The sequence below is a fragment of the Schistocerca piceifrons genome, chromosome 2 (assembly GCF_021461385.2).
Source record: "Schistocerca piceifrons isolate TAMUIC-IGC-003096 chromosome 2, iqSchPice1.1, whole genome shotgun sequence".
Taxonomy (NCBI): domain Eukaryota; kingdom Metazoa; phylum Arthropoda; class Insecta; order Orthoptera; family Acrididae; genus Schistocerca; species Schistocerca piceifrons.
This window is the reverse complement of record NC_060139.1, coordinates 128,155,314-128,227,402: the sequence shown is the minus strand read 5'-3', so window position 1 is coordinate 128,227,402 and position 72,089 is coordinate 128,155,314.

The following is a 72,089-nucleotide window of genomic DNA, read 5'->3' as shown; positions in this document are numbered from 1 at the left end:
GGCAGGATTCGAACCTGCGACCGTAGCAGCAGCGCGGTTCCGGACTGAAGCGCCTAGAACCGCTCGGCCACTACGGCCGGCAGCGCAGGGGAATAGAATGACTTTCCTTTTTGCAGAGCCTTAGCAGCGCGCTCTCTCTGCTGGTTGGCGCGCTATTTCAGAAGTTCGGTTTCTTTTTTAACACTCGCCGCTTTGTAGCATTCTTATATTGTGTAGCTGAATGTCAGAGCAATTCCTTAGACCTTTTTTTTATCACATCTTACTAATCTTACAAATTACTCCACAACTTTACTGTAACTCGAAGTAGTATACTACAGTACATCATACCATTTTAAAATAGCCATACGCAACGGCCTTGCCGCAGTGGATACACCGGTCCCCGTGAGATCACAGAAGTTAAGCGCTGCTGGGCGTGGCCGGCACTTGGATGGGTGACTATCCAGCCGCCATGCGCTGTTGCCATTTTTCGGTGTGCACTCAGCCTCGTAATGCTAATTGAGGATCTACTCGACCGAATAGTAGCGGCTTCGGTCAAGAATACCATCATGACGTCCGGGGGAGCGGTGTGCTGACCCCACGTCCCTCCTATCCGCATCCTCCTCTGAGGATGACACGGCGGTCGGACGGTCCCGGTAGGCGACTCGTGGACTGACGACGGAGTGCTCTTTAAAATACGCATACAACAGCTTACAAAAATTTATTTTATCATAATAACACGGAGTCTCCTCTTTTCGCATTATAAAGTAGTAAAAATGAAACTCGTCTCAACAAGAGACTCATCTCTAACTTTTTTTTTGTCCGCATCTCGTGGTCTAGGGGCTAGCGTTGCTGCCTCTGGATCATAGGGTCCCAGGTTCGATTCCCGGCCGAGTTGGGGATTTTCTATGCCTGGGGACAGGGTGTTTGTATTGTCCTCATAATTTCGTCATCATTTGTGAGAGTGACTAGATAGGATTGTGAAAAGAAAATGGACTGTAAAAATTGGGACTTTATACAGGCGCTGGCGAACAGTTGAGCGCACCACAAACCAAACATCATCATCTAACATTTTTTGATATTTCTCTATTACCAGTAACCCCTATTTTCCGACAATGTGGGTTACGGACGTCGCCAACGAGTGGGAAGTGTAGCAAATATTCTTAATAACGATGCACCACTATATCATTTCATCCTTTTCAGCCAAGCAATCCTTTTTTGCCAATTTACTCTTTTCCATGATCTCACGTGAGCGACACATAGAAACTACTGTGATCATCATTTGCATTATATGCATACATTTACTTCTGCAGCCATGTATATGTTCTGCAAGCTGCTGTGCTGTGCATGATTATGGGTACATCGCACTAGCATTATGGATTTTCTTACATAGCCCATTCGGGTATTGACTGAGGCAAAAATGGCTGAGCTGTTATAGCGACAACACAATAGTCGCCAAACCTTCTTCGAATTTTCCCTAAATGTACTCCAGACGGATCGCCAGAGTACGTCTTTTTTCTTTCAAGAATTGCAACTTAACTTCTCGAAGCATTTCTGTGACACTTTCACAAGGGCTGTACCAGCCTGTTACGATCCCACTACATTTCCCAGTACCCTTCCTATAAATCTTAGTCTTTCATTCACCTTCCTGATAGACTCAGTTCATACCGCTTACTGTTTTTAGTTCTAAATACTTATAAGATGTGGTTTGCAAAAGGCGTTAACCACTAATCTTGTAATTAGATACTATCTGGTTCTTTCTCTGTGTTATGGGTATTATACTTAATGAAAATCGTCATTCGTCACACAAAGTGAAAATTATGTGCAAGTGTCTCTGCAGTTCCTTACGGTCGTCCAAAGACTTTGCTGTACACAACAGCATCGTCAGAGAACAATCGTATACCGCTGCTGGTCCTCGTAATTCGTTTATGGACACTGAAGATATTAGAGGCCTTATTACGCTTCCTTGGTGCACATTCAATATTACTTTCGTTCCTATGGAGCGTTTGACGACCAGTAGAAAATACTGGGTTCCATTAGTCAAATATTCCTAGAGCCAATCTCCAAATAATCGTGTATCTATAGTGGTCGATGGTGTAGCACACTGCCGCTATGGTCGCAGGTTCGAATCCTGCCGCGGGCATGGATGTGTGTGGTGTCCTTAGGTTAGTTAGGTTTAGGTAGTTCTAAGTTCTAGGGGACTGAAGACCTCAGAAGTTAAGTCCCACAGTGCTCAGAGCCATTCGAACCATTTTTGTAGCACACTGTTAAGTGACTTTCGTAAATATGACAGGCGAAATCCACTTGTTCATCTGCGTCTGTTGTTTACACGATGTCACGTACCAATAAAGCAAGCTGTGTTTCACACGAGTGAACTGTCCTGTATCCACTTATTTTCCTCCAGGAACTAATCATAGTTTCGAACATACAATGAAGGCTTCCACGACAGGATGCCATAGCTGCTGATCAAGATTCCAGGCTGTATGGATGCGACTGAAGAAACTTTTCGGCTTCGGAGGTGCTCCTGGCGACGCTAAGTCTTGATCGGTTTTTAGACCAATTAAGAAAATACCTCAAGTAATTTTTGAAATTTTGACGCTACCTTGCATTCGAATACATGCGTGTTTTTTAGTTGTGTATATAGTTTCTGCCATTAAAATAACGAAACTTATATATTACATATATTAAAATAGATATATAAAACACATATTTAATCCAATGCAACGTTGTGTCAAAATTTTAAAGCAATCATTAAAAAACCTTCGGAGATTTGCAATTGCCAATATTGATAGTTTCCATAAAGGTACAAACGTAGCTGTTCAGTTCTTCAAAATCCCAAATCTACGAAAGTTCTTCACGGATTCTTTTGAAACTTGGACACAAAATTGCGTTCGGATACTCAAGTCTTTTTCTATCGCCATCTTATATATATGTAATATGCATATAGCAAACGGGGAAACACTATAAAAGTGTAAATGCTTGTTTGTTCAAAATCGCTAAACTCCGAACTTGACCGACTGCTTTGAAATTTTGACAGATGTTTAATTCTAAAAAGGGTGTGGTTTTAAGTACCTTAATTCATTAAGATATGTATATTTTTAATACATATAATATAGAAATATGTGTATGTAATATATAGAGGGAAAATATTCTTAGCAAAAATCTCAAAATGTACGTTTGAAATTTACTTCAAATTTTTACATGTTACTGTAATAAACATTTAGACACATACAGTCTGTGTACTTTTTGGTGTATATAATATATAACCATAAAATACACTATAGTGAAACGTTAGCAAACAGGAAACTTGTATTTGGTTGTTTGGTTGGTTTGAAGATTAAAGTGTCTAAACTGCCTGGTCATCAGTCCCTTAATGTTGTAATTATGGCTTATTGGTTTTTTGATTGAAATACAGCTACAGAATATAAATTTACAGTAACACTAAAAAAACGCTCAAGGTCAGAGAGAGGGGGAAAGGAGAGGTGGAGAGAAGAGTGGAAGGAAATGGACATAGAAACTGGGAAGGATGAATGGGCTGGGAGAGGTGTCAGGAGAAGAGAGAGCAGGTGGGGGGGGGGGGAGGAGGAGGAAAAGATGGACACAGAGAGGGGGGAGCAAGAGGAGGTGGACAAAGAAACGGGAAGGCGGAGATGGGTTGGGAGAGGTGTCAGGAGAAGAGAGAGTGGGTGGGGAGGGGAGGAGGAAAAGATGGACACAGAGAGGGGGGAGCAAGAGGAGGTGGACAAATAAACGGGGGGGCGGAGGTGGACAGAGACGGGCGAGAGGAGACAAGGACGCATGTCCAATTCCCACACATATTAGAAACGTGTGCTTTCTCTTTTCTTTCTTTTCTATTTAAGCAGACTGAGCCACAGCGAAGCCTTTCCTGGTACAACTAATCCAATGTCGATGTACTTCACCAAATCAATAATTATTCTTGTACCCTCGAGTTTTAGCCAGGTCTAATTTCCAATAGGTCTACTCTTCTCTTCTACAAATCTCTTTGTCGGATCGCAATGTATCCTGGCATTTGTATACTACCTTTTATCGTCTGTCTTCGCGAGGATTATCTGAGACGACATACAGGCAAATTATTATATAGTACGGTTGATGTAGAACGAACCAAAACCGAGAAATATCTGCACTTTATATAACTCTAATGTCTGCGCTTTTGACAGGCACATGAAGAGACGGCTGTTGTGTGTGACATGTTTTCTCTTTTTTTCAGACGGAGGAGAGCGTACTGCGTGGCCAAGCGGGCGGCAGCCACGGCTGCAGCCTGCCGGTCTCGGCTCGCCCTTCCTGTTTCCTCCCTGCGCGACCTCCAGCGTGTGTGTGTGTGTGTGTGTGTGTGTGGAGCACGCTGTATCGACCGTACTACGGACGCCGACCACACACGGCCCGCAGAATCCACAAGTCCTGCGAACGCGTCCGGTCGAGGATACCTTTGTCGGCATTCCCTGCACCAAGCATGTTCGTTGAACTCTGAGGGCTGGACCACGAAGTGGTCTGTGTCATCCGTTCTGACCACAGTGCCAATATATCAACTATTCGTCGGAAACAGAATTATTTAATCATTCTTACTGAACCGTTCTTTTATATGCTGCTGGACAAAAAAGTGGAACGCCCTGAAGGAGTGGAAGAAACGAAATGAAGCTTCACAATGTGAAAGGATATGTAATAACAAAATAAAGTCAGATTTACAAAGGACTTGATTGTATGAAATTGCTTATCATCAACCCTGGTCTGGATGCATGTACTGATCCGGTAGTAATGCCTTTCTTCTTATTTTTCTTCAGAATTTGGTTTGGAGATCCCGTCTGAGATATCATAGATGTCTGCTGGTTTAGAGACGATTTTGATCTTACTACCAGTGTAGTTCCAGGAACATCAAAACGATTAGCAGCAACTCTTTCGGTCATTTCGTCTTCCAGAACACTTGAAACATCTTATTTCATTGTTGTCGCGGACCACTGCCTTCGCTCCTCACCTGCAGGCTTCTTTTTCAACCTTTGCGTTGTGGCCTAAAAACAGAAAAACAATAGTTACGTGGCCAACACCACCCGTCTTTGGTATGGCCCATACCATATTTGAACATTAATTATGTTGCATATTAAAACATAGCGGAAACAGAAGCCTGCATGAGTGAACAGAATCACATTTCTATGACACAATCTACGACAATCACTGATATTATGATAATATTATTTCTTAGTTTTAACACTTAAAAACGATGGCGATAATTACACCGTTCACCAACTTCGGCACTCAAAAAGAAATAAAATTTAATTGTGACATAAGCTCGCAGCTACTGCAACAAATTCAAAACTTCGTTCGTCATAAGAATGAACCTGATGTAAACAAACAAAAACGGTCAGCTGTCTTAGCACACGTACACTGGTGTCGTTACGTTCTAGGAAGCAGGTCCTTCTTATGCATTAGGTATCTTATTATAGCGTTACTGTAAATGAAACTTTAAGATATTCTAATGTATTAATAGCCTTGAGTGTTTTCTTCTCAATCCTACTTTAGCTATGTAGTTTTCATTTAAAAAATCGTCTACAGTCGCTGAGCCGTTGTCCCCTCTCGTGAAGCAACATGGCGGACAACTGCTGTTATTGACCTCTTACATGCCAGATATTGGCAATGGGCGTAGCTGACGTCCGCTCTGATGCCACGGGGTCAGCAAGACAGCTCTTAAAGACAAGTACTATGTGCGAAACAGTATTGTCCTGCTGAAATATGGCACCACGATACTATCGCTTGAGAGGTAAGAAATGAGAAAGCAAGATGTCTGTGATGTAACGCTCAATCACTACTAGCCCTGACCTGAAGTCATAACCGATGGGTCCCCGTAACATGAAACCGGAAGTAACATCGTTGTGCTTCTCTGTAGCGGTGGAGCAACGAGACCTTTCCCCAGGTCACCGCCATTGTAACCTACGATGTCCGTCCGGGACTGCGCAGAGCCCCGATTGATATCTGGACACTCTGCGACGCCATTCATCAGCAGTCCATGTTTCCCACAGTCATGGCTCTGCTCCAAAAGTAGCCTTTTCCGTCGTAGTTTTAACGGCAGCCCTCGCATGGGATGGTCATTCCCTAGTCTGGCTGTTGCTAGTCTACCGTCAATGGTGTCGGATGACGCAGTGATCACATTACTAGTTCTCGCATGGCATACGCAGATATGAAGGAGTTATGATGTGTTTGATACACAGTACGGTGTTCCTTCCCAGTGTTGGTCCAACGAGGCCGACCAGAGCCTTCACGAGTGTCGCTGCTCTCACGTTCCCATGCAGACCGACACTGGGCCACTGTCGCATCGGAATGCCTCACAAATGTACATACTATACAAATCGACCGGGCGGCCAAATGGAGACTCGCAATGGGGACTTTTTAAACTCTGTCAGGCACTGATTACGCTGTTTCAGTTGAGCGCGCGGCATCTCTGGGTCCTTCCAAGTGATCTCTGAAGACCCAAAGCTGTTCATGCGCCTTATACACTCTGAGAGGCTGGTAACAACACTAAAAACGTACAATATTAATGCATTCTGGTGGCCGTTGTATGTCTACAGAGAACTGCAACTCCACTCACGGTGTGAACGCGGACGAGGTTACCCTGACAACCTTGTCTTCTGGGTGTTTCCTTTTGTCAGGCATTGTAGTTTTCGAGAAGAGAGGTACAGCACCTTTCATTCATGGGTGTAGTTCTACCAGCTTAATTCAGTTTTGTCACTGTTCAGTACTTTGTAGTAAATAAACTGACCGAAAAAAAAATCGCAACACAAAAAATAATTAACACAGAGTACTTAATTTTCGCGAATCTATTTATCTAAGTAACATGTTTAAGTAACTAATATTGGAAGACCACAGGTTAATCAAAGCGCGAGATAAGCCGTTGTAAATGTGAACTGCTGTTGCTTTAATAACAGATGTAACCACCACAATGTTGAATGCAAGCGTACAAACGTGTGCGCATTGTGTTTTATAGATGCCGGATGACAATTTATGGGATGGAGATTCACTCCTGTTGCACTTGGTCTGTCAATACAAAGACAGTTAATGCTGGTTGTGAATGACGGTGGAGTTGTCCAGTTATGTCCAATATGTGCTCGACTGGAGACAAATCTGGTGATCGACCAGGCCAGGGCAACACACCAACGCTCTGCAGAGCATGTCGGGCTACAACAGCGCTATGTGGGCGGCAGCTATCCTGCTGGAAAACAACGCATGGAATGCTGTTCATCAATGGCAGCACAACAGATTGAATCACCAGAGTACCGTACAGATTTGCAGACAGGATCCGAGGGACAACCACGGAAGTGCTCCTACTGTCATATGGAATCGCGTCCCAGATCATAGCTCTAAGTCCGGTGTATCTAACATGCAGACAGGTTGGTTGCAGGCCAACTGGCCTACTTCTAATCGATGCACAGCCATCGCCGGCATGGACGCAGGAATAGCTTCCATCAGAAAACGCAACAGAGCTCCACCCTGCCCTCCACTGAGTTCTCGAATGACACCATTGACGTAGAGATGGGCAAAACTGTTCTTTTCAGAGATCGGATCAGAACTGTTCACTCCCTGAAATGAACTAGCTCTTTTTCATGACTCACCACTCATTCACAATAGAAAATAAATGGAAGGCACATTGCCCTTTAAACTTGGTTTATTCCAGTACTATAGCTGTATTTTGATCTTATTCGATCCTATTTTGAAGTAACACAGATAATGAGTAAGAATTTTGTATTGTTTATTGAAATTTCCACGATATGACAAAGGTTTTGATTATTGATTTATTTTGCACTGTTGTGGTTTTTTGGGTGATCGGAAAATGTTGTAACTTGAGATTTACGTTAACAATATATTTGGCTATAATGTATTAAAATATCATTAACCTCGTACAAATACATCGCAAGCCATATATTTTTAAAGTGAACATTTCCTTCCGAAGACGCCTAAAATCGCAAAATCCGTACCAGAATAAGAAAAAAAAAAGAATTTGACTGTAAGACTAAAGTGCTGCATGTAGCCTTATGCAGAATAAAACAAGGTAAATATTGGTGTATCACATTTTGCGATACATTTATCAGTTCGCTCGTAATTAATGCGTAAATTCGAGTGTCCATAATAAAAATCCCATAGTAAGAGGAGTCGTCAGGAACCTAATCTGATCAGTTTAAACAAATAAAAATAAAATAAAAACAAATGATGTATACATAACATAATAATGTAATATACATAGCGGTATTACTACGAAGAACAATATCCAGTAGAGATGAACTCCGATGCAGAGGCGCTGAGTCAAGCAGGTCGAGCCGCGAGCTGTAATACTGCGTGAGCTAAGACCGCAGAGACCAGAGTGACACCAGTGACACCTGAGTTGCTTTGCTCAACGCTCTGGCTAGAGTCGAGAACGGTGGAGTGAGCGTTGAGCGGGCGAGTTCCCAGGGTGGGGGGAGCGGTGAACGGCCGCCAGTCACCCGCTCCGAGACAAATCGTCCGTTCTCTTGCGAGCAGGTTGTTGCAAGTAGTTCTTATGTTCTCCACCAGGAGGCTCTCGGTCCTGTTGCTCACATCAACTGCCCAGAGGGCAGGACGTGCGACTGAAACGATCGCCGGCGGAGTGCGATGCTAAGTTAAGGTGCGCCAGACACTGCACGCGGCAGAGGAAGCACAGAGACGGCACGGCATATGTGAAACACAAAATCCAATGGGGCACTGCACAATGCAGGCAGCCAAGGCAGAAGCAGGGCAGAGGCCGGCGCTGGCTGTGTTGTGTGGCGTGCAGTGTGCTCTGACCAGCAAAGGCCCCGCTGATATGCTCGGTCTCTCTCTCTCTCTCTCTCTGCTATGGGAAACGTTTGGAGCTACCGTTCTTTTTTTCTGAATCACTGATTGTTCACTCCTTTGAAAGATTCAACTCTATGAATCACTTCAGGAGCGGATCCCCCATCTCTACATTGACGTCGCAAAAGGCGGTGGTTTGCAGTCAGTGGAGTACACCCTACCGGGCGTCTGGCTCGGAGCCGTCCTTGAAGTAATCGATATGTAACAGTTCGATGTGTCACTGTAGTGCCAACTGCTGCTCAAATTGCTGCTGCAGATGCAGCATGATGCTCTACAGCCATACGCCTAACACGATGGTCTTCCGTCTCGGCAGTGCGGCGTGGCCAGCGGAGCCCGGTCTTCTTGCGACCGAACGTTCTCATGACCACCCCTGCCAACAATCGTGTACAGTGGTTGCATACCTGCGAAGTCTTTCTGCGCTGTCACAGAAAGAACATCCAACTTCTGGTAGCCCTATTACACGATCTCGTTCAAACTCAGGGAGACGTTGATAATGGCGTCTATGTTGTCTTCAAGGAATTCTTGACTAACATCAGTCTCAAACGGAACTAACTATTACGATACTTAATGCATATATTCAGAGCAAACCTGATTCGCATTCTCATATGCCACTTGCGAGAAATTTCAACAGCTATCATCTTTCAGATGTAGAAACACGCCTAAAAACTTTCGTTAATGTCGCACAACTCCTTCTTGGTGTTGTGACTTTTCTCCGTCAGTCAGTATGTATAATATGGGCAGATTTCTGTGAAAAACTTTTCTTAAATTTTTATGTTCCTTAAATGTGTGCGTCATTTTAGGATATTAATTGTCATATGGAACTACACTAGTGGAAATTGAAATAAGAACACCGTGAATTCATTGTCCCAGGAAGGGGAAACTTTATTGACACATTCCTGGGGTCAGATACATCACATGATCACAAGGACAGAACCACAGGCACATAGACACAGGCAACAGAGCATGCACAATGTCGGCACTAGTACAGTGTATATCCACCTTTCGCAGCAATGCAGGCTGCTATTCTCCCATGGAGACGATCGTAGAGATGCTGGATGTAGTCCTGTGGAACGGCTTGCCATGCCATTTCCACCTGGCGCCTCAGTTGGACCAGCGTTCGTGCTGGACGTGCAGACCGCGTGAGACGACGCTTCATCCAGTCCCAAACATGCTCAATGGGGGACAGATCCGGAGATCTTGCTGGCCAGAGTAGTTGACTTACACCTTCTAGAGCACGTTGGGTAGCACGGGATACATGCGGACGTGCATTGTCCTGTTGGAACAGCAAGTTCCCTTGCCGGTCTAGGAATGGTAGAACAATGGGTTCGATGACGGTTTGGATGTACCGTGCACTATTCAGTGTCCCCTCGACGATCACCAGTGGTGTACGGCCAGTGTAGGAGATCGCTCCCCACACCATGATGCCGGGTGTTGGCCCTGTGTGCCTCGGTCGTATGCAGTCCTGATTGTGGCGCTCACCTGCACGGCGCCAAACACGCATACGACCATCATTGGCACCAAGGCAGAAGCGACTCTCATCGCTGAAGACGACACGTCTCCATTCGTCCTTCCATTCACGCCTGTCGCGACACCACTGGAGGCGGGCTGCACGATGTTGGGACGTGAGCGGAAGACGGCCTAACGGTGTGCGGGACCGTAGCCCAGCTTCATGGAGACTGTTGCGAATGGTCCTCGCCGATACCCCAGGAGCAACAGTGTCCCTAATTTGCTGGGAAGTGGCGGTGCGGTCCCCTACGGCACTGCGTAGGATACTACGGTCTTGGCGTGCATCCGTGCGTCGCTGCGGTCCGGTCCCAGGTCGACGGGCACGTGCACCTTCCGCCGACCACTGTCGACAACATCGATGTACTGTGGAGACCTCACGCCCCACGTGTTGAGCAATTCGGCGGTACGTCCACCCGGCCTCCCGCATGCCCACTATACGCCCTCGCTCAAAGTCCGTCAACTGCACATACGGTTCACGTCCACGGTGTCGCGGCATGCTACCAGTGTTAAAGACTGCGATGGAGCTCCGTATGCCACGGCAAACTGGCTGACACTGACGGCGGCGGTGCACAAATGCTGCGCAGCTAGCGCCATTCGACGGCCAACACCGCGGTTCCTGGTGTGTCCGCTGTGCCGTGCGTGTGATCATTGCTTGTACAGCCCTCTCTCAGTGTCCGGAGCAAGTATGGTGGGTCTGACACACCGGTGTCAATGTGTTCTTTTTTCCATTTCCAGGAGTGTACTTCTCGCTGTCGTCTGCTGTCACGGCTTACAGCAAACCGACAGGAAAAGCGACAGTTAAATCTCTTTCGATTTGAAAGGGGTCTGATCGCTGTGGCAGACTATTTCTTTGCCTTGTAGTTCAGGCTTAACGGAATTTGCAATATGAGAGTCGCTGCAAGCTCATTGTCTTCGCTGTCACGGTTTGCTGCAATAGCGTGCAGTGGGTTGGCTGTCAAGAACCACTTCCTTTCTAGTGTACCACGTGTGCTACAAACATATATATGTTCTCAATCAGTCACTGTTCGATATGGAGGGTTACCAGCAACTGAAGTGTTGCTTAAGTGAGTCCTTCTTCGTCGTGATATGTATTTGAAGATCCATGTTCTTCTTTAAGGTAGCATCTTAATTGTACACTGAATTCTATAAATTGATGAAAATCACAAACAACATTAGCTGAAAAATGCTATGTGTCTGATATGATGAGATGTGCATAACACAGCACCTATAAAGGGTGTTACAGGTAGATAAATAGTAAATATCAAGTGCGTCTACACCAAGCTGCGAAACAATACATGCAGCGATGAGTTACAGTGTAAATCGCGATCCCTAGAGCTGGACAACAAGTGAATATTACTTTTGCAAAAAAGAATGTGCTTTCGCGGCCACAGTTCATTTCAGAATTCTTCTGGGTGTCTTATTGGCGTCATAAAATTACGGACGCTGCGGCTACGGCTGCAGGCAACTTTCATCAGGGAAATCGTGGTTGAGAGTGTAAACAGCACAAGCTTTAACATCAGTAGTTCACTCACATCATTTGCGGTGTCTGCTGCTCATGGTCTAGAGGTGAAATAATAAATAAATAAATAAAAAGTGGTTAGCGTTACGGTCTTTAGAAATAAGGGTTCCAGGTTTGATTCCTGGTTAGGCAGGTGATCTTATTTACACATCGATTGGGTGTTTGTGTTGTCGTAACCATTTTATTTCATCTTAACCGAACTGTAAGTCGACAAGGACGTGTCAAATAGAATAATCCGAGACGTGGACTCGTAGCCAATAATGCCATACAATTGTCTCATCTGAGGTCACACAGACAGAAGGCTTCTATTGAAATTCTACGGAATCGAAATCCCATGCGTAAAACAACTTTAAGCGTTTATTTACTTTTGTAGCACCACCATTATTTTTCGGTGTCGCCGAATAAATACTGCCACTGCCACATTGTTGTGAATGGCCATGGCAGTATATGAGCACGGATTATACCAGAAAGCCGTGAGATGTAGGAATGCCACCGGCCGGCCGGTGTGGCCGTGCGGTCTTAGGCGCTTCAGTCTGGAACCGCGTGACCGCTACGGTCGCAGGTTCGAATCCTGCCTCGGGGATGGATGTGTGTGATGTCCTTAGGGTACTGATGACCACAGATGTTAAGTCCCATAGTGCTCAGAGCCATTTGAACCCATTTAGGAATGCCACCAGCGGGTTTCATCATGACGGGATGAGCAGGGAGCCAGCAACATAATAACGTTGCAGGGAACTGTGGCATCAGCAGGCTGATCACTATACTGCCAGGCTATTGTTGGAAACTTTCCTCATTTCAGCACGTTGTAGGTGTCGCCACCGGCGCCAACCTTGTGTGAATGTTCTGAAAAGCTAATCATTTGCATATCACAGCATCTTCTTCCTATTGGTTAAATTTCGCGTCTGCAGCACGTCATCTTCGTGGTGTAGCAATTTTAATGGCCAGTGGTGTAGTAGTGATTCTGTTCTCTTGAATGTTATGTTCTAGAATTTTGACTGGGGTTATACAGTTCCCAATGGTACTCACTCCACACAATCATGAATAAATATTGGGTACAGTGATTCAGAGAGTCAAAGCCATATATTTTGAAAAAATAAATAGCTTTGAAAACAAGGAATATACTCATCGGGTCATAATGACCCCAGTGGTAGTAGGAAGCGTACAACAACAGCTGGTGCAATAAACAATAACAACAGGCACAAAAATAACTGGGAAATAATGTTTTCATTCTTGCAGGTGATATAACAGCTATTCAACATAACATTCATCGTCTTATTTTCATGTAGGCTACATTTAAGAAAGAAACAATTTAACGTCAGGCCGTATAGCCCCCAGTGATAGTCAGTGGCCGGCCGCTGGTGGCCGAACGGTTCAAGGCGCTTCAGTCTGGAACCGCGCCACCGCTACGGTCGCAGGTTCGAATCCTGCCTCGGGCATAGATGTGTGTGATGTCCTTAGGTTACTTAGGTTTAAGTAGTTCTAAGTTCCAGGGGACTGATGACCTCAGATGTTAAGTCCCATAGTGCTCAGAGCCATTTGAACCGATTTTTGATACTCAGTGCAAAAACTATGCATAAATTTTAATACGCTGTCAATACAAGAATGAACGATACATAACTGGCCACAATTAACTCAGAGGGAGAAAATCAGATCTTTTGAAAATAATAGTTTTAAAAGCAAGGGTAATATCATCTTTCAAAGCGCTAATTGGCTATACTGAGCCCAATGGTACAAGGAGCGTTAAAGGCTATTTTGAGCTACGTGTGGACCTCCTATGGTTATATCATTCATAAATTATTCGAGGCTGTGAATCCACACGTGAAGAAACTAAATGATAAATGTGCTCACACTGCCAATTTCGTTGTAAATTTGGCTAGATTTTTTAAACACTGCGTTAGTATCACTTACCCTCTCCAACTATGGAGTTTCTTTTCGTTTCTTCCTCCCCTTCTGCAACCTTTACTCATATTGTCGGGCAGTGTTTGTAAATATATAAACGATTATAGCTTAATGTTTCTGTTTGTGGCCGGGGAAAGGGGTTCGGAGCAAGCAATGAACCCCGTACCTCCTGTGTCCGCTCCTGGCTCACACTTTGCAATGATAGCGCGGCGGTAGTGATCAGTCGCCCGCAGCCTCCTGCAGCAGGGTGCTGGTGTGTGTGTGTGTGTGTGTGTGTGTGTGTGTGTGTGTGCGCCAGACAGCCGGCTGTGCCCCGAATTTACGGCCGGTCCCATATTGCGCGCTCTCTCCGCTCGTCTGCCTGGGCCTGCCTGGCCACGCACATTCCAGGCGTCGCGCAGCGCCGCAGCTGTACAGCTGTACAGCTGTTGCTAACAGCTCTGTCTGTCAACCGGGACTGCGGCGCGCTGCAGGCATGCGAGGCCCGTGTGCGAAGCCAGTCTCCTAAGGCCGGTATTATACTATCAAATTTCTTTGTCAAAGATTTGATCAAAGATGTGATCCAATATTCCGTCCAATATATTTGACAAAGATCTTTGACGTAGCGCTAGAAGGGGTATTACACTGTCATCAAATTTTTCGTCAAAGTTCAAGATGGCTCACAACAACTTGTTATTTAACCGCAGCGGTTCTACGTACTCCAATTGCATTGTGTGCACATGCGGAAAAGAAGTGGGGGGAAAAAAATGGAACCATACATACGAGGTTGACAGTCTTAAAAGTCCTGGCATTACAACTTGATAATAAATTCAGTTGGGAGGAGCACACCACAGAACTGCAGAAAGGCCTTAACAAATCTGTATTTGCAATTCGAGTGTTAGCAGACATAGGCAACATAAAAATGAAAAAGCTTGCATACTTTCATTCCATAATGTCATATGGGATAATATTTTGGGGGTAAATCTTGAAGCCAAACAAAAGTTTTCAAGGTCCAAAAGCGTGTAATACGTATTATTTGTGGCGTAAATTCACGGACCTCCTGCAGAAACCTCTTCAAAGAACTGGGTATACTAACTACTGCCTCTCAGTATATTTACTTCTTAATGAAATTTGTCGTAAATAATATATCTCTTTTTCCAACAAACAACTCAGTTCATACTTACAATACCAGGAACAAAAATGATCTGCACAAGGACTTAAAAGCACTTACTTTAGTTCAAAAAGGGGTCCACTACTCAGGAACACTCATCTTCAATAATTTGCCAGCAAACATAAAAAATTTAGTTAGAAGTAAAGATCAGTTTAAAAGGAGCCTGAAAGACTTACTACTGGCCAACTCCTTCTACTCCATTGGCGAAATTTTTATAGAAACAAATGATGTATTGTATTTATTCATACTATTAGTATTGTTATTTCAGCTTAAAAAAATCGACATGTTCCACATCCATAAGGATCTCCTCAGCACGGATCTATGGAACGAAAAACTAATCTAATCTGGGTGAAGCCGTGGGTTTTACGACGACACGATAAATGCATTCAACAAAACTTGTTACGTGAGCTTACAGTGGAAGACGTCAAGTCGTACATCAATTACTTAAGAATGGATGAGCATACATCTCTGTATGTGCTCAATGAAGTGTATCCTCATATCACAAAGCACAATATTCACTTAAAAACTGCTACATCTTCAGAAGACAGGCTCACTATAACACTCCGATTCCTTGCTACAGGAGAGGGTTATGTTAGGTTGGGTTAGGTTAGGTCAGGTTAGGTCTCCAATCTTCTTAATCTATTTTTGTATTCAGGGTGCCTCACGTTGTAAAGCGCCTCATCAGCTTCAGACATCTCTATTAATTTTGTAGTTGTCGGCACACACCAATTGTATTTACCAGCAATGGTTATAAAAAGACTACAGACGACAGAACGCTGCAGCGATGCTAGCGCTCCATGTGGTAACATCTCACATTGCAGTGAACAGAAGACAAGCGGTTTCTTTGATCAAATATACAGAGGCCCTAGATTTGATCAAATATTGGACGACATTTGACAAAGTCCCTATTACACTATCAAATATCTTTGACAAAGATATTGGACAAAGATACTGGACAAAGAAATTTGATAGTGTAATACCGGCCTAATGGATAGCAGCCTCACGTTGCTGTGCAGTTGGTCATCGTACCAATGATGAAAAAATTAATTCAAAATACACTACTGCCATAAGATGTTCTGCGGATCAATAATACGTAAATAAAGTAAGAACAGTAGGCTGACGTTTAGGAGACTATTCGGGAAGGATCAGTGGGCAAAGAAGTGGGATACAGAAATACTAAGAAATGAAGAAATACGCTTGAAGTTATGTAAGGCTATAGAAATGGCGATAAAGAGTAGCTCAGCAGTCAGTTCAGTTGAAGAAGAATGGACTCTCTAAAAAGGGGAGTCACAGAGACCATGGGTAACAGAAGAAATACTTCAGTTGATTCACAAAAAATGCAAGCACAAAATGGTTCAGGAAATTCAGGAATAAAGATGTGGTGTCACCGCCAGACACCACACTTGCTAGGTGGTAGCCTTTAAATCGGCCGCGGTCCGTTAGTATACGTCGGACCCGCGTGTCGCCACTATCAGTGATTGCAGACCGAGCGCCGTCACGCGGCAGGTCTAGAGAGACTTCCTAGCACTCGCCCCAGTTGTACAGCCGACTTTGCTAGCGATGGTTCACTGACAAATTACGCTCTCATTTGCCGAGACGATAGTTAGCATTGCCTTCAGCTACGTCATTTGCTACGACCTAGCAAGGCGCCATTATCAGTTGCTATTTATCTTGTGATGCATGTACCGTCAGACCGATGTTCACCAATTATGGATTAAAGTTAAGTATTCCAGAAGCTACGTACCGTTTTTGCTACTATAAAGACCTTGTCCTGTTCCAGACCTCACGCCATCCTGCGTGAGCTTAAACGCGTGCCTTTCGGCTACCTGTCATAGTGGATTGGCTGTCTTGCCAGTCAACAACAAAGAAATACAAGATACTTAGAAATGAAATGAACAGGAAGTCCGGGGAAGCTAAGGCGAAATGGCTGCATGAAAAATATGAAGAAATGGAAAAATGAAATAACGGTAGGAAGGACTGACTCAGCATACAGAGAAGTGAAAACATCCTTCAGTGAAATTAAAAGCAAAGGCGATAACATTAAGAGTACAATGGTAACTCCACTGTTTAATGCAGCGGAGAGAACGGATGTGTCGTAAGAGTACCCTGAAGACCTCTATGAGAGGGACGACTTGTCTCATGACGTGATAGAAGAAGAAACAGGAGTCCATAGGAAGAGATATGGGAGCCAGTATTAGAATCAGATTTTAAAAGAGCTGTGGATGACTTAACATCAAGTAAGGAAGGGACACATTAAATTTCATCAGAATTTCTAAAATCATCTCTTTGATGTCAAGAATGTATGAGGCTGGCGATATACCACGAGATTTTCAGAAAACATCCTCCAGACACTTCCTCAGAAAGTAAGTGCTGATAAGTGCAAGAATGGTGGCACAATTAACTTAACAACCCATGTATCCAAGGTGCTGACAAGAATAATATACAGCAGAGCTGAAAAGAAAATTGAGGATGTGTTAGACGACGATCAGTTTGGCTTCAGTGAAGGTAAAGGCACCAGAGAGGCAGTTATAAAGCTGCGGTTGATAATGGAAGCAAGACTGAAGAAAAATCAGCACAAGTTCATAGGATTTGTCGAACTGGAAAAACCGTTCGATAATTTAAAATGGTGCAATATGTTCGAAATTCTGTGAGAAAGAGGGGTAAGTTATAGAGGAAGGCGGGTAATACGCAATACATATAAGAACCAAGTGGGAATAATAAGAATGGAAGACCAAGAACGAAGCAATCGGATTGAAAAGGGTGTAAGACGGACGTAGTCTTTCGCCCTACTGTTGAGTCTGGAAATCGAAAAAGCAAGAGGTGAAAGAAAGGTTCAAGGGCGAGAAAAGTGAAAGGATATTAAAGATAACATTCGCTGATGACATTGCAGTCCTAACTGAAAATGAAGAAGAATTATAGGATCTGTTGGATTGAATGGACGGTCTGATGAGTACAGAATACGGACTGAGAGTAAACCGAGATCACAATGTAGACCAAGTTAAGAAATTTTACTGCCGCGGGATTAAAATAAATCATGACGGACGGAGTGTGGAAGACATACAAAGCAGACTAGCACTGGCAAAAAGGGCATTGCTGGCCAAGAGAAGTGTGCTAACATCAAACATAGGCATTAATTTGAGGAAGAAATTTCTGAGTGGTAGTAGGACATGCATTGCGGAAAAACTGGAACAGAAGAGAATCGACGGTGGACTGGTGAGGTATGCAATGAGTAGGTTCTCTCCAGAATCGGTGAGGAAAGGAATGCATGGAAAACAGTGACCAGAAGAAGGGGCTGGGTGACAGAACATCAGGGAATAACTTCCACGGTAGGAGAGGGAACTGTCCAGGGGAAAGACTGTAGAGGAAGACAGACACTGGAATATGTGGCAGGAAGAGAACTCCTTAGTACCGAAAGTAGTTGCTATTACGATCAGGCCAGCTTGCAGACAGCAACTATAAATCCTCATCCCAAGGCAAAAAGTGTTTAGGCAACACTACGGTCCAGTGTTTGCAATTCTTATTACCAAGACTTTAGAACAATTTAGTTATAGAAACTTCATAAACACCTAACTGTAATATGAAGACGGTATGTGGCAATGGTTGACTGTTCGTCTCTCTCTCTGACACTGCTCTAGTGCTGCATCCAGTGAGTGCTAACTACCATCACTTGTAGAATGTCCAATTTGGCTCTTCTTGACTGTAACTGTTGAAAATCTCCTGATGCTATCCTGAGGTAATGTTGATACTGTATTATAGCGTGCTCATGTGTCGGCTTATGCCCACAATTGATGGATGGATATCCATTTGTAACTATTTATGTGACGTACGGCGATATTATACAACAGGTCTTGCCTTGTACGCCCTCTGTTGGAGGCTAGCCTTAACTCAGTTGCACCTGGCACTAGGCAGCTCGGCACTCCTGTGTACGGCGTGTTTCATTTCTTGTGGAGGACACAGCACTCTGTCTTCACCTAAACTCTCTGTCATCTTAGCTCCATTAAGTACCATGGAAGTTATTTCTTGACGCCTGAACACAAGACTTGTCAGGCTTTCCAGTGTTTACAACACGATGCTCTCATCTAGAATCCTGCAGAGAATCCTTCTCTTATTAGTCCACCTAATTTTGTAATATTCTTCTGTAGCACATCTCAAACGCTCGAGTTTGCACCAGTTTTCCCGACGTCCGCGGTTCACTTCCATAGAATTATGGGCTGCAATTCTTCCTCAATTTGAAGCTGAAACGCCCTTTTTGCCCATGCTAATCTCCTTTTTGTGCCATCCTTGCTTTGGTCGTTGAGTGTTTTTTGCTTCTAGATTGACAGATTTTCTTTAGCATACACTTCACTTTGAGTAGACTTATACACATTAATATTGGCAAAACTAACACCATTAACATTATTTTCAGATTTTATTTTGCTATTCATCTGCACATGTCCACAAACTAGGTCTTCATCAGTGACTTCGTTGCTATAAACTATATTTCCCCTCAATTACACACCAACGCCTATTTCCACTTCTGGAAACAACAATACCTTTATTTCAGGCGTATGATTGATTACAAAAGGTGCCAAACTCACACTGTTTTCGTTAGCCTCCAGTTCTGCCACAACATTTGTTCTAGAGAATTCCTTAACACAGTAATTAGAATATTTATTACTGTCATTATTTCTATAACATTCATTATATTTATTACTTCTGCGTCATCTATTGTGCTCCGTACAACCTCTGTACATTTCCTATAATGGCATCCATATGACACAAACCAATTTCCCTTTTTTGTTTTTCGTTGTAATTAGACTATTTATTATACTCTTGTGTGATCCTATTCCTTGCACAGTTATTAGTCACTCTGCAGACCGTAGTAAGAAACCAGTTAGTTTCCGACCAATTGCCCTGAGAACTTTTACCTGCTTCATCCCCTTGCCTTGGGCTTTCCCTTTCATTCTCTCTTCTCTGATAGAAACTCTCTCTTCTCACTATGCTCTTCCAGCTTTGACTTACAACACAGAGCCACCTCCCTCTTTTCAATAACGTTCAGGAACTCTTCCACAGAATCAGAAGGACTGTGGATAAATTCCCAATGCAGTGCCTCTGGAAGTCTCCTTTTAAGGTAGAAATTTCTGTCTGCACCCCAGCGCTTTGCCTAAATGAATCAATTTATTTAATTTTCTGTCACAAAATACTTTCATAATTTCTTTCCAACTTTGATAACTTGGCCCACTTAAGAAATCATTTGTAAATTGAGTTGGTTGACTTACTTCCAATATTTATTTAAAAACATGTGTTCAAAAGTTTTACAATCAGAGTAAGCTTACTAGTCGATGTGTGAGCTCCCACTTCACTGCCTCTTTACAAATTTTACCTTAACAGCATCACTTACGGTAGTTAAAAAATTATCTTTGTATGCTGGCATGGTATTTAGTGCACAGCCCTGGCTCTTTGGGATGTTTCGCTAGGATATCTGCTTCCCCAGCTGCTGTATTATTGATTGTTTCTTTTAAATTATTTATTTGACCTTTAAAAATCTCATTATTGGTTAATATGTCCCGTTTACACTGAGATATGCATATACTGATTGACGTTAATACTGAATTTGTTTCCAACTCATGCCTTTTACGTTTCTATTCTTGTGCCTCACTTTGTCCCCATAGATCACTTCGCACAGCTTGCACCTTTGTTACTAATACTCTTTCCGCTTCATCCACTTTACTGTTGATTCCCTCTACCACTTTTACATTTCATTCATCTTCAATTCCTTAGAATTCACCCTCCAACTGATTCACTTTCCCACTCTCTATATTTATTTCATCACTGCGGTGTGATCTCAGTCCTCTAAAGTTTGATTTCACTTCACCAAAGTTTCATTCCATATTCCCAAAATTTGATTTCACCTTCGAGAAAATATTACCGAAGTCAGATTTTGTTAACCAAAATTTCCATTCTGTGTTCCCAAATACTTCCTCCTAGGACCCAGTCAAAGTACTTAAAATTAATGGCAATGGATTTCCTTTTACTTATTGACTTTCCAATTCTTCTTCATCCTCTTCATATTAGGACTGTATAAATCACTTCCTACACCCTTTGGCCCGCAATCAATTAATAACTTCAGCAAATGGGTTGTTGTTGTTGTGGTCTTCAGTCCTGAGACTGGATTGATGCAGCTCTCCAGGCTACCCTATCCTGTGCAAGTTTCTTCATCTCCCAGTACCTACTGCAACCTACATCCTTCTGAATCTGCTTAGTGTATTCATCTCTTGGTCTCCCTCTACAATTTTTACCCTCCACGCTGGCCTCCAATGCCCAATTTGTGATCCCTTGATGCCTCAGAACATGTCCTACCAACCGGTCCCTTCGTCTCGTCAAGTTGTGCCACAAACTCCTCTTCTCCCCAATTCTATTCAATACCTCCTCATTAGTTATGTGATCTACCCATCTAATCTTCAGCATTCTTCTGTAGCACCACATTTCGAAAGCTTCTATTCTCTTCTTGTCCAAACTACACTCCTGGAAATGGAAAAAAGAACACATTGACACCGGTGTGTCAGACCCACCATACTTGCTCCGGACACTGCGAGAGGGCTGTACAAGCAATGATCACACGCACGGCACAGCGGACACACCAGGAACCGCGGTGTTGGCCGTCGAATGGCGCTAGCTGCGCAGCATTTGTGCACCGCCGCCGTCAGTGTCAGCCAGTTTGCCGTGGCATACGGAGCTCCATCGCAGTCTTTAACACTGGTAGCATGCCGCGATAGCGTGGACGTGAACCGTATGTGCAGTTGACGGACTTTGAGCGAGGGCGTATAGTGGCCATGCGGGAGGCCGAGTGGACGTACCGCCGAATTGCTCAACACGTGGGGCGTGAGGTCTCCACAGTACATCGATGTTGTCGACAGTGGTCGGCGGAAGGTGCACGTGCCCGTCGACCTGGGACCGGACCGCAGCGACGCACGGATGCACGCCAAGACCGTAGTATCCTACGCAGTGCCGTAGGGGACCGCACCACCACTTCCCAGCAAATTAGGGACACTGTTGCTCGTGGGGTATCGGCGAGGACCATTCGCAACCGTCTCCATGAAGCTGGGCTACGGTCCCGCACACCGTTAGGCCGTCTTCCGCTCACGCCCCAACATCGTGCAGCCCGCCTCCAGTGGTGTCGCGACAGGCGTGAATGGAGTGACGAATGGAGATGTGTCGTCTTCAGCGATGAGATTCGCTTCTGCCTTGGTGCCAATGATGGTCGTATGCGTGTTTGGCGCCTTGCAGGTGAGCGCCACAATCAGGACTGCATACGACCGAGGCACACAGGGCCAACACCCGGCATCATGGTGTGGGGAGCGATCTCCTACACTGGCGGTACACCACTGGTGATCGTCGAGGGGACACTGAATAGTGCACGGTACATCCAAACCGTCATCGAACCCATCGTTCTACCATTCCTAGACCGGCAAGGGAACTTGCTGTTCCAACAGGACAATGCACGTCCGCATGTATCCCGTGCCACCCAACGTGCTCTAGAAGGTGTAAGTCAACTACCCTGGCCAGCAAGATCTCCGGATCTGTCCCCCATTGAGCATGTTTGGGACTGGATAAAGCGTCGTCTCACGCGGTCTGCACGTCCAGCACGAACGCTGGTCCAACTGAGGCGCCAGGTGGAAATGGCATGGCAAGCCGTTCCACAGGACTACATCCAGCATCTCTACGATCGTCTCCATGGGAGAATAGCAGCCTGCATTGCTGCGAAAGGTGGATATACACTGTACTAGTGCCGACATTGTGCATGCTCTGTTGCCTGTGTCTATGTGCCTGTGGTTCTATCAGTGTGATCATGTGATGTATCTGACCCCAGGAATGTGTCAATAAAGTTTCCCCTTCCTGGGACAACGAATTCACGGTGTTCTTATTTCAATTTCCAGGAGTGTATTTATCGTCCATGTTTCACTTCCATACATGGCTACACTCCATACAAATACTTTCAGAAACGACTTCCTGACACTTAAATCTATACTCGATGTTAACAAATTTCTCTTCTTCAGAAAGGCTTTCCTTGCCATTGCCAGTCTACATTTTATATCTTCTCTACTTCGACCATCATCAGTTATTTTGCTCCCCAGATAGCAAAACTCCTTTACTACTTTAAGTGTCTCATTTCCTAATCTAATTCCCTCAGCATCATCCGACTTAATTCGACTACATTCCATTATCCTCGTTTTGCTTTTGTTAATGTTCATCTTATATCCTCCTTTCAAGGCACTGTCCATTCCATTCTCTTCCATTTCTATAACATTGTCCTCAAGTACATCGCCCTTGTATAGACCCTCTATATACTCCTTCCACCTTTCTGCTTTCCCTTCTTTGGTTAGGACTGGGTTTCCATCTGAGCTCTTGAAATTCATACAAGTGGTTCTCTGTTCCCCAAAGGTCTCTTTGATTTTCCTGTAGGCAGTATCTATCTTACCCCTAGTGAGATAAGCCTCTACATCCTTACATTTGTCCTCTAGCCTTCCCTGCTTAGCCATTTTGCACTTCCTGTCGATCTCATTTTTGAGACGTTTATATTCCTTTTTGCCTGCTTCACTTACGGCATTTTTGTATTTTCTCCTTTCATCAATTGAATTCAGTATCTCTTCTGTTACCCAAGGATTTCTACTAGCCCTCGTCTTTTTACCTACTTGATCCTCTGCTGCCTTCACTATTTGTTTCCTCAAAGCTGCCCATTCTTCTTCTACTGTATTTCTTTCCCCCATTCCTAGAAAACACGAATTATACGTGGGTTGCCCAACCGAAACCAATGCTACGAATGCGAAACGTTACGTATGTATTATTTGAGGTCTCCTGAGCGAGGGCGCCAAGTTTCCGCCACTTCCGACGTATAGCGTAGCTGCAGGACAGTTTCAAAATGGGGTCCGTAGGTGATGTACGTTACAAGCAACGTACCGTCATTGAATTTCTCACTACAAAGAAAGAAACTGTGGGGATTATTCAGAAACGCTTGTGAAAAGTCTATGAATCCTCTGCTGATGACAGAAGTACTGTTATTCACTTGAAACGGAAGGTGAGATAATCAGAAGACGGTTCGGCGGAGATCCACTATTTGCAGCGGTCAGGGAGACCATCCGCGGTTGTCACTCTTGACACACCTGACCGAGCCCTTTCGGACTTCCACTTGTTTGAGCCATTAATGGGCATTTTGAGGACGATGAGGAAGTGAATCACACATTGAAACATTGACTCCGTCGCCAGGATAAGGATTGGTACCGACAGGACATACACGCCCTTGTTTCACGCTGGAGGAAGGCCATAGAACGGGATGGAGATTAAGAGGAAAAATAGGGTGTGCAGATAAAACACCATTCCTTCGTTGTGTAATTCTCATTATATTCAGTAAAGAATTGTTGAAGAAAAAGAATGCAGTGCATTACTTTCTGGGCAACCCTTCGACTGCTGCCTGTACTCCACCTATGCTGCTCTGTGCCCATAGTGTTGTGATGCTGCCGTCTACTACTGTTGTGATGTGAGGGCGCCACCTGCGACTTGAAGACGAAACCCTCCATGTGAAGCCGGCCGAAGTGGCCGTGCGGTTAAAGGCGCTGCAGTCTGGAACCGCAAGACTGCTACGGTCGCAGGTTCGAATCCTGCCTCGGGCATGGATGTTTGTGATGTCCTTAGGTTAGTTAGGTTTAAGTAGGTCTAAGTTCTAGGGGACTAATGACCTCAGCAGTTGAGTCCCATAGTGCTCAGAGCCATTTGAACCATTTTGAACCCTCCATGTGAAGACTTTGTCCACTACTTCAAGCCATTGCCAGCTTCTCCAGGCACCTACACCCATATCTCACGGACTGCAAAATGGTTCAAATGGCTCTGAGCACTATGGGACTTAACTTCTGAGGTCATCAGTCCCCTAGAACTTAGAACTCCATAAACCTAAATAACCCAAGAACATCACACACATCCATGCCCGAGGCAGAATTCGAACCTGCGACCGTAGCGGTCGCGCGGTTCCAGACTGTAGCGCCTAGAACCGTTCGGCAAGGAAATGTAATTATACGATTTATATGATGGCTGAGGTACTGGATTTTCCCATTATATTCATCGATGGGGTGCTAGTCCAATACCAGAGAGTCTTCGAAATAGTGATTTAGGAGGAAAAATAAGCTGAAGATATGAATTGAAGTTTCTACTGGGGAGGACACTGGACTTGGCTAGCCCGTGCAACGACGTCAACCCTAGTGCTGTGGTGTTGTAATGCGTAGCATTCCTGCCTAGTAAACAAGGTACCAGGGCTGAAGTCCCGCCGTAGGAGAAATTTTAATTCATTTATTCAGCTCCCACCATTATATTGGAGATAAATGATCATGGAATAGAAAAATAAACCAATATCACTTTCTAACATTCTGCGTGGTTTCTGTTTGTTTCTGGCTTTCCATTGTCACGTATTGGTTCGGTATCTTGTCTGGCTAACCTTGCTGCTTCATTGCACGATCCAAACTGTCTTGAAACTTACATTTGTGGTTCCGCATGTGTTTGTGGTGCCGTTTGTTCATCAAGAATTTGGAAACGTGTTTGTTGCGGTGCAGGCTGTCTGATTTCACGTATGTTATTTTCCGCCTGTGATTGGAATCGAAAATGCATGATACCTTCGTTAATTGCCTGTTTTTCCGGTGCTGTTACAGATACGAATGTGGTTGCAGACTCAGTGCTTGTTCGATCTTGTTCACTACGCTCTTCAATGGTTTGCAACAACTCTGTTCGCAATTTCTGAAATTGTTGCTTCGTTTGCGCTTCTATTTTGACTATGCGGTTATCATATAATTTCAGCGCTGCTTTTGTGGTACGTTTGTGTAGCACACTGTTTTCAACAATTTCAGGCGCTGTACCTGCTGCTTGTCTAGTAATTACGTTTATCTGTTTCTCTAGTTTCTTGACTTCTCCCTGGGTGTTGTAACGTAATGTTTTGATCTCGTCCTGAGTGTCATTACGCAATGTTTGTACGTCCGCTTGTACCTTGTCAATGTCTGCTCTCAATTGATTGTGACCTGTTACTAAGTTTCCTATCACTTCTCGAGATTCTTTGGCCTCGTCTTCGATATGACTTAGGCGTAACTGAATTTTTTTTGTTTTGTTCTTCAATCTCACGCATTTGTCTCGTGGTTTCTGCAATTTGTTTCGTCGTTTCTGCATTCTGAATTTTAATTTGGTTCGCAATTTCTTTATTTTGTCTTGTCATAGTTTCCGTCATTAATTGTAATAATTCTGCCAAATTGGTGAGTCCTATTGCGTTTTCTTCCGACGTCCTACGCTCTGTGTTTTCGCCCAAGTGTTGGTTTGCAACCGATTGCATTGAACTGTGCGGTGACACGTTTCTGCTCGCATTCCTTGTACTCTGTCGTGAGGGAGCTCTCATTACTTGTACTATGTGTTGTACGTATTCAAGAAGCAAGTTAGAATCCTCATCGGCTGTCTCTCTACTTTCCTGCTCCTCTGTCGTACGCTGACTTATGTTTTCTATGCCTTGACGTACATTATCCTCGTTATGGTGCGTTATCTGTCCTATTTCTCGCGATACTGCATCGTCTGTTGTAATGTCCTCCATTCTCTGTCCGTCTTCATGTTGGGTCTCTACCTCAATTCGGTCAAGGTCCCGATCTTCCACTGCTAATCTTTCCGAATCCCTTACTTTCTGTTTTAAAAGCAATTCACGCGCCCTACTTAGCGTCAACATGCGCTCATACGATCTCACGCGTTTCATAAACTTTTTGCACACACGACTTAACAATCAATTCACTTACTTGTTGTGTCAGAACCAACTTGTCAACGATGTATCCGCCACCTGTACGCTTGCATTGGAGAGAAAACTTAATTCTAACAATATTAAAATTCATAACTTAATTATGCTATTGTCTGTGCCAGAATGTCTCACTTTCTATTGAATACTTTTACTATCTAACGCTGCAGCTACTGTTTTCGACTATGTATAACTTTAGGGAAAAATTTTGTTACAAAAATTTTTCAACAAGATATTTTTCTGATCTCGTTAGACATGTGGTCGACCTTAAATCATGGTATTCTACCATCCTGGCAGGGTCGCCATTCTCTAACATTCTGCATGGTGTCTGTTTGTTCTAAGTCATGTCTCCCTACCACTTTCGCGCAATGACACTCTGAGCGTGTTTTTTAGGGAATTGACTAGTTTGAACCTGGGACCTCTTGCTGGTAAGGAGACGCCAGACCACACATGACATGTAGAGTTCAGAAGAGTTCAGTGAGACTAGCGATGATATAACCAAATACTTAATGATTTCAGCATCAGCTTCACTGCACTCCCTGTAAAAGAATCTTAATACTAACTAAATTTAGTGGAAGGGGTTCAAGGCTTTCCTATTTTTAGTTAGCTGGTAAAATAACTATTGATAAAAGGAAATGTTTTAATACATGATGATAAAAACCAACTGCGTTCAACAAAAATGTGAACGAATATTCCCTGAATGGGTTTCCAAGTTCTACAATGGATCGAAGGATGACCTATGCAATATCAAATCCATAATCTAGGTTTAAATTAAGTTTCACAAAAGAGATAACTATCAAAATGGTCTACAGTGACCCTCAATTATCTTTAATTACTTATCTAACTTGTCGTAAATTACAGTGGCTGATGTGGCTTCTCAATAATTATATAACAGAAAAATCATCGCGTTTCAGATTTTAACTTACGTAGCAAATGTGAATACCATGAGCTTCAATTGACGATCGATACTAGTATTACGTAAAAAGGGGATGTAACAGATGAGACTTCTGCAGTTCTGAGTGAAGCCTTATGCGTTCAAAAAGGCGGCATCGCGTGCGTTCATTACCTTGTCGGTGTTCGTCAGGGGGCGGCGGCCGGCGCAGCTCCATGCATCTCGCTGCTTCGGAAGCAACTCTTTCCTAACTTCTCCTTACTACCATTTACTGAAGTTGGTTTTAAAAAAAAAACTGTCTGGCTGTGTTTTCATCTGACCAGTCAGGGTCTCAATGTTAACCTTAAGCTCCGCCTACAAAAATTCTGTCAATCCAATGAGAAACGTTATACTTTTCGTGGTGGGGCAATGTTTTTAAGGTTTGCAACGTAACAGAGACGCGAAAAAGTCTCACGCTAACACTTGCAGCTGGTGTGGTCCTTTTAGTGTTATCGTAAGATCTACACTGTTCTTCTGGAGGGCTCTATCTTTTAACATGGGCGGGGGGGGGGGGGGGTAGTCCTGGCGGTTACTTTTGGTGGTGGGGCAATGTTTTTAACGTTTGCAACGTAACAGAGACGCGAAAAAGTCTCACGCTAAAACTTGGGGCTGGTGTGGCCCTTTTTGTGTTATCGTAAGATCTATAGTGTTCTTCGGGAGGGCTCTACCTTTCAACATGGGCTTGGGGTGGTCCTATCGGTTACTTTTCGTGGTGGGGCAATGTTTTTTAGGTTTGCAACGTAACAGAGACGCGAAAAAATCTCACGCTAAAACTTGCGGCTGGTGTGGCCCTTTTAGTGTTATCATAAGATCTATACTGTTCTTCTGGAGGGCTCTAGCTTTTAACGTGGGCTGGTGAGTGGTCCTGGTGGTTAGCTGGTGACGTGGGTGTCCGTCCCTTATCGTAGGGCCTTCTAGCTTAACACGGTTCTGCTCTCGGCTTCTGTTCTCGTTTCTCCCCTCGGAACTGCGTCTGTCTCGCGGTGGGAAGGTATGACATGCATTTAAGCGTTCTTGTGTTAGTCTGTGGTATTCCATTTGCTCACTCGTTACTCGTATTACTTTGGTTAATTTAATGTCACGATTTATTCGGAGCTATGTGACATACTACTGGATTTGCTTATCATGTCAGGGTTTTCATGGAAGGTGTTGGATTTGCCTGGTACCTTACAACTTAATATTGGAAAGGCATCTGTACCGAATAATATATGTGTGCGTTTCTACAGAGAAAATGTAGAAGAGCTCCTTCCCCTTCTAGCAGTTTATCGTAGGTCGTTAGAGCGACAAAGCGATTGGGAAAAAAGTGTAGGTCATTTCTGTTTTCCACATGGGTCATCACATAGATGCACAAAATAACAGAGCTATATGACTGACGCAAGTCTGTTTTAGAATTTTGCTGTAGACGCATTGCTACCTGTCAGAAGCTCCTTAACAATCTACTAGTTTTTACCTCGTTCTTTTTTACCCAGTGATCCAGAACGCAGTAGCAATCGTCACTTACGTTGGTATCCTGCTCGTTTACTTTCATCACAGTTCCACACTGCTTTTTAGCAAACAAAATGTGAGACCATCGAGCATTGGACCAATTACGTGACTGGACTAACAAGGTGTAAGCCTCAGACACGGCCAATCGATTCGGCTCAAATTTGGCAGGTCGCTTGTGTACAACCTAAAACGAAGGAATCTAAGATATTTGGGTCAACATCTCCACGTTTTTGAGAAAATCACCCCTAAAGGTTATGACGAGCAATCGACTCAAAATTGAAGGGATCGATAGATAATTGTAAATAGAGCATTTTTCATCATCAGGTATGGGGTCCGAAAACGCATACTTTTCCAAAATTCGAGGTAAGAAACTTTTACAACTGCCGCTTCTGTACCCACATGGTCATCGCTTATCGCCGACAGCACCGATAGCATAATGGCCAAGGTAACTGGCTGGGAATTGGAGAACCCGGGTTCGAACTTCGAAGAAAGGTAGCGGATGTTATTCTTTTCGATTTTATTTTTACATATCTCAATTGACAGGGATATGAGGATTAATAAGGTAAGTAAATCAATAAGGAATCATAATAGTAAGGTAGGTAAATAATTTCTCAAACTTCCTGGCATTGTAAACAACTAAAATGTTACTCCAGGTCACTTTACAATGGCTCTTCCAGTCACTGTTACGTGTCCTCACTTTTCTTCGAACAAATAGATGGATATTACTTGTCATACAAACATTCGAAACATATATACTTACGGCACCAAGAACATCTAACAAATGCAATCTTTCGACAGCTACACTGTTCCTTCCGAAGAGTCGACGGAAAACAAACTTGGTTTACATTTAAAATATGTCTTTTTCGGGAATTAATTTTGATGCGTACCACGCATACGATATCATTGCTGAAAAATCGGTGCTGAAAGTTCATTATGAATTATGCTGTGAATAGTTACTGCATCCGTGCGGTTGTGCAATTCCCGCTGGGTTTCCAGAACCACACTGTAATTATGAAGCCTGGAAATAAAGTTTTTAGCCTGGCGATAGAAATGAACATCACACGGCTGGCACACAGTTGTGCAGTTTGGCGGTATTACTTTTACTGTGCACGTCGGCTGACCCTCGCCATCTATAAACATTGTGTCACATATTGTAGTATTAATTTGTCCACTCCAGGAATCCATTATTAGACAAAACGTGTTATCAGAAACGTATGGTTCTAAAACATTCTCAAGAAATGTTCTGTAAATCGCATTCGTCAGTTTCCCGGATTTGGAGCAGGTAATGTAAACATTTTTCAACGAGTCGGTTAAACGATTGACCTGTTCTATAACCCGAGAACCAAATGTATCATTCATTTCTTGTAAACACAGGAAAACCGTAGGCAACACTTTTCCAGAGGCTGTGATGGCGTATTACGCCGTGTACGAATGTGTTAGTTTGTTTTTACTACCAACTGCGACCAGGGTTCGTTTTTCTCCCTTATGCGATAACGTGCGTCTAATGTTCACCCGATACTCGCATCCTGTTTGATCGGTGTTGATCACGCAATCACTATTAAAACCGGTCATAAGTGACGCCGTTTGCGTGCTGAAAAGAGCCACCACTTTCTGTATATCTTCTATATTTTGTACCTCCTTATGAGAAACGTATTTAGTGATTTGCCGTTGACGAATTTTATACTCCGATTTGAAATTTCCTGCCCAAGATAATGATGCAGCAAACGTAAAATCCTTGTTGGTGGTATACTGAAGCGCTGCACCTGCAGCCCACTCCTGGAGTATTCTCGTTGTTACATTCTCGTTACAACGACCAGATTCGACAAATCGGTCGTATGTCCACTTATTTATCGCCTTGTATTTGTCTTATCTTGTCGCTCCTTTAACGATATCCCTTTCCCACAATTTCAAGTCCTTCTTCCTTTTTAGGGCTGTTGTTGCTCTATACTTTTACAGTGTTTTTAAGTTCCAATTTGGATGATTCCTGGCCAGCGCTCCCGCCTCTACTTTTACTTCAAGGGGTATAGCGCCGTAGTTCAATCGTTTAGTAACCGGTTCGTAATACTGATCGGGAACAGATGAAGCACATATTCCCAGTGACGTGGAGATTTCCAAAGTGTTATGACCATTTTGCGATTCACTAGTCAGGATATCTTCAGTATCAACAAAAGTCATTTCGTTCGTCAGCTCCAAAAATCGCTCGACGATGGCGCTCCTATCAATATGAAACGCCGAGAAACAGAATTGCCTGCTTCCGGTAGTGCACTGATAATGCATCTATCTTGCAACACTTTTACAAACCAAAACACTGCGTCGGTAACTTACCGCTTGCCAACGTCTGTGACAGGCTCCCAACTATATATCACAGCGCTAGTCGAAGGGTGTACATCCTCCATTATTCAGATTATGCACCTGAAAGATATGACGCAACAAACAGTAACTAGTTACTACGGTATAAACAGACGATCTAATTACTACAAATTACATACAGTACTCGTCATATGTTACTTATGGAAGAACACTGTATTCATTCGCAAAATGTATTTCATTCGGCGCGTCAACGATGGAAAAATCACTACATGTATCCGCGAGGTTCGCGGCAGCCTAATGACGGAAAACAACTCATTCCGATTGACTTCTGTAAGTCTCGTGCTGGACACCTTCACTCTTCCAGGTTCACAATTATGATATGACGAGGAGGTAACCGGGACAACATAACTCTCCCCGGGTGCATTCTGTCCCGTGCCTCGCTGTAAACAAGCGTCTCGCTGTTGGCTGTCTGTGCTCTATAGTGAGGAATTCGCAACACTCTAACTCGAAGTTTGTTTTTTTTTTGAGACAAGGCTTAAAAGCATAATACGTTACTAACTCACGGTGTTTGGGAAATTAGTTTGCCTTCCTTGCTGTTATCATTCCTTATTGATTTACTTATCTTATTAACCTTCATATCCCTATCAACTCAGATATGGAAAAATACAAACGGAAAGAATAACATCCGCCAAATTTCTTCGAGATTCGAAACCGAGTTTCCGATGCCCAGCCAGCTACCCTGGCCGTTGCGCTATCGGAGCTGGCGGCGAAAACCGCTGACCATGTGGGTACAGAAGCGGCAGTTGTAAAAGTTTCTTTCCTTGATTTCTGGAAAAGTTTGCGTTTGCGGACCCCATACCTGATGATGAAAAATGCTCTATTCACAATTATCTATCGACCTCTTCAATTTTGAGTCGATTGCTCGTCATAACCTTTAGGGGTGATTTTCTCAAAATTGCGTGGGTGTTGACCCAAAATATCTTAGAGTCCTTCGTTTCAGGTTGTTCACAAGCGACCTGCCAAATTTGAGCCGAATCGGTTGGCCGTGTCTGAGGCCTTCCCCTTGTAAGAGTTTCTTTGGAGGTAAAACTTGGCATTTTGTTCTTAACAGGGCGAAATCAGCAGCTCTAAAGGTAATTCCAAGGGAGTGTTATAGGACAATTCCCGATCACTTCTCGTTGCATGTCCCTCGCCCTCCACGAATTATAAACCTAGTCGCGACGGGGTCCGTTGTGTGTTTCACAGATAGCCATAGTGGAGGAGTAGCGAGGAGGAGACCAGACTAACAATGTACCTGGATACCTTAAAAGAACCTCTGGATGTCGAGAGTTTCAAAAGTACCATTAGTGTACGATTAACTGAAACATATGAATGGAATACAATATAAGAACAATGAGAAGTTTTGAAAGATGAATTGATTAAGGCAGTACAGTATCACATCGGCAAAAAGAAAGTGGCCATTAAATATTCTCGGGTAAGACACGAATACTGAATTAAATTGACGACAAAGAGGAAATATAAAAAAAGAAAACAATAGGAAACAGATATACAAAAAACAAGACCTATAGGAAATACAAATGGCAAAGCAGGAATGGCTACAAGGGAAACACAAAGCTGCAGAAGCATGTATGTTTGTAAAATAGACAGAAGTGGGCTATAGGAAAATGAAAGAGCATTTTAAGAAAAATTACGGAGGCGTATAAATATCAAGAGCTCAGTGACAAGGCAGTGCTAAACAAAGAAGGGGTGGTTGGAAGGTTGAAGGGATATACAGAAGGGCTGTACGAGGGAAATGAACTTGACTATATTACCGAAAGGGCAGAGAAAGTGAATGAAGATGGGAAGGGAGATATGGTACTGCGTTAAAATTTGACGAAGCACTGGAAAAAGAAAAAAGACCCCTGGGTCCCTGGACTAAATGACATTCCCTCACAATTGTTGAAGTTATTAAGTGAGCGAGGCATGATAAAGCTATTCTGCCTGGTGTGCAAGAACTTTGAGACAGGAGAAATACCCTCAGACTTGTAGAAGAATCTAATAATCACAATTCGAAGGACAGTAGTTCCTGACAGGTGTGAATAATACCGATAAGTTGGTTCAATGACGCATAGTTGCCAAATACTGGTATTAATGACAGAAGAATGGAAAACTTGTTGAAACCTAAAGCTGGAAGTTCAGTATGGGTTGCAGAAAATGTAAAAGCACTTGAGCCAATAATGACCCTACCACTAATCTTAGAGAACACACTGAAGAAATTTAAACCTACGTTTATACCACTTGTAGTTTTAGGAACAGTTTCTGACATTGTTCAGAATTGTGTAGGCGAAAGCAGTAAAAGTCCGAACAACAGTGGACTGGCGTACTAGGATATGCATTTATGTTATAAAATGGTGCATTTGTAATGGCTAGGCACTAGTCGAAATCTAGATTTGCTGAATAAAACCTGCAAGAAAAGGACGAGTGATTGCTGCGCACTATCATATGGAAAAAAATTAAAAGAAAGGATATAGGCAGCGAAAGATTACCTGCAACTTGTACAGAAACGAGAATGAAGTTATAAGAGTCACACGAAAAAGGGGACAGTAGTTGCGAGGGGGGTCTCTCCAGGTTTCCTGATAACATTGTAATTCTGTCGGAGACGGCAAAGGACTTGGATGATTAGCTGAACGAAACTGATAGTGTCTTGAAAAGAGTTTACAAGATGAACATAAATCAAAGTAAAAGTGGGCTAACAGAATGCAGTCGAATGAAATCAAACGAAGCTAAAGGAATCCGATTATAAACTGATACACCGTAATAATAATAATGTCGTATGGTTCCACAGCCAGCGAAATGGTTTTGCGATTTAAACGGTAACATAACCGGCAACAGCCGAAATATAGATTAAAAATGCAGACCTGCCCTAACAACAGAAAAATATTTCCGATAAAGATGAAGTTGTTAATATCGAACGTAAACCGAAGCTGTAAGCCTTTTTTCCTAAGGTATTTGTTTGGAATGTAGCGTGTATAGAAGGTAAAGGTGGGCAATAAAAGTTGATACAAGAAGAGAATAGAAGCTATCTAAGAATACTAGAGTTTGGAAGGATATAATATTAATGAATAAGTACTGACTCAGATTCAGAAGAAAATCAATTTATGATACAACTTGACTGAGAAAAGGGATCAGTTGATAGGACTCGTCTTAAGACATAAACGAACATTTACAATTGCAATGACGAGAAATGCGCAGGCAAAAATTGTATAGGGAGACCAGAGCTTGAACACAAGTTCAAGTAGATGTTGGTCCCAGCTGTTATGCATAGATGAAAAGGCTATCACAGGAAACACAAGCGTGGAAGGCTGCAAACGGTTGGGAAAACCGACCAGCTAAAACCGATACCGGTATTTTAGTTCTCAGTAACCGATATTTTTCAGTATTTGATTGGTCTCGGTTCTAACTGATAGTTTTTTATTCTTTGCTAAAAACCAGTAAGAAAAGCGGTGTATCAATTAGTCATAGCAGCAGTGCTAAAATTTTTGGCTTTTAGATAAACCTTGTTGAAAAAACGAGTAACTTTTAATCGTAAAATTTCCATTTCTTTCAAAGATTGCGTTATTATAGAAAATGGGAAAAGGGACCAGTGCTGTTTTAATAACGATGTCGGCAGAAATGAGTAACAAATACATGGAATAAGAATTGGTACAGCATTGGCGAGACAATAAGGTCCCCGCTAATCATGTGGCGTGGCACATTGGATGGTACACGTCTATCTGCATTGTGCGAGTGTTGCCCCACCTGGTCTACACGGCAGTTTGATGCTGTCGCAGTCAGACATTTGTTGTATGACAGTAGGGCACCATCTCTAGTATTTTACGAAGTGTGGCACCAGCTAAGTACAATGCTCCATTTCCTTAAAAAGTACAAAAACAGGAAGAGCCACAACGAATCTGCGACATAATGACAAAACTTGTAACCTAACAATCCAATCATAGTTCACAACCAAACCTGAAAGTAGCTGATCTGTTGGCTCTGTGTACGTAATATGCCATTAAAACCGACAAATTAACATGAAAAGTAGAGTTCTTCAACCTCAGTTTTCATTCTTTAGTACTGACAATTCCTAATGACAAAACAGAGGTGTGATCCTCGATTACATTAAGATTTTTGAGTAGCTTTTCAAAAAATTCTAATCAGTAGAAGAATACTGGTAACTTTTTGTTTATCCAAACACTTAAAATCTTCGTAAGGAGCAGCGAATGGTGGACGGACTAAGTTTTCTTTTATTTGCCTATTTGGTTTAGTATTCTGTTCTATGTATTTTGAAACTGAGGGAGTACAAATTTTTCAGTCTTTGTACGACTTCTACGTTTATTACAGGAAATAAGAGTAATAAGAAACCAAAAACGGATTATTTCAGAAACACGTTATTTTGAGCCGTATTAAAACTCAGGTTAAAGTCGCGTTTAAAATCACAGATATAATCGAAAACTGGTTGTTTCAGCGATACTCGCTATCCTTAAGCTCATCAAGCAAGAGTTCTAACTGAAGACCACAACAACAAGAAACGGCCAGGTTCGAGCAGCACAAACTTGATTAAGTATATGCAGACAGTTAATCCATCACGGAAATCGTGAATCTCAACGATTTTTGCCTGTTATTGGCACATACTGGCAAGATTGCGGTCCCAGAAAATCCAAGACTTTCAGGAATGTTTATTTTTAAGTTTGAAGTCGTATGACAAATGCCATAAAAATATTTTTTTCGTTTTATGTCACTACAAATTAACAATTTTCGAATTTTTTTGTTTACTTCTACTTTTAAATCTTGCTTCTTGCCAAATTTCACTAACACAACCCAACGGGATGTAACCTACAGATTTTGATGGGTAACATAACTGGCGATATCTTGCAAGCTTACATTTATTACATGACCTGTAGACCTTATTATGTGACATAAATTTCAACTTTAGACGTGTATCCGTTCCTGAGAAAGAAGGTGTCTTAACAAATAGACAGAGGGATAAACAGATAGGCAGAGAGACGGGAAATAAAGTGATCCTATAAAGGGTCCGTTTTCGTCGACTGAGGCACGGAACCATAACAACAACGAATGAAATTGTGTACAAATATAGTATAAAACGTGCAGAGGATAATGTCGGAAGCTCCGTGAGGGTTTTTGTGGACGATTCTGTTGTTTGTAGTAAGGTTAAAACCTCAGAAGAATATAACGAAATGCACTAGGATCGGCTGCTTGTGCATGGGCTGGCAGTGACCGTCTACGTAATTATAAAGGGTAAAAATGTAAATGCCGTGTTACTAGGGCCTCCCGTCGGGTAGACCGTTCGCCGGGTGCAAGTCTTTCGATTTGACGCCACTTCGGCGACTTGCCCGTCGATGGGGATGAAATGATCATGATTGGGACAACACAACACCCAGTCCCTGAGCGGAGAATGTCTCCGACCCAATCGGAAATTGAACCCGGGCCCTTAGAATTGACATTCAGTCGCGCTGACCACTCAGCTACCGGGGGCGGACAATATATAGGGTGAACATAAATATAACCGACAAATAGAAGGGACCGATCCCTGATGGGAAGTGGAGGAAGAAAGGTCCTATGAACATGTGTCCGGAAATGGGCGTTGTGCATGCAACGACAACAAATCGTCCCAAAACACAGTACGGAACTGCAGCGTATGCACGTCACAAAAAACGTTCAAAGAGGCCTCCGAGGGGCTGCAGGTGATAGGGATAGTAGGGGTTCTCGTGTTGAATACACATAGTCGTACTTTGGCTTACACCATTTTGGCTGACCACTTGCTTAGAGCTTGTTCGTCTCAATTTCCTGCAGAACCCGACCCCCCAGATCTGGTGTACGCAAACTCTGCCTCCTTCCTGCACATTCGTCTGTCTGAAAGAACTTGCCTTTCGACCGTTTCCTTCTGTTTGGCCGTACACAAACACCGTCTCGGCTTGTTCCCGATAAGAATACCGAACCATTCTGCTGCTTACAGCACGCTGCGCCTATCACACAACCGTCAACACACGGCACGTGGTCAGAACAACTGTTACTCGTCAGCGCCATCTACCGTGGCAACGTTGCATTTCCGGACACATGTTCATAGGACCTTTTTTCCTTAAGGGGGGTAGGACGTCAAACGGGCCGGCTTGGAGCACGAGAAGCACCACAGGTCGTTTTAAATTCCATTGTCTATACTTTTACAAATAAAATCATAAAACTATGTCAGCATGATCAGAAAGGCTTCAGAATTCACACTCTTAGCAGTGGAAGTTCGGAAACGTACGAAATAATTTTTTTTTTCTTTACACGTGAAATTTCTTCATTTTTTCATTTACTAATGGCAGCATTTGTTGCTGTAGGCACACTTTTCTTCAGAAGTAAGAGAGTTTCTTCGATGAATTTTGCAGAGCGTATAAACCATACTTAAAGGTGTATGAAACTCTAGAATTTTCCAAATCTATTAAAAACTGTGGTAATTAACTATAAAATTTGTGTTTTTTTCCAAACATGAAGTTTAAAATATAACAGCTCATTCGTTTTTTCATAAATGAAATAAATTCTAGAGCTTCATACAACTGTAAGTATGATATGTATGCTGTGCAAAATTCAACGAAGAATATCTCTAACTTATGAAGAAAAGTGTACCTATAGCAACAAATGCAGCCATTAGTAACTGAAAAAATGATGAAATATCACACGTAAAAAATTTTATTTCTTTATGTTTTCGAACTTCCACTGCAATGAGTGTGAATTCTGAATCCTTCCTGGTGATGCTGACAAGGTTTTGTGAATTTATTTGTAAAAGTATAGACACTGGAAATTAAAATGTCCTATGATGCCTCTCCTGCTCCAAGTCGACCCGTTTGACGTCCTACCCCCCTTAATTTCCAGTCAGGAATCTGTCCCTGCAGTTTGTAGGTTTCATTAATGTTCACCCTGTATGTAACGTACTGCACTTACTTTTTAATTATGCTGTTGGCGACCCATAAATACTTAAGGTAACAGTCTTGAGTGAACTAAAGCGGAATTTCCACATACAAATACTTGTAGAATATCATATTCCAGTCCGTGACTCGTCGGAAGAATCTAAAGGAAATGTAACTCACAGACGACAGAAGTCACTTACTGAGGACGGGTGCAAACTGAGAGACAGGTGAACAAAGGAAGTCGCTGTGTTTAAAGGACCAACGCAGCAGCCTCCTTCAACGATGTGAGGAAGACACAAGCAGCCTGGAGTAGACCAGTGAGCCAACCATCGAGGCACTCGGCTTGTTGGGCCGGCAGGCGTCAGTACCCGCCGGCCGGCTGACTGGCGTTTACTGCGCAGTAAAGGCGGGCAGTGCGGTCCCAGCCAGATTTCCCGGCGAAGCGGCGGTCGTAATGGGCGAACTAGCGCGCGCGGGCGCTGCTGGGCCACGTGGGTGGCAGCCGGCGGTGGACCAGGTGCTCTTTACCACTCACTGACCCATATCCACTGCAAAAAGTTGTTCCTCTCCAGGGTCTAGGCCGTGGACCGTGGACTACAGTAGTCACCCATAGATGTCCCTGCTGTCGTGGCACAGTGGTTCTACACTGGAGCGCTAAAGAAACTGGTATAGGCATGCATATTCAAATAGAGATATATGTAAACAGACACAATACGGCGCTGCGGTCGGCAACGCCTGTACAGGGTGTTACAAAAAGGTCCGGCCGAACTTCCAGGAAAAATTCCTCACACACAAAGAAAGAAAATATGTTATGTGGACATGTGTCCGGAAACGCTTACTTTCCATGTTAGAGCTCATTTTATTACATCTCTTCGAATCACATTAATCATGGAATGGAAACACACAGCAACAGAACATTTGCACTGAAATGAGGATTGACACATTGTTGAATGAACCATTCGCAGAAGTGTACCCGTGGAGGCCAATCAGCTGCTGATAGTGCCTGCACACGCTGTACATGGTACGGAAACAACTGGTTCTCACGTAGCGCTCTCCATACAGTGAAGTGGTGAACGTTACCTTGTACAGCAGCAACTTCTCTGACGCTGACATTATGGTTATCGTCAACTGCACGAAGAATTGCCTCGTCCATTGCAGGTGTCCTCGTCGTTCTAGGTCTTCCCCAGTCGCGAGTCATAGGCTGGAATGTTCCGTGCTCCCTAAGACGCCGATCAATTGCTTCGAACGTCTTCCTGTCGGGACACCTTCGTTCTGGAACTCTGTCTCGATACAAACGTACTGCGCCACGGCTATTGCCCCGTGCTAATCCATACATCAAATGGGCATCTGCCAACTCCGCATTTGTAAACATTGCACTGACTCCAAACCACGTTCGTGATGAAGACTAACCTGTTGATACTACGTACTGATGTGCTTGATGCTAGTACTGTAGAGCAATGAGTCGCATGTCAACACAAGCACCGAAGTCAACATTACCTTCCTTCAATTGGGCCAACTGGAGGTGAATCGAGGAAGTACAGTACATATTGACGAAACTAAAATGAGCTCTAACATGGAAATTAAGCGTTTCCGGACACATGTCCACATAACATCTTTTCTTTATTTGTGTGTGAGGAATGTATCCTGAAAGTTTGGCCGTACCTTTTTGTAACACCCTGTATAAGACAAGTGTCTGGCGCAGTTGTTACCTCGGTTACTGCTGCTACAATGGCAGGTTATCAAGATTTAAGTGAGTCTGAACATGATCTTATAGTCAGCGCACGAGCGATGGGACACAGCATCTCCGAGGTAGCGATGAACTGTCGATTTTCCAGTACGACCACTTCACGAGTGTACCGTGAATGTCAGTAATCCGGTAAAACATCAAATCTCCGACATCGCTGCGGACAGAAAAGAATCCTGCAAGAGCGAGACCAACGACGACTGAAGAGATTCGTTCAACGTGGCAGAAGTGCAACCCTTCCGCAAATTGCTGCAAATATCAATACTGGGCAATCACCAAGTGTCAGCGTGCGAACCGTTCAACGAAACATCATCGATATGGGCTTTCGCAGCCGAAGGCCCACTCACGTTCCCTTGATGTCTGCACGACACAAACCTTTACGCCTCGCCTGGGCTCTTCAACGCCGACATTGGACTGTTGATGGCTGGAAACATGTTGCCTGGTCGGACGAGGCTCGTTTCAAATTGTATCAACCAGATGGAAGTGTACGGGTCTGGAGAGAGCGTCATGAATCAATGGACCCTGCATGTCAGCAGGGGACTGTTCAAGCTGATGAAGGGTCTGTATTGGTGTGGGACGTGTGCAGATAGAGTGATATGGCACCCGTGACACGTCTAGCTATGACTCTGACGGGTGACACGAACGTAAGCATCCTGTCTGATCACCTGCGTCCATTCGTGTCCGTTGCGCATTCCGACGGACTTGAGATATTCCAGCAGGAGAATGAGACGCCCCACACGTCCAGATTTGCTACAGAGTGGCTCCAGGAACATTCTTTGAGTTTAAACACCAGACTCCTCGGACATGAACATTGTTGAACATATCTGGGCTGCCTTGCTACATGCTGTTCAAACGATATCTCCACCCCCTCGTACGTTTACCGATTTATGGACAGCTCTGCAGGATTCAAGGTGTCAGTTCCCTTCAGCACTACTTTATACATTAGCCGTATCCGTTCCACGTCGTATGCGGCACTTCTGCTTCCTCGCGGGGGCCATATCGATATTAAGCAGGTGTACCAGTTTCTTTCGCTGTTCATTGTGTACAGTAGTAGTCATTCTAAAAGAGCAGTGGTTCTTAATCTTTCTGAGACCATTACGCCTGAGTTCAATCAGATATAGGCTGGTACTCCATCCTCTGCCCTGTTTCTCCCCCCCCCCCTTCCCCGACACACACCATTATCAGCATAAGATATAAATAAACTTTAGAATGAATACCCAATTTCTATATATACTTCCTTTTTTAAAATGATGAGAGATAAATGACTTTTTTCTTTTTTAACAGTGAACTATTGATCAATGAGATAATTGGAAGAACTGCTTATTTCTAAAAAAGTTTTGTGCAAATGTGGAACAGTTCCCAGAGCATCGTGAGTGCTACCAGTAACTAATATTCGGAAAAGGAAGGTAACTGTCCACATGAGGGTACACATTTGTTACAACACATCGGTCCTGTGCACCATTCCCCTCCTTAATGACACGTGATTCACTTACACTCTGCATACCCATTTAAAATCAACCAATTTAAAATTTATGCTTTACATTAGTCGTTTGGAAATCACTTGATTGCAGGGTTTCTTACTTATGAACGGACAGAAATTGGAAGTCTTCAAGCTGCAAATGCTTTGTAACTGACCACTGCCACTAGAAATAATGATAATAATAATAATAAAGTGTAAAATAATAATAATAGTAAAGTGTAAGCGCTACTACAATGTAGTGGCCACTACATACACTGAGGTGTTCGTGAATATGAAGTCCACGAATGGCCGCAAGTGGTCTCCAAGTAGCCGAACATAATCATCTCCAATGAATGGTCGGTTCAGTTGGACTGGATGAACCAGTCCTTCCATTTAAACACAGACCACGCCATTATGAAGTGATCACCAGCTGACATAGTGCCCTGTTGGCAACAAGGTTCCATGGCTTCGAGAGCACTGCGCCACGTTCGAACCGTACCATCAGCTCTAACCAAGTGAAATCGGGCTCATCTGAGCAGGGCACGGTTTTCCAGTCGTCCCTGGTGCAACCCTTAAGGTCACGAGCCGAGGAGAGCCGCTGTAGGCGATGTCGTGCTGTTAGCAAATGCACTCTCATCGGTCGTCTGCTGCTATAGCCCATTAACATTAAATTTTGCCACACTGATCTGACAAAGTCTAACCTCTGACACACCGCTCAAATCGTTCAAATGGCTCTGAGCACTATAGGACTTGACATCTGAGATCATCAGTCCCCTAGAACTTAGAATTACTTAAGCCTAACTAACCTAAGGACATCACACACATCCATGCCCGAGGCAGCATTCGAACCTGCGACCGTAGCGGTCGCGCGGTTCCAGACGGAAGCGCCTAGAACCGCTCGGCCACACCGGCCAGCCCGGCACACTGTGTTCCCAGGTTAACGCCAGTATTTTAAAACCAGTTCCAATTATTGATAACTTACGTATTGGATTATAGACTTTCTTGCAGGTAAAACTCAACACGTCGCTCTTAACGGCACAAAATCGACAGATGTAAAATTAACATCCCGAGTATCACAGGGAAGTGCGACAGGACCATTGCTCTTCTAATAATTTCCGGCTATGCAGCCGGATCCCGTCGACATCCTGCCACGATATTTCGGCCCAGAGACGTCCGGCCATCATCAGGTGAGCACAGAACTACTGAAGAGCCCAGGTGCAGTCGCGGTATTTATGCCGAATCTCTGGGCCGAAATATCGTGGCAGAATGTCGACGGGATCCGGCTGCATACCCGGAAATTATTAGAAGACGAAATACGCCGGGAAAATTTCAGAACTCACATCAGGACCATTGCTGTTTACAATTTATATAAATGATCTAGTAGGAAGCGTCGGATGCTCTTGAAGGCCATTCGAAGACGATGCAGTTGTCTATACCAAAATAGCAACACCAGAAGACAGTAAGAATTTGCAGAACGACCTGCAGAGAATTAATGAATGGTGCCGGCTCTGGCAGCTGACCCTGAACGTAAATTAATGTAACATATTGCGCCTACATTGGAAAAGAAATCCACTACTCTACAGCTACGTTATTGATTACAAACAGCTGGAGACAGCGTCTGCCGTAAAATATCTAGGCGTAACTATCCAGAGCGATCTTAAGTGGAACGACCACATAAAACAGATACTGGGAAAAGCAGACACCGGACTCAGATTCATCGGAAGAATCTTAAGAAAATGTAACTCATTCAGGGAAGAAGCGGCTTATAAGGTGCTTGTTCGCCCGGTTCTAGAGCATTGTTCATCTATTTGGGATCCCTATCAGGCAAGACTAATAGAGAAGATAGAGAAGATCCAACTAAGAGCAGCGCTTTTTGTCACGGGATCTTCTAGCTGGCGAGAGAGCGCTACGGAGATGCTAAACAAACTCCACTGGCAGACGTTAAAAGAGAGGTGTTGTGCATTACGGAGAGATTTACTATTGAAACATCGGGACAGCACTTTTCAGGAGAAATTGGACAATAAATTACTTCCCCCCACGTACATCTCGCAAGATGTCCAATTCAAGTGTTCGAGACGTTCTCCAGAATGTTTTGAAGAAGAGAACGATGTGTGCCGGACCGAGACTCGAACTCGGGACCTTTGCCTTTAGAGGGAAAGTGCTCTTCCAACTTCTATTACTTTCTATTGACTTACTACTGCTTATTAGGTCGTGTTTGCAAGATTTATTTGTATTTCACAGAAGCTCTCCCGCGCAGGAGAGGACGGAGCGTGAGCCGTGCTTGGGTAGCTAGCACAAATCAAAGTGGCATGGTAGCTCAGCGAGTCAGAGGGATAGATGCTCTCTGTAGTGTAACAAACAGCGTCATACACTGAACAATGAACTTGAACAAGCGTCCTAGGACGTCCGCCCCCAACAAATAAAATGAACAAAAACGATGAAACGAAGAAAAATAATCGTAGAGCGCTTCCCCGCAAAAAGCAAGGGTCCCGAGTTCGAGTTTCGGTCGCGCTTACGATTTTAATCATCCGGGAAGTATCATAACAGCGCACACTCCGCCGTAGAGTGAAAATCTCATTCTGGAGTGCGTGCAAAGTTTGCACCGCACACCTTGACTCCCAAACAAAGCCAATGTTGATGAGATGCCTGCCGCGACTTATGTTAGAACTATGGACAGTTCTCTGTTGGGGAAAGTTATCACGTGGACGAGACTTTGTGTTATCAATATAAACCAACGACATAACAAACAACAGCTGAAATTCAAATGAAAGATCAACGCTTTAGTGGCATAAACTACACTCAGTCCTGTGACTTGTGAGTTGAACGTCATCGCGAAGAAGGATTCTCCTCTCTATTTCTTGTAAATCTAGTCTCGAAACTTTTTAGACCAGTATCGAAACTTTTTGGACTGATAGGTTTATGTGTTTGATTGGCAAATGCATGTCAAGGTAATCATTCCTCTCTTGCAACATGGGAACTGAACTGGAATTATGAGATGATTCTAATGCAGTTAGTTTTTGTAGAACACTGATCATACTTAACACGAATACTTGTAAACAAATAATCAATGTCAATCACAAAAGACAAATGGAGTATCTCTCAACGGTAATACAATAAAACACGCTTCAATGGAAACAGATAAAATTCACACAATCCTTTACGTAGAATGCGCTAAAACTTCCTGCATAGCTCGTAAGCTTCCCTTGATGAACGAAATTATTAATTATATTGGGAGGACGTGAAGAACATTCCACTACTCTTAGCTCTTTATCTCTGAAACAACAGTCTTCGACAAGGCTCCCTTCTTGTACCTCGAACATTGAAGTATCAGAATATGTCAACATCTGTAACAATTAAAAGTGCGTGACATACGTGTAATCGAATCCAAAATCCAAGATTTCAGGAGTAACGATTACCAATTGACGTGCGGGTCCACTGCCAAGAAATGATGGATCTCAGTATTCGAGTACCGAATTATAGTTTTCAGTCGTTATAAGCGTACAACACAAAAATCGCAATGTTGTATGCTGTCTCATCTACAAAAATACTCTTCGGATGGTAAGATATTAATGAAAATGTTCTTCTTACCAAATTATTCACATTCTTCAGCAGGTCAGCCCCCGGGAGTTCCGTCAGACGAAGAAGCAATAAAACGTATTTCCCATAGCGGCACTCAGAAAGGCACACACAGTAAGATACATTGGTTCCAGTGTCCCCCAAGTTTACATTACACCGATATTGTAGAGAACTGCGGAAGTAGTAAAACAGAAACTGATTTAGCATAGAAACAGGTTGCGTGTTCCGTTAACTCACATTCCAGAACTCTTCGAAATAATAACTAGTTCTTGAATAAGTGACCGCACAAATAGTCTTTGAAATGAAGATATAAAACTGTAGTGAGAAATCTATAATACGACTGCATACTCTAGCCGCTAATTGTGGTGCGACTTACGTGTTTCGGCTAAGAACAACATATTCCGAAGGTAGTTATAAAGTACGAGTCGGTAGTCGTATATTCGAACTTGTGAATAAAACTGTAATTATAATCAAATTTTTATAAAAAGAAAGGCTCTACTGTCGAATGAGTCTTGTATGGTGATGTATAAGGAGGAAATTTTCATCTACATAATATGTGTATCATACCACCGGTATGGAAGTATCAGTTCGGTAACGTTCGATCGAGTTATTCCTGGTGTAACACGTTCCACTTCCATCAGGTGAACCGGTGAGTTCCCGTGTAAACTACATCACAAGTTTCACATGTGAAAGAAGTGCTAAAGTGAATGTTGTATAATGACTGTTTCGTTGGTTACTGTTCTTTCGTTAACAATCGTATACCGGACGGCTGTAATACTGGATGACAGAAGGTCGCTGTGTAAAATCCATCGGGTAATATGTCACTTTATTTGAGAACAGATGCCCTCTAGCTGAGAAAAACCGCAGCAAAGACGATCAAAATGCTGGCATTATACTTGTTTTAGTGTTACATGACGACGCGGCTTAACACACAAAAGAATTTTATTCAAAGCGATGGCTGAACTTCGCAGTTCACTTTCAGAAGCATTCTAACTAATCATTTGTAAAGTTGCCAGATTGTAGCTAGGTGTCGATCGTAACTGACACCTGGAAAAACACTGAAGTGAAAGAGGATACGTTGTAAACGCGCCAATTTGTGAACTTTCTGTCATTCTCTGCCAATGCAGACCACGAAAGATCTCCTCGAAAACCTACTCTTACATTCCGCAAGCCACCTTATGTTGTGTTGCGGAGGTCACGTGATTTTCATGTGAGGAGCAGCTTAAGCTCCAGCAGAAATTCCAAATAGCGTTTTAAACGTCTTACGAACCTATCGTTGTTCAGCCTAATGACATGGTTGACCCATTCCTGGGGAAACAATGTTCATAAAATTCACAATCACTTAGTAATGAAAGAGGAAACTGCCCATTTGTATTCCTCAGGGAAACGGTATGCGTCAAGAGGATTAGCCGAATTGCGTGCCGACAATGCAGCTATTTGACGCACTGTTTACGACGCCGCGGTACTGCCACGAGCTAACGTGCGAGTAATACGTGACCAACCGAGCTGACGCCTCCACACACACACACACACACACAAACGCAAACAAACCCACTAAAATACTTCGTCAGACATATGTTCAGGAGTGAAACTGGTAGACTAACGTTTATCGTACAATAAAATTGGGTTTGTCGTACAGCGTTGAGATTCTGGTAGCTGCGGTGTCTAGTGTGCCTGTATCTGATCCTTACAGCTCGTGATGTTGCAGTTCTCTGATTCAAAGTTGCCTTTTGTGGGAGCTGCTATCGGCGGAGAGCGACGGTCGACCATACAAACGGCGTCCCGTTATTAAACTTAGTACGTTCACGTATAGGGTAACATCAACAGCAGCAGGAAAGGGTATAACGGAAGTAGGATTCGATATGAATAGGAATGTAGGGCAGAGAATGAGTTTCTGTGAACGGTTCTCATCAGAATCGACAGTAAACAACACCGACGACGTCACAAGCTGAAGAGGAAGAGATAGAGAAAGCATATGAGGATACTGAAGAGGTAATTCAGTACGTGAAGGGAGACGTAAATCTCATAATCGTGGGGGGCTGGAATGCGGCTATAGGGGAAGCAGTGGAAGAAAGAGGTATGGGAGAATATGCGTTTGGTAGTAGGAATGAGAGATGAAAAGGGCTAACCGAGTTATGCATAAATTTCAGCTGGCAATAGCGAATACTCTGTTCAAGAAACACAAGAAGAGGAGGTATACTTGGAAAAGGCCAGGACATACGGGAATATTTCAGCTATATTACATCGTGGACTGGCATAGATTCCGAAATCAGATACTGGATTGCAAGGCTTACGTAAGAGTACTCACATCGCAATTTCGTAGTGATGAAGAGTTAGCTGCGGTTTAAGACGTTAGTTGGGAAGAATCAGTACGCAAAGAAGTGGAATACGGACGTATAAGGAATGGAGAAATACGCTTGAAATTCTTCGAGGCTTTAGATACTGCAACATTGAACACCTCAGCAGGCAGATCAGTTGAAAAGGAATGGACATTTCTGAAAAGGGCAGTCACAGAAATTGGAAAGAAAAATATAGGTAAAGCGAAGGTAATTGCGGAGAAGTCATAGGAAGAAATACTTCAGTTGATCGATGAAAGAAGGAAGGTCAAAAATTTTCAGGGAACTTCAAGAATACAGAAATACAAGTTGCTGAGGAATGAAATAAATGAGAACTGCAAGGACTTTAAAGCGAAAGGGCTGCACGAAAAAAGTGAAGAAATGTAGAAACAAACAACTGTTGGAAGGGCTGAATGAGCCTATAGTAAAGTCAAAAAACCTTCGGTTAAATTAAAAGCAGGGGTATTAACGTCAAGAGTGCGATAGAATTCCACTATTAAATGCGGAGGACAGAGCGGATACGTGGGAAGAGAACATTGAAGGCCTCTATGAGAGGGAAGACATGTCTGATGTGATAGAAGAAGAAACAGGGGTCTATATAGAAGAGATAGGGGATCCAGTATTAGAATCAGAATTTAAAAGAGCTGTGGAAGCCTGCAGATCAAATAAGTCCCAAGGGATAGATAACACTCCACCAGAATTTCTAAAATCATTAGGGGAAGTGGCAACAAAACGACTATTGAAGTCAGTGCGTAGAATCTTTGTGTCTTGGCTATATACCATCCGACCTTCGGAAAAATATCATCCACACAATTCCGAAGATTGCAAGAGCCGACAAGTATGAGAATTATCGCGTAATCAATTTACCAGCTCATGCATCGATGTTGCTGAGAAGAATAATATACAGTAGAATGGAGAAGAAAACTCAGATTGTGTTAGATGACGATCAGTTTGGCGTTAGGAAAGGTTAAGTCATAACAGGTGCAGTTCTGACGTTGCAGAGGATACTGGAAGCAAGACTAAAGAAAAATCAAGACGAGTTCATAGGACAAAGTCAAATGTTACGAGACTGTCGAAATTCTGAGGAAAATAGGGATAATCTGTGCGGGGAGACGGCTAATATACAACATGTACAAGAGCTAAGACGGAATAATAAGAGTGGAAGACCAAGAACGAAGTTCTCGGATTAAAAAGGGTGTAAGACAGCAATACAGCCTTTCGCCACTACTGTTCAATCTATACATTGAAGAAGCAATGATGGAATAAAGAATGGTTCAAGAGTGGGATTAAAAATCAGGGTGACACGATGTCAATGATATAGTTCCCCTATGACATTCGTATCATCGGTGAAAGTGAGGAAGAATTACTGGATTTGCTGAGTGCAATCAACAGTCTAAAGAATACAGAATATGGATTGAGAGCAAATCAAAGAAAGACGAAACCTATGAGAAGTAACAGAAATAACAACAGCGAGGTACCTAACAGGACTGATCAAGAAGTAGATGAAGTTCAGGAATTCTGCTACCTAGGCAGCAAAATAGTCCTTAATTTGAGGAATAAATTTCTAAGAACGTACGCTTGGAACACAGCATTGTACTTGTATGATATTGAAACATGCACTTTAGGAAAGCGGAACAGAAGAGATTCGAAGCATTTGAGATATGGTGCTACAGGTGAATGTTGAAAATTAGGTGGACTGATGAGATAAGGAATGAAGTGGTTCTGCGCAGAATCGGAGAGGAAAGGAATACATGTAAAACACTGAAAATACAGGAATATAGGACAGCTGTTAAGACATCTGGAAATACCTTCCATGATATTAGAGAGAGCTACAGAGGAAGAAAAAAATTTGGAACACATGCAGCAAATAATTGAAGGCATAGATTGCAAGCGCTACTCTGAGGCGAAGAGAGGAGAAAGAACATTCCGAGCCTCATTTAGTTTATGTAAAAACGAATAATAGCGCATGAATTTCAACTGGACTCTATAGTTAGCGCAGGTAGTTGGGAGGCACCATGCCTACAGTGGTGCAGAAAGTCAGCACCACTCTACGCAGATTGCCACATGTATAACGAGAATATCTCAGCCACTACAGTAGTGAATAGTACACAAAAATTCACAACAGAACTGATGATCTGTTAGACGTCAGTCAGTTTGGGTTTAAGAAACGTAAAGGCAACAGAAATACAGTTATGATGTTTTGCTTGATAATCGAGACAAGTGCGAACCGAAGGTTCTACTCTGCGGGCTGCGGACAGGGGGGCATAATTTGTTACATCATCACCCCAGTCCTTCTTAACACCAAATCTAACGTGCCTTACACACACTTTTATCATCACAGAGATACAACGATTACAGATATACCCTACTGGCCATTAAAATTACTACACCAAGAATAAATGCAGATGATAAACGGGAATTTATTGAACATATGTATTATACTAGAACTGACATGTGATTACATTTTCACGCAATTTGGGTGCATAGATCCTGAGAAATCAGTACCCAGAACAACCACCTCTGGCAGTAATAAAGGGCCTGATACGCCTGGGTATTGAGTCAAACAGAGCTTGGACGGTGTGTACAGCTTCAACACGATACCACAGTTCATCAAGAGTAGTGACAGGCGTATTGTGACGAGCCAGGTGCTCGGCCACCATTGATCAGACGTTTCCAATTGGTGAGAGATCTGGTGAATGTGCTGGCCAGGGGAGCAGTCGAACATTTTCTGTATCGAGAAAGGCCCGTACAGGACCTGCAACATGCGGTCGTGCATTATCCTGCTGAAATGTAGGGTTTCGCAGGTATCGAATGAAGGGTAGAGCCACGGGTCGTAACACATCTGAAAAGTAACGTCCACTGTTCAAAGTGTCGTCAATGTGAACATGAGGCGACCGAGACGTGTAACCCATGGCACCCTATACCATCACGCCGGGTGATACGCCAGTATGGCGATGACGAATACACGCTTCTAATGTGCGTTCCCCGCTATGTCACCAAACACGGATGCGACCATCATGATGTTGTAAACAGAACCTGGATTCATCGGAAAAAATAACGTTTTACCATTCGTGTACCCAGGTTCGTCGTTGAGTACACCATCGCAGGCGCTCCTGTCTGTGATGCAGCGTCAAGGGTAAACGCAGCCGTGGTATCCGAGCTGATAGTCCATGCTGCTGCAAACGTCGTCGAACTGTTCCTGCAGATGGTTGTTGTCTTGCAAACGTCCCCATCTGTTGACTCAGGGATCCGTTACAGCCATGCGGATAAGATGCCTGTGATCTCAACTGCTAGTGATGCGAGACCGTTGGGATCCAGCACGGCGTTTCATGTTACCCTCCTGAACCCACCGATTCCACATTCTGCTAACAGTCATTGGATCTTGACCAACACGGGCAGCAATATCGCGATACGATAAACCGCAATCGCGATAGGCTACAATCCGATCCTTATCAAAGTCGGAAACGCGATGGAACGCATTTCTCCTCCTTACACGAGGCATCCCAACAACGTTTCACCACGCAACGCCGGTCAACTACTGTTTGTGTATGAGAAATCAGTTGGAAACTTTCCTCATGTCAGCACGTTGTAGGTGTTGCCACCGGCGCCAACATTGTGTGAATGCTCTGAAAAGCTAATCATTTGCATATCACAGCATCTTCTTCCTGTCGGTTAAATTTCGCGTCTGTAGCACGTCATCTTCGTGGTGTAGCAATGTTAATGGCCAGTAGTGTAGAAATGACAGTTAAGAATAAATCTGTTGCAATATAATCATAATTTCTTCATACAGGGCTGACCAAAGGGGTTTTACACTGAGGTGACGAAGTCATGGCCTACTTCCTAATGTCGTGTCGGACTTTCTTTTACCCGGCGTAGTGCACTAATTCGATGTGCCATGGACTCAACAAGTCCTCGAAATCCCCTGCAGAAATATCAGGGCATGCTGCCTCTATAGGCCTCCATAATTGCGAAAGTGTTGTCAGTGCAGGGTACTGCGCACGAACTGACCTATCGATTATCTCTCATGAATGTTCAATGGGATTCATGTCGGACGATGTGGATGGTAAAATCATCCGCTCCACTTATACAGAATGTTCTTCAAACCAACAGCGAACAGTTGTGGGCCGGTGCCATGGTGCATTGACATTCACAAAAACTCCATCGTTTTTGGGAACATGAAGTTCGTGGATGCTGCAAATGGCCTCCAAGTAGCCGAATATAGCCATTTCTAGCTAATGATCGGTTCAGTTGGACCAGACGACACAGTCCATTCGATGTACACACCCCAAACCATTATGGAGCCACCTCTAACTTGTACAGTGCCTTGTTGAAAACTTGGGTCATTGCTTCGTGGGTTGCACACATATGACCAGACCATAGTCGTCTAGGGTCCAAGCGATATGGTCACAAGTTCAGGAGAGGCGATGTCGTACTGTTAGCTAAGGCAGTCGCGTCGGTCTTCTACATCTACATCTACATCCACAATCCGCAATCCAGCTGACGGTGTGTGGCAGAGGGTACCTTGAGTACCTCTATCGGTTCTCCCTTATATTCCAGTCTCGTATTGTTCGTGGAAAGAAAGATTGTCCATATGCCTCTTGACTCCTCGGTGAAGGTATGTTCTCGAAACTTCAACAACAGCCCGTACCGAGCTACTGAGCATCTCTCTTGCAGAGTCTTCCACTGGAGTTTATCTTTCATCTCCATAACGGTTTCGCGATTGCTGAATGATCCTGTAACGAAGCGCGCTGTTCTCCGTTGGATCTTCTCTATCTCTTGTATCAACCGTATCTGGTACGGATCCCACACCGGTGAGCAGTATTCAAGCAGTGGGCGAACAAGTGTAGTGTAATCTACTTCCTTTGTTTTCGGACTGCATTTCCTTAGGGTTCTAACAATGAATCTCAGTCTGGCATCTGCTTTACCGACGATTAATTTTATATGGTGATTCCATTGTAAATATCTTCTAATGCCTACTCCCAGATAATTTATGGAATTAACTGCTTCCAGTTGCTGACCTGCTATATTGTAGCTAAACGATAAAGGATCTTTCTTTCTGTGTATTCGCAGCACATTACACTTGTCTGCATTGAGATTCAATTGCCATTCCCTGCACCATGCGTCAATTCGTTGCAGATCCTCCTGCATTTCAGCACAATTTTCCATTGTTACAACCTCTCGATATACTACAGCATCATCCACAAAAGCCTCAGTGAACTTCCGATGTTATCCACAATGTCATTTGTATATATAGTGAATAGCAACGGTCCTACGACACATCCCTGCGGAACACCTGAAATCACACTTACTTCGGAGGACGTCTCTCCATTGAGATTGACATGCTGTGTCTTCTGCTACCATATTCCAATGACTCCAGACTTCGCCGCACTGTCCTAACGGATACGTTCTTCGCAGGTCCCACATTGATTGCTGCCGTTATTTCATGCACTGTTACTTGTCTGTCAGCACTGACAACTCTATGCTACCGCGCTGCTCTCGATCGTTGAGTGAAGGACGCCGGCCACTGCGTTGTCTGCGGTGAGAGGTAATGCCTGAAATTTGGTATTCCCAGCACAATCTTGACACTGTGCTTTTCGAAATATTGAATACCCTAACAGTTTCCAAAACGGAATGTCCTACACATTATGATATCTCTCCTGCTTTATGAATGCATATGATTTATTTACCGGTGCGTTAATATAATTACTTATATATTTGCATCTGGAGTGGACGTAAGTAAGGGCAATGCATAACAAAGTATTTTTGTTGTACTTATCTTGTAATTTGCCTGAGTCGGGTAGCTGGTTATTCCTTCTAATTAAAACCCCAGGTCATACAATTTGCGGAGGTTTATTTGTTGATGATAATATTTTTCCAACGTCATTGCAGAATACGTCAAACTTCACATATAGTCTCTTTGACAATCCAACAGCTGACAGACTGACTTACTGACTGAAAAGACTTGACTACCAAGTGAACCCCTAGGCGAACTGACGCTGCATTGCCGCGTTAGCTCATATATATTCCAAACAATGAGTGTTCATTACTTCAATTATTACACCATCGTGAAATTAATAGTTACAATTAAAAGTTACAAATATACAAAAGGTTGACAATCAGATTACTTACAGCATAAAATATTACTTCATTACAAATGAGTTTTAGGTTAGAAATTGTACAATTTAAGATTGTATATTAAATACGACTTTTTTACAATAACGCGTTACCTTAATTTAATAAATACAAATCAATTATCGATCGGAAAATATTGCTAACATTTACGTAATATATACACAAGTTGTTTAACCTCTTTAACGGCTCATAACTTTGAAATATGCATCCAAACGTAAGTAATGGAGTTAACTGCATGTGCTAACAACGATCAGTTAATTACTTTAGTAATGGTATTAGTTCTGGTTTACAAATTTGGGTTTGAAATTACATATCACTTGAAATTACGTGAATTTAAATTTGGTTCTTGCTTTTTGATCGATTTACAATAACGTTTTCCAAACTGAACTTTCGAGATCTAATTGCAGTTAATTAACGAAAGTAATAACGATGCTAACATTTATAACTACCTCCAATCAAATGAATTACAAACTGATTATTATAGTTCTGAGTAAATGTTGATGATTCATAATGATTATTATGTTACATATTTACATATTATTTAATTATTCGTAAATTTTGATAAATATCATTCATAGTATTACATAGTACAATTACATAACAGGAAAAGGTGCCATAGTCGCATGATTTTTATTCTTTGTGTAACAGAAAGTACCGTAACCCGGCTACAAATTCAGGGTATCGAATATTATAGTAATGCTGGGAGGGGTGGGTATGTTACAGTGTCTAGCTCCAATACCATTCTGCGTTCATAGTTCGTTAATTCCTGGCGTACGGCCATAACCACGTCGGGCACTTTTTCACACGAATCACCTCAGTACAAATGACAGCTCCGTCAAGCACTGCCCTTTTATACCATGTGTACGCGATACTACCGCCATCTATATATGTGCATACCGCTATCTGTCACGTTTTGTTAACGCAGTGTACACTGATGAACCAAAGCGTTATGATCACTGCTCTCCGCGAGATTAAATTTCGTCTGGTCCCATGCGGCCACTTGACATGGTGTGGAAAGTTTGTAAATGGCCCGTAGACGAATGGGGAATCATTGTAAGGACGATAAGGAATGCAAAAAGGAAACTCAGACATATGTGACTTACACGTAGGCAAAGGTCAGATTTCTATGGCGCAGCCCGTGGGAACGAGCATCTTAGAAATAGCGTAGCTGGTCTGCTGTTGACGCGAGCATCTATGGAAAGTGATGGAAGGCCGGTGAAACAACGATTTGGCGACAAGGTGTCGGATGTGCATGGCTTACTTCTGAACATGGGACTCAGAAGTTTCCCCACTCTGTGAAATGGAATAGTCGGTGAATTATAGCAAATATGACGACTGAGTTCATTCCTTGTGGAGGTACAAGTGTGTCGGAACACACCGTTCAACGAATTTGATTGAACATTAGGCTCCGAAGCAGACCGCCTCTAAGTATTCCCGTATTGACTCAACGACTATACAGTTACGACTGCAGTGAGCAAGGGATAATCGAGAATCAAGGAAACGTGCCACCGTGTCGGATAAATCAGTTTCTTGCTAAGCAAGCTTGATGGTCGTGTCTGGTTTCATCACCAAAGAGGCGAAGAGCTGCTTGAAACATCCACCGCTCTTTGGACGCAAGCAAGTAGCCGCAATATTATCACATCATAACCACTCTCAAGTCCAAATCCGAAAGAACGCTCATCGAAGAAACACAGCAGTTTGCACTGCAGTTACGTTTGTTATGTGCACCAACCTACAGCTGGAACAGAACTGAACTCCTGGTTGGAGAGGGCTGTTGCTGAATATTCTACAATACTGGTATTTATACAGACACCTAACATTTCAGAACATACAAACATTAAAAACAAAAGCTATTTCAAGAACCTTCCAGAAACGATAATTACTGAATAACGAATAACTGCTGGCAGTCGGCCTTAAAATTCAGTTCGCAGCAAGATAACCATGTATGCGCCACGGGGCGCGCCGTTGTTCCTTCTCCTGGACAACCAGCGCCCCTATGTTTCAGAAGATCTCATTTCCTCTGTATGGCGGTGCTGGTGGATCCTCACGGTCTGTTCGTGATGTTAAATTCTCTTCACTATTCTGAGCGTCAAAGATTGCCCCTTATACCTAAGATTTATGACTGTCAAGTGAGTCTTCTGTTACCTTGAAATTCCCATTGTCGACCTGCGTCTGTGAATTGTAGTCGGGCTTCATACGAAGAACATGACGTCTCTGGGCTTTTGTCATCTTGATTAATGGTTATCTTCGACTTCACATGTGACGTCGGACAACTGACGAAGGACAAGCCAGAGCAACGCTTTAGTAAATTTTCCGATAGTCCCACTTTCCGCACAAGCGTAAAAATATACCAAGCCTCTAGGGATGTACCTCACTGACTGTTTCTTGGCGTTGTAGCGCTCTCGGTCTTTCCTTGGGGCGTCCATAGCCCGTGTGGGTGGCAGTTGCCTAGCTTCTTTGGTGCTGGTGATCAGGTATTTCAAGTAGTCTTCCTGAGAATCGTCAGGTTGAAATGTATCCATTGCCGTTTCAGCCTCACGACCGTAGAGCAGAAAGAATTGCGTGAGGCTTTTAGTGTCTTACTTCACTGTGTTTTATGCAAACGTCAACTCATGACTTGTTGTGCCCCAGTCTCTCTGTGTGATATGACCGTGCATCGAGAGCATAACTGCCAACGTCTTATTAATGTTTCTGTGAAGTTTTTCGTCTGTAGATGGTAGGAAGTTGTCATTCGGCGGGGGATGTCGTAATGTGACATAATCTCTGATACTAGCCTCGACTGGAAAACTTTCCATTGTCAGAGATCATCACTCAAGGTGCTCTTTGATTTAAAATTATGTCTTCCACTAGGATACTCGCAATTTCTGGAGCATCGGCAGTTGAAACAGGTTTGGTGACTTCATAAGGGGTGAGGTATTTTCAGTACTGACTATTGATCGACTCCCGTTTGTTGACTTCAGGAATTTCGCCAAGAAGTCGGTTCCAGTTCCGTACATCGACGTTACTGCAGACGAAATTTGTAGCAAATTTCCTGGACGTAACTGCGCCACATGCTTCCGTCGTTGGCATTCCTTATAATGGCTCACGTGGTGTCGTCCGCATCTCGTGGTCTCGCGGTCGCGTTCTCGCTTCCCGATCACGGGGTCCCGGGTTCGAATCCCTGCAGGGGCAGGGATTTTCACTTACCTCGAGATGACTGGCTATTTGTGTTGCCCTCATCATTTCGTCATCACTCATGAAAGTAGCGAGTTTGGACTGAGGAAAGGTTGGGAATTCGTACGGGCGCTGATAACTGCGTAGTTGAGCGCCCTACAAACCAAACATCATCATCATCACGTGGTGTCTAACGGATCGGTAGAGACCTGGCCAGTGATAGCTTTGTCTGATTCTGTCTAGAGTCACACTTGGCGAGCGGTTGGAATGTCATGGAAATACGTCAACACAGCTGATCGTTGATGAGCTGAGGTGACAAGGAATTGTTTCAAACTGTTAGATCGAAGTTCCTCTTAGGCAGTTCCCCATTGTGCTGCATCTCCCCTCTGTTCAGTAGCAGCATCATTAAATGCAGCGATGACTGAAATTTCATACTAGCTGCTGTGTTCCACCAAAGGATTCCTTGAAAAACAACTGATATCCTTGTGTTTGCGTCTTTTTCTGTGTACTAACGTGACGTCATACTTCTGAAACCTCTGCGGTCATGTCGTCACTCCACTCAACCGATTTTTCAGCCTAGTCATCTGGCATAGAGAATGGTGGTCCGTCACAATGGTGAATGGTTGTGAAACAAATACAGTCAGAACTTGTTGTTGATTCAGACAACTACAAGCCACTGTTGCTCAGTTGTAGAGTAGTTCATCTCAGTCCTGGAGAGTACTCTGGAAGCAAAAGGTATCGCCTGTTCAGCACATTCCAGAATTTTTCACTAGATTTGCAGCTATCCCGTAACTGGTAGCATCGCTGAGAAATTCTGACCCATTGTCAAGAAATTCTGACCCTTGTTCTCGTCACACATTATTGGGACTAAGGAAGATGTTTGCACCTCCCAGAAAACTTGGCGTCTCACTGTGGTAGTTCTTGCAAGGGATATGCCTTGGTATAAAAGTCTTCTGTGGTCGTTGTTAGTGCGAGCACATTTCCAGAAAACCTGTGACTTTTTTTAATTGAATAGGGATGCAAAACGATTTCTATTTTTTGGGTGGCAGGGAGGCCCTTTTTCTGATTCAGTGGAGACCTGCCGTCTGAACACACTTCAACACGGTTGTCAGGTGGCTTTGATGTTCTTCGAGCGTTTTTGGAGAAAAAAATTGTATCATCGAGACAGCAAAGGCACATCGTCCATTTAAAGCATCGAAGCAGGCTATTGTCGCTTTCCTAACGACATAACTTAAAACCCATGGTGCTGTCAGAAGTTATGAAGACAGTCTTTTCCTTGTCAGCTCCATCAGCCTCGATCTGCCGTAAAATGTCTCCATGGATCTGGTTGAGAAATATTTCATCATTTTCAAAATGTTCATAAGTGTGTGAATTTCTAAGGGACCAAATTGCTTAGGTCATCGGTCCATAGACTTACACACTGCTTAAACTAACTTACGCTAAGGACAACACACAAACCCATACCCAGGGGAGGACTCGTACTTCCGGTGGGGGGGGGGGGGTTCTCACTTTTCACGGAACCAAAGGTGTGCGGCAACGGACAGACTTCTTCCTCCATGATTTTATTCAGTCATCACTAGTAGACACAGAAGCAGCTTGTGCCTTCCTCCTTCTTCACAAGGTCCGCAGGAGAGGACTAAGGACTCTCGGAAGTTTTAGTGGTGACATCTTGCACCATCTTCTCCTCCTCCCAGATCATCCAGCATTCAGCTAGTGCTCTGTATGAGAGTTACGTAATTGGTGGATAACCCCTATTGTTGATATGATGCTCTTTCGTGACCACTTGGTCTGTCTTTTCTACGCTCCGGATTTGAAAGCATCAGAAAATTGACGCAGAACGACTATGGCTCGCCGACGTTCAGTCAGGCCAGATCCTATTGGCAGTTCGATAGTAGTGCTGCCTGTAGTGGTAGTGTAGCATGATTCTTCATCGATGACACTAAGCTGGCTTTCTGTAATGGTCTGACTGTCCCTATGAACATACCTCTATGCATTAGTTTTGGGTATTCGTGACAATACAGTGACACAAAGTTCTCCTTGACCACTTGCAGTGGTTATTACTGTCGCTGGCTTGTAGATATCCTTTGCGAATCTGAGTAACTTCATTCAAACGACTTTCCTTGGTGATGGCTGGGTTCTTTCACTGACACTCTCTTATTCATGTTCGTATCAGCTGGAGGTACTTTCCATTTGCATTCGTCAGCATAATCGTTTTCGTATCACGGAACATTGTCTTCTTTATCTGACGATGATAGTCATCTGAGTTTACGTGGGAGGAAGCACCTGGACGTATTGGACATTGATGATGACGTCAATAAGATTTGCTGGCCTCATGGTCCATGGACGATTTGCATCTGTGTTGGCCTACCTCAGTGCCTAATTTCCTTGAAGTGAGTAGAAAGCCGAGCGGTTGGTACCTCTGTGCGGCAACAAGGAACTGCTGCAACTTGCTATGCAGCGACGTTGTCCAGGGAAGGTCGATTGGCTTCGTCTCAAAGGTAAACTAAAATCTTCTGTAGCTGATTGAAGTGAGCAGAACTGCTGTGATGGTTGACGACTGGCGGAGTAGTAGACGTCGAAAACTTCCCCTCTTTTTCTGCAGTAGCATGTGACATGTCCAGAGGGTCCACGATGGAAACACACTGGCATATAATCCGCTGTCCTCCGAATGTATGCTCTCCCTTGGGGCATTATACTTGGCGTAGGAGTGGTTGTACCTGCGTTTGTCAGGTGCTGAGTTGCCATCTGTGATGGCTGCGGCATAATTCCGAGTTGGCCGAGTCCATTCTTCCTGGCCCTTTCGACTGGTAGCGGAGGTGGGTGTTATAGTTCGATACACCCCTTCTTCAGCATTCTGTATTATCTCCTGACGTATCAGGTCGATTTTCGCGGCTGCTACGTCTTGCTTATTTGTTTCGACAGTTCTGGTTGCTATAAAGTGATATATTTCTTCTCTCATTACGTGACGTACGAAAAAGGCGGGGTTGTGGTGGTTTTCCCACCGCTGCCATTAGTTGGTCATACTACTTTTGTCTCATTCCTTTTTTTCTGTTCATATCATTGATGTACTGGCACTACCTGATGAATTCCTCGTTCGCTACGACATCCTATATTCAGAGAGCTTGGCAGATGTTCCGTGCAATTCCGTTGATCAGGCGGGAGATTTTGTCAGTTTCTGTCATATTTGGATTCACATTCAAATTCACATTCTGCAGGTAGGAACAACAGGCTGGGTCCTGTAATTCAATTGGGTTTTTTTTCCCGCGAAACTGACTTGCTTCTGTTTGTGCCAACCCTTTATATTTATATTTTTATTTTTTCAATTCGGCCTGAAGTTTGTCCCACCTATCAGGCCTTTCCTCGTTGTTCTCAGACCACTGCTGGGCTGCGCCACCCAGGTGAAAGTACACACTTGCAAACACATCATGTAATCCCACCTGCTGAGTTTGGCGATGACGTCCTTTCAGTTACTTCGTCGGTTCCTGACTAACATCTCCGGAGAACACTAATGGATGTCTGATGTGCACCTGACTTGCTACTGACTTGGCTGGGCTGCTGAATCTACGGGCCATGGGAATGATGTTCTGCTTGTATTCCATTTCCTTCCCGTGCAGACGCTTTTACGTTGCCTAACTGGAGCCACTTTCATGAAAGTGTTTCGTCTCCACCAACAATTCAGTCCAAATCAAGAAGCAGGGTTGTCAATGAAATACTGCGCTTGGCACTGAAAGCACGTTTATTACAATCAACAGTGGACAGCCAGAACAGAATTGAACTTCTGGACTGAGAGTAGAAAAAAAGAAAAAGAAAAAAGAAAATCGAATATCCAAAAATATAGAAACATTACAAACATAAGATATTCAGAGACCGTTTCAGAAACGATATTTTCTAACTAAGAAATAATTGTCGTTGGTTGAGTATGAACTGGCAACACAAAGCATGCACCTCAGCTACGTTAACCGCTACACTACATTGCCCTTACGACATCTGACGACAGTATTGTTCTATGGAGAACAATTACCTGGGCTTCGTTGGTATCTGTGGTAGTGATCGAAGGCACCATAATAGCTGTGGGCTACGTGAACATTATTGCAGATCACCTTCACCTTTCATGCCTTTCTCTTCATACATGCAAAAGGCGTCTTCCAACAAGCAAACAGTCCGTATCACAAGGCCAGAGTCCTGCTATATTGGCTGAGGAAAATGATGGTGAACTCACAATGGTGTCTTGGCCACGAGATTCGTCTTATCTGAATCGGATGGAACACACCTGAAATTCTATTGGATCCCAGATCCAAGTTCATAAAGTACGTAATTAACGGGAATTGCGTAATCTGTTGTAAACGTCTGGTGCCACATACCACTTGAAATCTACCTAGAATTTGTCGAGTCCGTGGCACACAGAATCACTGCTGTACTGAGTTCCAAAGGTGGATCTAGACTATATGGACTGTATGAACTGTATGAACTGTAGGAACCCACAATGTTTTGGCTCATTGATGTATGAGAACAAGAAGGTAGAAGAGAGTGACGGTGCTAAACTCTTGGGATTACGCATTGTTAATAAATTGAATTGGGAGGAGCATAACACAGAAATACTGAAACACCTAAATTGGCCTGATGTACTTTCACTCATGACGTGTGTGATTTCAGAGATCGCGCGTCCATACAGCGTAGAGGCCCTCTTATAGAAGCCAACGGGATCGGCTCCCTGGTGCCGCCAAACGAACAGTATTATTCATGCGATCGTTAACGAGTGCTCGGCCTATTCTGTAATCTGTATTGCTGTTGTCCATTCAATGTGTTCAGTGCTACACGCAACATGTACTTCCTTGTATCTTACCTTGGCTCAATAAAGTGCGATGTTCCATAAAACGTCTTTGTTCTTGGTATAATATGGTCCTTACTTGCGATGCGCCTGCTGGCAGTCAGATTCTATCTTGTTGTTGTTGTGGTCTTCAGACTAAAGAGTGGTTTCGTACAGCCCTCCATGCGAGTCTATTCAGTGCGGTCCTCTTCGTCTCGTAATAATTGCTGCAACTTAACATACATTTAAATCTTTAAATCTTTTTACGGGCCGCACGGGGTAGCCTTGCGGTCTGAGGCGTCTTGTCACAAATCGCGCGGCCCCTCCCGTCGGAGTTTCGAATCGTTCCTCGGGCATGGGTGTGTGTGTTGTCCTTAAGATAAGTTAGTTTAAGTTAGGTTAAGTAGTGCGTAAGCCTAGAGACCGATGACCTAAGCAGTTTGGCCCCACAGTCCTTACCAAAAATTTCCAAATTTTCTTTTTACGGTTGTCAAGACTTGGTGTCTCTCTACAATTTTTACAGTCCCCCTTCCCCTTGCCACCCCATCTTCTATATTTTTCTTCTTTTCATTTCGATTCAGCATCTTTTCATTAGTTATCCGATTTACCCTTCTTATGTAACATCACATTCCAAAATCTTATATTTTCTTCTTATCTGAACTGTTTCTCATCCATGTTTCATTTCCGCGCAAAGCTACACTCCTTTCCAGAAATGCTTTTCTTGCTACTGCCAAGTCTACCTTGTGTATCATCCCGGCCGTCGGCATCTCACCTACTACTTTTAGTGTCTCACTTTCTAATCTAATTCCTCTCACCGCTGCTTGCCTGAACTCAGCTGCCCTTGTTGTTGTTGTTGTGGTCTTCAGTCCTGAGACTGGTTTGATGCAGCTCTCCATGCTACTCTATCCTGTGCAAGCTTCTTCATCTCCCAGTACCTACTGCAACCTACATCCTTCTGAATCTGCTTAGTGTATTGATCTCTTGGTCTCCCTCTACGATTTTTACCCTCCACGCTGCCCTCCAATGCTAAATTTGTGATCCCTTGATGCCTCAGAACATGTCCTACCAACCGATCCCTTCTTCTAGTCAAGTTGTGCCACAAACTTCTCTTCTCCCCAATCCTATTCAATACCTCCTCATTAGTTACGTGATCTACCCACCTTATCTTCAGCATTCTTCTGTAGCACCACATTTCGAAAGCTTCTATTCTCTTCTTGTCCAAACTGGTTATCGTCCATGTTTCACTTCCATACATGGCTACACTCCATACAAATACTTTCAGAAACGACTTCCTGACACTTAAATCTATACTCGATGTTAACAAATTTCTCTTCTTCAGAAACGATTTCCTTGCCATTGCCATTCTACATTTTGTATCCCCTCTACTTCGACCATCATCAGTTATTTTACTCCCTAAATAGCAAAACTCCTTTACTACTTTAAGTGTGTCATTTCCTAATCTAATCCCCTCAGCATCACCCGATTTAATTTGACTACATTCCATTATCCTCGTTTTGCTTTTGTTGATGTTCATCTTATATCCTCCTTTCAAGACACTGTCCATTCCGTTCAACTGCTCTTCCAAGTCCTTTGCTGTCTCTGACAGAATTACAATGTCATCGGCGAACCTCAAAGTTTTTATTTCTTCTCCATGGATTTTAATACCTACTCCAAATTTTTCTTTTGTTTCCTTTACTGCTTGCTCAATATACAGATTGAATAACATCGGGGAGAGGCTACAACCCTGTCTCACTCCTTTCCGAACCACTGCTTCCCTTTCATGCCCCTCGACTCTTATAACTGCCATGTGGTTTCTGTACATATTGTAAATAGCCTTTCGCTCCCTGTATTTTACCCCTGCCACCGTCAGAATTCTTGCCCTTGCCGTTGCCCTTAACAAAAGCTAATTTGAAACCACTTAGTGGAAACATGCACAGTATGAGCTTGCATTCACCTCCTCCGCGAAATCACACCAGCTACCCTCGTCCCAGGCAATTGGAATCTTCTGTTTCACCACTTTGTCAATACTGTAAACTACTGAATAACAGGGTGAACAGAACTATGGGTAAGACACTGGGTGTAGTGCATTTTATTGCAAATATGTGAACCAAGAGTAGCTTCTCTCCAGAACCTATGTGTTCGGTAGGTATTTCATCTCATCTTGATTTACGAGGAACGTTCAATAAGTGATGCAACGTATTTTTTTCCTCGGCCAATTTCGGGTGAAAAAATTCTGAATATGTTATGGGGCATCGTGGAATATTGCCGCTTCAGCTAATAGAGTTTCATGAAGTCCGATAGGTAGCTATACGTAGCCTTCAAAATGGCACCTGCGACTGAGGTGCGTTCAGAGTAGAAAGCTATCATTGAGTTTCTTCTGCTGGATAAACAGAGCATCGCAGATATTCATAGGCGCTTTCAGAATGTCTGCAGATACCTGGTAGTGAGTCGTTCGGTGAGGTATCTGTCGTAATTCCAAGAAAGTCGCTCAAACCTGCACGATCTCCAAAGTAACACCGGGCCGGGCGCACACATCTGCAATGTTGGAACGTGCGGACACTCTCATTCGAGGTTATAGATGGACCACAATCAAACACCTCGCTACACAACGGTAGTCTCTGTTGGTAGTGCTGACACACTCTTCCACTCGTTGCGATACTCAAAGGTGTGAGCCCACTGGGTTGCTCACTCTCTAACAGAAGACCACAAAGAGCAACGAAGGACCTTGTTGTGGAATTGCTTGCGCCTTACGAGACTAATCGTGACAATTTTTTGACGAACGTCGTCACGGGCTATGTATCATGGGTTCATTACTTCGAACCGGAAACAAAACAGCAGAGTATGGAGTTGCGCCATACAACCTCACCTCCGAAGAAAAAACTCAAAGCCACACCCGCAGACGGTTAAGTCATGGTCATGATCTTCTGGGCCTCTGGAGGGGCATTCTGTTTGATATCATCCCTCATGGTGCAACGATCAGCCGCCCTACAGCCCGGTTCATACACCTTCCGACATCCATCAATTTGCTACAACGAAGGAGGCACACCGTGGGAAGCGGTACAAGAACGATGGGGAGGTTATTGATGCAGGAAGTCGTTGATCAGTAGAGTGTTACTATATGGGCATACTGGCTCTTCCAGCGTAAGCCAGTGTAAGGTCTTCGAATTGAACGGAGATTATGTTGAAAAATAAGGTTTTTCAGCCAAAAGAATGAGGAATATGGTGTACTGGAATGGGGGATAACATAGTATATTGGAATCCTGGATAAAACCAACCTGCTTTCAGAAAAGAGTACTTACGTATCTGGTAAGCGTTGAAAATCCCCGCAGTTGGGAACAGCAGCCAACGAGCCTCTACACACACACACACACACACACACACACACACACACACACGCTAGCAGCCGTAACAGCGCGCCTCCCAGCGAGGGGCTAATTTCTGATGCTCGCCGCCGCCTTATATTAATAAATTATCGTTATCCGTTGCGGCGAGGCGGCCGCGCTCGCCATAAAGGCTGGTATATCTTCTCCTTCACAAACTGTCAACACATTGGTGTCCGGGCGCGGGCGACCGCTCTCCGTGCCGAGCTGGTCGCACTCCCCGATTTCCTGACGAGCAACTGTGGACAATATATCTGTATTTTGTCTGTAATATATCTATCACCCCCGCGCTTATTTACACGCATTTTGGGAGATAATTGTTATTTATGTGCACGAGTCCTCCGGCTCCCTATAGCTCATCCGCGGCGTTCCTCTGGCAAAGGACTTCCTCGGGTATTCGTGGTTCCGAGCCGCAAAGCCGGTGTAAACACCAAATCGTAAGTACTGCAACAACTAGAGGCGCAGTGAATTAGAGTTCCGTAATCATCGTATTAATCACTTGAATTACTTACCATCAGTCTCCCTGGATCCATCTATCACTGACTCTAGTTATTAGGCGACATAACTCTTCTTGGGTGTAAATCGTGTCGAAAAAATAATGTAAATATTATGCGTCTTCGGGTAACTAAGCATTTTAGTAGCTGTTTACTACTGCAGGCAAAGTAACATGATTTGTCATTTCAGTGTACTCCTCTCCGCAGTCTTGTAGAACTAAGCTGCTGGGGAGATATAAAAGTGCGCCTATTTCGCGGCGCTTGTTGACTTACCTACGAAAAGTCTCAACTACCCAAAAGAAAGTAAAACTGGAGGACAAGGAAAGGAAGATTTTGAGAAAGATCTTAGGTCTCATCAAAGAGGATGGGAAATATAGAAGGCGTCACAATCATTAACTGTATTCCCACATGGAGAACATAACCGATAAGATCCGGAAAAGAAGGATTATGTTTTATGGACGTATGATTCGAATGAGCCCTGGATGACCCACCAATCGTATGATCACCTACTTTTAGGAGAAAAAAACAAAATGGGCCTGATTCACATAGGTGGAATGGCTCTGAGCACTACGGGACTTAACATCTTAGGTCATGAGTCCCCTAGAACTTAGAACTACTTAAACCTAACTAACCTAAGGACATCACACTTAGGTGGAGAAAGAACTTAAAGAAGTGGGTATCACCTATGATGACATCTTGGAGCGTGTCCCACACAAGGAGAAACATACGGCGTGGCAGGGTTTCCCAGAAATCACAACACGTAAAGCAAGACAGTTAAAATAACGTTGTCCAAAGATAGCCTAAACGAAATGAGAGAAGGAATGAATGAGTATGTAGCAAACGCGAATTTGCTCTCTAATTTTATTCTGCTAGACATTCGACTTCATCGTGAGACTCTTCTCGTTAATTGCTTTTGTTTAGTTCGTCGCGCATCTTGGAACATAGTATAAAAATGGTGATGGAAATTTAACAGTTAAAAACAGATCGTTAGTACAAACGTTACGCATGAATATCAGAATAATAGCAGTTACTTCGTCCATTTTAAATATTTCGACAGTAAGTTGTGAAGTAGAAACAAAGAGCAACCTCCTGAGAACTGTCAATTCAGGGACCCGCTCATGTCTTTGCCTTTGGGAGAACAGATCTACATCTACATCTACATCCATACTCCGCAAGCCACGTGACGGTGTGTGGCGGAGGGTACTTTGAGTACCTCCATCGGTTCTCCCTTTTATTCCAGTCGCGTATTGTTCGTGGAAGGAAAGATTGTCAGTATGCCTCTGCTTGGGCTCTAATCTCTCTGATTTTATCCTCATGGTCTCTTCGCGAGATATATGTAGGAGGGAGCAACATACTGCTTGACTCCTCGGTGAAGGTATGTTCTCGAAACTTCAACAAAAGCCCATACCGAGCTACTGAGCGTCTCTCCTGCAGAGCATTCCACTGTAGTTTATCTATCATCTCCGTAACGCTTTCGCGATTGTCAAATGATCCTGTAACGAAGCGCGCTGCTCTCCGTTGGATCTTCTCTACCTCTTCTATCAACCCTATCTGGTACGGATCTCACACTGGTGAGCAATATCCAAGCAGTGAACGAACAAGTGTACTCTAACATACTTCCTTTGTTTTCGGATTGCATTTCCTTATGATTCTTCCAATGAATCTCATTCTGGCATCTGCTTTACCGACGATCAACTTTATATGATCATCCCATTTTAAATCACTCCTAATGCCTACTCCCAGATAATTTATGGAATTAACTGTTTCCAGTTGCTGACCTGCTATGTTGTAGCTAAATGATAAAGGATCTTTCTTGCTATGTATTCGCAGCACATCACACTTGTCTACATTGCCGGCCGCGGTGGTCTAGCGGTTCTAGGCGCTCAGTCCGGAACCGCGCGACCGCTACGGTCGCAGGTTCGAATCCTGCCTCGGACATGGATATGTGTGATGTCCTTAGGTTAGTTAGGTTTAAGTAGTTCTAGGTTCTAGGGGACTGATGACCACAGATGTTAAGTCCCATAGTGCTCAGAGCCATTTTTGAACTTGTCTACATTGAGATTCAATTGCCATTCCCTGCACCATGCGTCAATTCGTTGCAGATCCTCCTGCATTTCAGTACAATTTTCCATTATTACAACTTCTCGATATACTACAGCATCATCCGCAAAAAGCCTCAGTGAACTTCCGATGTTATCCACAAGGTTATTTATGTATATTGTGAATACCAACGGTCCTACGACACTACCCTGTGGCACACCTGAAGTCACTCTTACTTCGGAAGCCTTCTCTCCATTGAGAATGACATGCTGCGTTCTGATATCTAGGAACTCTTGAATCCAATCACACAATTGATCTGACGGTCCATATTCTCTTACTTTGTTCATTAAACGACTGTGGGGAACTGTATCAAACGTCTTGCGGAAGTCAAGCAACACGGCATCTACCTGGTAACCCGTGTATATGGCCTTCTGAGTCTCGTGGACGAATAGCGCGAGCTGGGTTTCACACGATCATCTTTTCCGAAACTAATGCTGATTCCTACAGAGTAGATTTCTAATCTCCAGAAAAGTCATTACACTCGAACATAATACGTGTTCCAAAATTCTACAACTGATCGACGTTAGATATTTAGGTCTATAGTTCTGCACATCTGTTCGACGTCCATTCTTGAAAACGGGGATGACCTGTGCCCTTTTCCAATCCTTTGGAACGCTACGCTCTTCTAGAGACCTACGGTACACCGCTGCAAGAAGGGGGCAAGTTCCTTCGCGTACTCTGTGTAAAATCGAACTGGTATCCCATCAGGCCCAGCGGCCTTTCCACTTTTGAGCGATTTTAATTGTTTTTCTATTCCTCTGTCATCTGTTTCGATATCTACCATTTTGTCGTGTGTGCGACAATCTAGAGAAGGAACTACAGTGCAGTCTTCCTCTGTGAAACAGCTTTGGAAAAAGACATTTAGTATTTCGGCCTTTAGTCTGTCATCCTCTGTTTCAGTACCATTTTGGTCACAGAGTGTCTGGACATTTTGTTTTGATCCACCTACCGCTTTGACATATGACCAAAATTCCTTAGGATTTTCTGCCAAGATCTTGATTAAGAGAGCGAGAAAAGTGATGCGTACCATATAGACTGTCTTACAACTACATCTACATGAATACTCTGCAAATCACATTTAAGTGCCTGGCAGAGGGTTCATCGCACCACCTTCACAATTCTCTATTATTCCAATCTTGTATAGCGAGCGGAAATAATGAACACCTATATCTTTCAGTGTGAGCTCTGATTTCCCTTATTTTATCGTGGTGATCGTTCCTCCCTATGTAGGTCGGTGTCAAGAAAATATTTTCGCATTCGGAGGAGAAAGTTGGTTATTGGAATTTCTTGAGAAGATTCCGTCGCAAAGAAAAACGCCTTTCCTTTAATGATTCCCAGTACAAATCCTGTATCAATTCTGTGACACTCTCTCCCATATTTCGCGATAATACAAAACGTGCTACTTTTCTTTAAACTTTTTCGATGTACTCCGTCAGTCCTGTCTGGTAAGGATCCCGCACCGAACAGCAGTATTCTAAAAGAGGACGGACAAGCGTAGTGTAGGCAGTCTCCTTAGTACGTCTGTTACATTTTCTGAGTGTCCTGCCAATAAAACGTAGTCTTTGGTTAGCCTTCCCCACAACATTTTCTATGTGTTCCTTCCAATTTAAGTTGTACATAATTGTAATACCTAGGTATTTAGTTGAATTTATGGCGTTTAGATTAGACTGGTTTATGGTGTAACAGAAGTTTAACGAGTTCGTTTTAGCACTCATGTGGATGACCTCACACTTTTCGTTATTTAGGGTCAACTGCCACGGTTAGCACCATTCAGATATCTTTTCTAAATCGTTTTGCTGTTTGGTTTGATCTTCTGATGACTTTACTAGTCGATAAACGACAGCTTCATCTGCAAACAACCGAAGATGGCTGCTCAGATTGTCTCCAAAATTGTTTATATAGATAAGGAACAGCAAAGGGCCTATAACACTACCTTGGCGAACGCCAGAAATCAGTTCTGTTTTACTCGATGACTTTCCGTCAGTTACTACGAACTGTGACACCTCTGACAGGAAATCACAAATCCAGTCACATAACTGAGACGATATTCCATAAGCACGCAATTTCACTACAAGCCGCTTGTGTGGTACAGTGTCAAGAGCCTTCCGGAAATCCAGAAATACGGAATCGATCTGAAATACCTTGTCAATAGAACTCAACACTTCGTGTGAATAAAGGGCTAGTTGTATTTCACAGGAACGATGTTTTCTAAACCCGTGTTGACTGTGTGTCAATAGACCGTTTTCTTCGAGGTAATTCATAATGTTCGACCACAATATATGTTCTAAAATCCTGCTGCATATCGACGTTAACGATATGGGCCTGTAATTTAGTGGATTACTCCCATTCCCTTTCTTGAATATTGGTGTGACCTGTGCAACTTTCCAGTCTTTGGGTACGGATCTTTCGTCGAGCGAACGGTTGTATAAGATTCTTAAGTATGGAGCTAATGCATCAGCATACTCCGAAACGAACCTAATTGGTATACAGTCTGGACCAGAAGACTTGCTTTTATTAAGTGATTTAAGTTGCTTCACTACACCGAGGATATTTGCTTCTACGTTACTCATGTTGGCAGCTGTTCTTGATTCAAATTCTGGAATATTTACTTCGTCTTCTTTTGTGAAGGTATTTCGGAAGGCTGCGTTTAGTAACTCTGCTTTCTTACGAGAAAGAAAAATTTGTTCATGCGCTGGATAACTGTAGAAGCTGGAAGAAGGGAGCAGGGCTCCTGGACCTATGGAAGATAATTAAGAAATAAGAAAGAAATTAAACTCAAAAAAACCTCTTCTGTTATTCATTACGATATCAGTAGTGCAGAATAAGTAAAGACGTCGGGATGTCATCAAACAGAAAAAAGAGCGCCCAGAATATGCTATGTTTTAAAGCAAAAGCAGAGAAAGTAAATTGAGTGGGATACGTCGAAAATTTGGCAAAGAAATGGAAATAGATGAAAGAAAGGTGACAATTATGAATATTACACCTCGATATATTAGAACTGGTGACATGAGATATATATAAGGAGAGGAAGACTGAAGTTAGGGCAACAGTTTAAAACGTCAATGTTATTGAATGGAAATGCCATTATCACACGGGAATAAGCAAGCAGTATTATATACAAGAGCGTGCAAAAGCCAAGCATTATCGTAAAAAGAGGTAGCTGGGAAGAGGAAAGGCAATTATCCACTGGTAAAATACGGCTGTTCTTTCCCCACAAATCTGGACGTACTCTGTCTCTTCAAGAGAGGAGCACTCCTCGCTTCAAACAGGAATGTGATACAGAGATAACGAAAAGCTGTGCATTAGACCTATGACGTTTTAATGGAGTTTGCAAACACGGTACAGTCTTTCTTAAAGTCTGCAACTTAATTCCAAGAAGACAACAAACGCGAATCCTGTTTTGCAGGAAAATATTCTAGATTGTCACGTTGTTTATTTGAACTTATTGCACTTCTAAGGTTCTGTCTCATGGCGTTTTCATGCAACAAAATTGATAAAGCGAGCCTGAATCTAGTAGCTTAAATATCTGTGCAGCATATATATATATTAAGTATTTTAACATATTGTTGAGTGTCAAATAGTTTATATACATTTTTTCACTGGTACTACTCTGTTCCATGGCATTGTCATACAAAATAGTTTGATAAACGAGCTTGAATCTCGTACCTTAAATATATGTGTAGATAATGTGCGAGGTTTTAAACGCATCTAACAAGTTCCATTGTTTTCTGTTACATACCGTTATGTTTGACGTATAGTCTAATGGATACTAACAGATTTTATATAATTAGTGTATTTTATTTAATTTTTAACGGAATAAGCAGTGTTGTAACTTCGCAATAGGTCTAAACGATCTGAGGCAGTTAGTCTGCCTGCTTCCATCAGCTGGACAACTTCAACTGCTTCCCATGTCATGCAGAATGGCGTGTTAAGTCGCTATGCTTATTATCTGACAAAGTGTAAGATCATTATACACATGGAAATCCGCCCAGTTTTTTTGCACAGTGTGAGAATGCTCAGCACTCTTTACAGTGTCTAATAAGTTGCAAGTTCTGTTATCGTGGGTAGCTAATGTACAGTACATATAGCACAATGGTTTAATGTTAATGATGACTTCGTATCAGTTCATTTATCTTACTATACTTTTTATACGTTGTACATAAACATGCGGTTACTAATTAGTCAACATCTTGATATTGCCGTATAGCTCATATACGCTACTTAATTGTATTACAACGTTTTTTGTTGGATAATATTAATGAGCTGTATTTCGTTGTAAGCATTTACAGATTTGAAGATGGCCATTGAAATGGCTGAAACTGCTTACGTATGTAACAAAGCTTGCGTTCAAGGCAATAAAGTGTTCTAAAACGTTACTAGACTATCAGATACAGAAGATCGCCACCTAATCCATAGACGATGTCATGTAATCTTAAAATGGAATACAAATTCCAATAGTGGAAAGTTCTTTCTTAAGGCACTTATCTGGATTCTAGCCTTCCATGATGGTGAAACGTGGACGATAAGCTGTTCAGACAAGTCAATCGACTTGGGGAGGAAAGAAATTTACG